This window comes from Macaca nemestrina, chromosome 2 (genome assembly GCF_043159975.1).
Source record: "Macaca nemestrina isolate mMacNem1 chromosome 2, mMacNem.hap1, whole genome shotgun sequence".
Lineage (NCBI taxonomy): Eukaryota > Metazoa > Chordata > Mammalia > Primates > Cercopithecidae > Macaca > Macaca nemestrina.
Window position 1 is genome coordinate 175,613,874 of NC_092126.1, and position 72,089 is coordinate 175,685,962.

The 72,089-nt window shown below is 39.7% G+C and overlaps 1 protein-coding gene and 2 long non-coding RNA genes across 10 annotated transcripts in view; all 3 read left to right on the forward strand.

The window, feature by feature from the left end:
* Positions 1-513, forward strand: part of LOC105477543 (uncharacterized) — a 915-nt gene extending 402 nt beyond the window's left edge. Inside the window, exon 2 of the long non-coding RNA XR_984769.3 lies at positions 336-513. This is a non-coding gene — a long non-coding RNA (uncharacterized lncRNA). The remainder of the gene's footprint in view (positions 1-335) is intronic.
* A 7,441-nt stretch (positions 514-7,954) lies between these two features.
* LOC105477542 (CD47 molecule) lies at positions 7,955-53,279 on the forward strand. 8 transcript variants are annotated; one of them, XR_984766.2, is made up of 12 exons: positions 7,955-8,147; positions 18,910-19,263; positions 29,043-29,132; positions 39,675-39,782; positions 40,964-41,056; positions 42,098-42,190; positions 43,284-43,376; positions 45,167-45,213; positions 48,748-48,779; positions 50,108-50,132; positions 51,053-51,085; positions 53,048-53,279. XR_984766.2 is itself a non-coding variant. In XM_011734089.2 (11 exons), the coding sequence occupies exons 1-11, from the start codon at positions 8,102-8,104 to the stop codon at positions 53,050-53,052; spliced, it is 972 nt and encodes a 323-aa protein (XP_011732391.1). In that variant the 5' UTR covers positions 7,955-8,101; the 3' UTR covers positions 53,053-53,279. The 8 variants fall into 8 exon arrangements, 5 of the variants coding, with proteins under 5 accessions (XP_011732391.1, XP_011732392.1, XP_011732393.1 ...); XR_984767.2 differs by lacking the exon at positions 51,053-51,085; XM_011734089.2 differs by lacking the exon at positions 45,167-45,213.
* An 18,133-nt stretch (positions 53,280-71,412) lies between these two features.
* The window catches only part of LOC105477541 (uncharacterized), a 16,438-nt gene continuing 15,761 nt past the window's right edge, over positions 71,413-72,089 (forward strand). Inside the window, exon 1 of the long non-coding RNA XR_011620376.1 lies at positions 71,413-72,089. This exon is cut by the window's right edge and continues 3,033 nt beyond it. This is a non-coding gene — a long non-coding RNA (uncharacterized lncRNA).

Sequence of the window (72,089 nt, forward strand, 5' to 3'; positions counted from 1 at the left end):
GTGCACCACTACACCCAGCTAATTTTTGTATTTTTAGTAGAGACAGGGCTTCATCATGTTGGCCAGGATGGTCTCAATCTCTTGACCTCATGATCCGCCTGCCTCGGCCTCCCAAAGTGCTGTGATTACAGGTGTGAGCCACAGTGCCCGGCCTTGTGAGTTGAATATTATCCACCCCACCTCCCTCCACAAATTCATGTTCACCCCAAACTTTAGAATGTGATCTTTATTTAGAAATAGGGTCTTTGCAGGTATATTTAGTTAAGGATCTCAAGATGATCCCTAAATCTAATGATGGTCCCTAAATCTAATGATGGATGTCCTTATACGAACAGGAGAGCACACAGAGACAGAGAAGACCCCGCGAAGACAGCAGCAGAGCCTGGAGTGATGCAGCTCAAGTTAAGGAATGCCACAGGCTGCCAGGCTAGGAAGGCAGCAGTCTTCTCAGGAGCCTTTGGAGAGGGCGTGGCCCTCAGAATAGTGAGAGAATAAACTTCTCTTGTTTTAAGCCTTCTGTTTATGGTAATTTGCTATGGTCATCCTAGGAAACTAACATACCGGCCTGAGTGAGCCCCACTGCCATACCCGATTTCAACGGCACAGGGAAGGACAGTCTCACAGTGCTGGACAGTCTCTCTCAGATCCACCCTCTACCTTTCTATACTCTGCTCTGAGCCTGGAAAGTTAAAATTCAAGAACTGCGTAAACAGACTCCCCTTTCCTCTGGCTCCTGGTTAAGATTTGCCAATAGTGGGAGTTCAGAGGGAGTGAGGAGAGTGAAGTCATCTAGTTTGCCACCTACTTCCCTGCCAGGCTGGTTGTAGCGGTGTTCCACTATGGAAGGCCACAGCTCCAGCCAGGCAGCTCCTCCTTCAGTTTCTCCTTTCTCTCGGGGTTCTAGTAACTTGTTTCTTCCCCATGCTCCTCTAGGCGTGGGGTGCAACAGCTGTTGTTAGCCAACGTGCTCTGTCATTCCTGGTTGGTTTCCCATTGCCCCACTCACAGCCTTGTAAACAGTCCTTTTATTAATCTCTTCTCAATAACTTCATTTGAGCATGCCATCTGTTTTCTGCTGAGACCCAGCAGACACACATACCATGCACCCAGGAGGAGCCTTAGAAATCTTTGGTGGACACAGTGACGACCTTGCTACATTGAGAAGCAGCTCTAGTGAAACAATCGTGGGAAATGCAATGAGAGTGGCAGGTCAAACGATGGCTTTGCTTCCACCCCTCCCTCTCTGACAGAGGAAGAAGTGTGAGCTCTGAAGCAAGATTCAAACTCTGGCTTCCCCGTTTATCAGCTGTAATAGGAACCTCTCTGAACCTCAGCTACTATACGTGTATCGTGGGTATAACAATGCTTCCTTTACAAGGCTGTTATGTGGATTATGGGAGAAAAATATGAAAAGAGCCTAGCTATGATAGGCAGAATAATGTCCCCCAAAGATTTCCAAGCCCTAATCTCTGGGAACTTGTGAATACGTTACTTTACATGGCAAGAGAGACAATGTGGATATGATTGAGATTACAGACCTTAAAATAGGAAGATTATCGTGGATTATCAAGGGGGCCCCATCTAATCACTTGAGCACTTAAAAGCAGAAGTGGAAGGCAGAAGAGTTTGTCATAGAGATGCAGCACAAGAAGCAGAGACAGAAGAAATCCAGGGTGAGAAGAATTTAATATGCCATTCCTAGCTCTGGGTGTGCAGAGACTACCTACAATGACTCAAAAGAGGCCTCTAAATACCAAGGGAGATGCCCAGATGGCAACCAGCAAGCAAACAGACCTCAATCCTACAGACAGTGATTTCTGCCCACTACCTGGATTAACCTGGAAATGGACTCTCCCCTAGAGCCTCCGGAAGGGAAAGCGGCTCAGCGAATGCCTTGATGTCAGTCTTGTGAGACTTGAAACAGAGAAACCATCTGAGCCTACTGGACTTCTGACCTACAGAACTGTGAGATAATAAATGGGTGCTGTTTTAAGCCCCTAAATTGGTAGTAATTTGTTATACTAGCAATCGAAAGTAAATCCACTAGCACAGCGCAGTCTTGGTGCATGCTCTATGCCCACTGCACGTATGTTACAGGCTCTCAAAGAGGAGAGGTAGGCAAGATACAAAGGGGTCTTCTCAGGACTCAAAACAGTACGTGCTCTCAAAGAAATAAGCCTGCTGCGATTTTACAATGTAACATAGAAGCTGGCTTTCTCTGGTGCTTTCAAGCTGTCATGAATATGGGTGCCCTACATGAGTGGCCTCCAGCAGCAACCGCAGAGGGAGGAGTAGAGAATGTTGTGCATCTTGTGGCAAAAGCAAATGAATCCTTGTTATTCATTTGACATGCAGAGAAAAACACATACCAGATCACGTTATCATCTCTGTAGCAGGATATCCCTTACCTAAAACCCTCAGTCCTATTATCTCCTACCTTGAGGCAGTTCCTGCTTCTAATATTTGCCCCTAACTGAAACACAGGCTAGCAAGAAAATGATTTCCTGCTGCTGGAGGCTTCCTTCCGTTCTCCTAAGCCAAATCCATCTCTCCAACCCCACAATCCCATACCAATATCTTCCAGCTCCCTAACCATCCAAATCTAACCCTTGACCAGACAGCACAGACCTTCGTTGCTCTGCTGCTTTATTTGATGACTGGGGCTCCTATGCTTTTATAGCTGGGTCAAGTTGAAATAGCATCCTAGGAGACTGGGCTCTGAGCCAGGTATCAGAGACATGGGTCCCTCAGCATTGAATCGCCAAGAAATGTGAAGAAAAAGCAAATTAAGGGCTACCCACTAGGCATAGACATGCGCATCTAGCTTCAATGAAAATTGTTGACACTTTTCCAACTCAAAGTGCTCCTTCAATGCTCCTGAGCAGCAATTGGTGATTCTTTTGATAATATTTTCACTGCCCTTCTTGGAGACCAATCTCACGACATAAGATGATTATTAAAATAAGGGCTAATATTTATTGTGTGCCTACTGTGCCTCGGGCACTGCTCTACATAACTGTAAAGGTGTTAACTCATTAAATTCTCAAGCCATGTTCAAAAGTTAATTTATATTATTTTTATCATCCTTGCTTTACAAATGAGAAAACAAGGGTTCAGAAAGGTTAAATAATGTGTCCAAGGTTAACAGGTAGTAAGTGGCTTGAGCTATAACTCAGACCTAGGTTAAAGTAACTCTGTATACTACACACCACACTGTGAGTTTTCTTGATTGATTCGACACATGTAGGTCTCCAACCAGGCACTATGTTTGACTTTGGAGATTGTGATGGTTAATTTTAGGTATTAACTTGACTGGATTAAGAGATAGGTGTTAAACCATTATTTCTGGGTGTGTCTATGAGGTTATTTCCAGAGGATATTGGCATGTGAGTTAGTGGACTGAGTTGGGGAGATCCTCCTTCCACGTGGGTGGGCACCATCTAATCAGCTGGGGGTGTGGATAGAGTAAAAAGTGGAGGAAAGGCTCTCTTGCTCTTTCTACTGGAGCTGAGACACTCTTCTTATCCTGTCGTTGGCCATCGGAACTCTAGGTTCTCCAACCTTTGAACTCTGAGACTTGCACCAGTGGCCTCCTGGCTTCTTAGGTCTTCAGCCTCAGAATGAGAGGTGCACCAAGGGCTTCCTCTGGTTCTGAGGCCCTCCAGTTTGGACAACCATGCTACTGGCATTCCTGGGTCTCCAGGCTTACAGATGGTCTATCGATGAATGTCTCAGCCTCTTTAATCACATGAGCCAATCCACCTATCTCTCTATCCTATTAGTTCTGTCCCTCTAGAGAACCCTAATACAGACATGCAAATATACTCAGGACAAATTTCATTTTCTCCAAGCTAACGTGATAGAAGAGGAAACTATTACATAGAAACAAATATCTACTGACACATTTTGTTAGTGTATGAACAAAGCATCATGGGAGAGATAACTAGAACTATGAAATGATAGAGAATCATGGCAAAGAAAAAAGTAGGGTTGAGAAAGGCTTCTTTGAGGAAGTGATATTTGATCTTGGCCTTGAAGAATGAGTTGGAATTCTTTGAGTTGAGGAGCAGAGAAGAAAACATGAGGGAGAATTATGAGAAGCAGAGCAAACAGTGTAATTGAAGCACAAAAGCCTGAAAGTTGCATAGTCCAGGCATGGAATAATCCAGTGTTGCTAGTGTTGCCTGGTCATGCAACAGATGTTAGTTTGCATTCCATTGGCCAGAATTATTACCAAGTGAAGAATCTTAATTACAAAAGAAAGCACATATTCAGAGACACTAAGAAGAAAGAGGTAATACTCAGAAACTACAACTAGCTGATGACTGATAAGTCAAAAATAGGAACTTAATGACGCTAAGAACCTCTAATATGTCAGGTCAGCTCCAAGGTTAGTTCAATAGTTTCATTCACATATGTTTACACAACACCCTTTAATGCTGGGTGCTTTGTCAGACACTGATGGAAGATACGGTTCCTGACCCTGAGAGCTTTATTTACTCATTCAGTCATTCATTTCTTCATTCTATTTATTCTTTTAACAACCATTTGTTGAGTACATACTATGTGCCAGGCTACTGAACAGGAAGACAACTATATAAACAGATAATTTCAATAAAAGATGGTAACTGATATGCACCAAAGTGAGACTAAAACACAGAGAAGAGCAGTTAACTTATACTGGCATTATCTTGGACCCTGATTTACTGTGGGATCCTTTGCTGTTATGTTCCCTTATGTTGAAAGATGCATCTGGCCCTACACAAAACACAGAATATGAGTAGGTAGGCACATACAGTTCTAAGCTAACCCCTGGGGGTACCAGGAGACAGCACTGTCTCATGTCGTTGCATGACACACCAGTATGGGGCAAAACATTTGCTGAATGAAAAGTTACAATAAGGATACAATTGTATCTACGTAAACGTTTAAAGATACTATCATATCCATACCTACTATGTGGTAGGATCTTGATGTTGTGTGGGGAGGAAGATAAAAGTAGATGTATCCTTTTTTTTTTTTTTTGAGACGGAGTCTTGCTTTGTCACCCGGGCTAGAGTGCAGTGGCCTGATCTCAGCTCACTGCAAGCTCCGCCTCCCGGGTTTGCGCCATTCTCCTGCCTCAGCCTCCCGAGTAGCTGGGACTACAGGCACCCGCCACCTCGCCCGGCTAGTTTTTTGTATTTTTTTTTTTAGTAGAGACGGGGTTTCACCGTGTTCGCCAGGATGGTCTCGATCTCCTGACGTCGTGATCCGCCCGTCTCGGCCTCCCAAAGTGCTGGGATTACAGGCTTGAGCCACCGCGCCCGGCCTGATGTATCCTTGAGACAGAAATGAGGGAAAGGGAAATTTTTATGCATTGAGAGAGGAAGTTTGTGAATTTTTTCGCTGGCCGTGAAGTCAGGGAGACTTCAGTCCACCCTGAGCTTGTGACCAAGCCTCACTTTCCTTATCTATAAAGATGATGAGAGTGATTTTTATAAGTTTATTTATCTGTAAAGGGGAAACTGCAACAACTTTGATATTACAGGGTCAAAAGAAAAAAGGATGAACATGAGAACAAGGGAGAGAGACGAGAGAGAGCAGTGTCACGTATAACTGTGGGCAAAGCGCTCACCATGCCTTTTTCCCTTTGTTTCCTCATCTCAAAAAGGGATATCATAACATTTATGCTTTCTGAGGTTGTTATGAAGATTAACTTAGGTGATATAGCTAATGTGTACTTCCTGTGTTCAAAACATTCTAATATGTATTATTCCCTCCCTCTCCACCCAAGAAACTCCTTACATACAGATGAGCTCAACATCCAAATTAAAATGCGTCGAAAAGTTAAAAGGGAAACCTTTAAAATGATTAAATACTGAAAAGAGCTTAAGGTTATCTCAGGGAGAGGATAATCAAACCTAGGCAGGCTGCTTTGGACTGTCTCTCCTGAGAGAGGCCTGCTCTTCCCTCACCACCAAAACATACCCCAGCTAGATTCCCAAGAGCAGCAGTGGTCACCCAGGTGGCCTCTCATCCCGTTTTCTGCACAAAAAGACATTAAACATATAGCTCAGTAGCTCCCAGTGTAAAACAGAACATCACCCGATCTCTACCTCTGAAGGTTGGGGACAGTCCTTTCTAGCCACTCTTCAGCTTTAGGGGGGTTGGTTGATATCAGGGACAGCTGACAGCCTTATTTAGCCAACCAGCTGCTCTGTGATACACAATGTCCCTAATGCTCAAAGTCTGGTGGATGATTCTTTTGTATCCACATAAGCAGCAGTTGGAGGAGAATCGATGAGTCCCTTTGGTTGCCTCGGGGTGTCAAGGCTGCCATTCAAATCATTACCACCATAATTATTAACCATTGTTTTAGTGAGATGTCTGCCAGACAATTGTTTTTCTTTATTTTTTAATCATTAAAAAAGCAATCAAATTTCACTAGAGCAAAGCTTGCCTCAAGTTGCATCAACACATTTATTAAACCCCTTCTGTTTGCCGAGCTCAATGGAAAGTCTTGGAGGAGGGAATACTTTAAATGCGCTCGGATTTAAAAGAATTGATAATGCTGTGGGGAAGAGGTTCACACAAAAAAACAATTACAGGAAGAAGCTCGATAGTACACAATACACTGGCACAGAGTGTCATAGACAGTGCCACTTTCATATGCTGGGTTTTATTTCTGTGGCAATGGGGTGCTTGGGAGGAGCCGCACTGTGTAGAGGATTTGGAGAAGTGGGGTATTGTGGTGGGAAATTGCTTTCTTTCCCAGCAGGTAAGAGAAAAACAATCAAGGAGGTGGACAGGATGGGCACCCCATTACAGCAGCCACCAGAGCCTGACTTTTTGATGAGAGTACATCAGTTAGAACAACTGTTAAAAGTATCTTCAAAAGTAAAAATACTGTTAAAAGTATTTTTGCTTCAGGATGAATGATGTGGCCTGTGTGATTCAGCGATAAATTCGGAAGCCTTGTCCCTATTGTGGCTTGCGGCCACATTTCGAACCCATTTTTCAAGCATGTTAAACCCAAGCGCAGCGCAGAGGGCTGCACACGGGGCAGTCACAAGCCAAGCTGAATAACCTTGCTGGTGGGGATGTGTTGGATACGCTGCTAATGCCTGTTTGCGACAATACTCGCTAGTCCCGGTGGTGGCGGTGTTCGCAGGTAACAATGTTTACCACCGTGAATGGAATTTGTTTGATTAACCCTGATCAGAGGATGAAAACACTAAAGAACCAAGTGAGAAAGACGGAAGAGAACCGCATAGGAAACAGCAGAGCGAGTGGACGAGCGGAACGCAGAGCCCGCCAGGAGCGAGTGGAAGCTCCCTGCGGGCAAGGACCGGGCCGCCGCCCTGCCCTGGGCGTGGCGGCCTCGGGCTCAGGGACGCGCTGGAAGCAGCGAGACACCCCCACGCCGAGTGCGCTTCGGGACCAGACGGCCGCGTTCGGTGGAAGTGGGTGCTGGTGAAAGCCTAGAAGGCGTCCGGGTCCACGCGCGCAGCCGGACGTCGGGTCCAGGGAGAGACTAGGGCTGCGGCCGGGCGGGCGGGGCCGGGCCCCTGAAGCGCGAGGGTGGGAGTGAAAGCAAAGAGGGAAAAAGTAGAGAGAGAGGACAGTGGGGCCCAGCGCCGCGCGAAAGGCAGGAACAGACCCGCGGAGAGGGACGGGTGCAAGGAGGTCCACGGCGAGCGTGGGAACACAGGGTTCAGCCTCCTGCGGCGGGAGAGCATGCGGACCCCAAGGGCGGGCGGGTGCGACAGGACGTGACCCGGAAGCGCGGCGCGTGCCACCGCCCTAGAGCAGGCATCTGGTCTTCGTGGAGCGGGCAGGCGGGCCCCGGGTCTGGAGCCTTTGACTGGGGAGGGCGCCGCGTCAACAGCCGCGGTTGCGGGGCGGGGCCGAGTGCGCGTGCGCGGCTCTCGCGGGCGGGGAGCAGGCGGGGGAGCGGGCGGGAAGCGGTGGGAGCGCGCGTGCGCGCGGCCGGGCAGCCTGGGCAGTGGGTCCTGCCTGTGACGGGCGGCGGCGGTCGGTCCTGCCTGTAACGGCGGCGGCGGCTGCTGCTCCAGACACCTGCGGCGGCGGCGGCGGCGACCCCGCGGCGGGCGCAGAGATGTGGCCCCTGGTAGCGGCGCTGTTGCTGGGCTCGGCGTGCTGCGGTGAGTGGCTCCTCGCTCCCAGCCCTGCGGCTGCTGTCGCTTCGCCCCCGCGGGTGTGTGGGCTGCGCCCCAGCCAGCCCGGCGGCGCCCTGAAAAGAGGGTGGCCGGGTCGCAGAACGCTCGGGCCCCGAGCGCCCGAAGTGCAGACGTGGGAGGGCCCCGCGGGGAATCGGGCGCCCCCTTTCTTCCTCCCTTCCTTTCCCTGGTCGTCGTCTTCCCCCTGGGTGAGAGCGGGGCTCATCTCCTCCACCCGGTTCTCCATCTCCAAATGCACACGCAGAGGAAGACTCTAAACCGCGCACCTCGCGCAAAAATTAACTAGAAAGAAAGGGCGCGATCGGAGGCGAGGGGCTGCAGCTGCCAGGGATCCCCTTCTTTCGCACCCCTCTCCCTTCTCAGTGCTTAGACGCATTTGGGGTTGAGGGAGGGAGTGGGAGGGCCCGGGCCTCTTGCGATGGAAGTGCGCATTTTGGCGAAGTCGGTGAGAAGGGGTTTCTGCCGTTTGCCTCCCACATGAACATAGGAGCGAAGAGGACGTAAAGGACACAATTAAGTTTCATTTTCAACTCAGCGTTCAATCAGAAGAATCTTCCGGCCGTGTAATTTTTGCTGTAGTTTTTAATCCTAAAAATAAGCTTGCTGGAAACTCTTTCTTTCTCGTGACCCCCACGCCCCATCAGCCACTTGCATACATTCTAAATTGTACGTTGAAGTTTTTCCCACTTTATTTGGGGGAACCGTTTTAAAAGTAATCTGGATTTCGCCTGAAATAGGAAGACAGTAACCTCCAGTCAAAACATGTGCAACAGAATGGGATTTGGTGTCTTTCGACGCCAAAGAACCTCCCCCCCGCCACCCCCCACCCCGAGCTTTTGGAATCCATTTCGCTTTTGTAAAACGTGTGCTTCGTCTGTAAAAACTGAGCGAGGAATAGAAACATTCGTAGCTCTACAGTGAGTGCCTGTCACACTTCACATCTATAGAGCCTTTTGTGAACTTTTGTAAGATTCAGAATTCAGCTTGAGTACCAGTAACAGCAATTGTTACATTTATCCTAGAATGCTAAATTAATTCAATTTTAAACTGATTATTAGCCTCAGTGTGCCATTCCTAAAGGCTTGTGACTTTAGCTATTTCCAAGATGCCCTTAAGTCTCTGCTGACCACTTGAATCAACATCTCCGTTATCTAAATGGTTGATGTTAGTGTTTCCTGTCATCACGTTTAGTATGCTTGTTGCCTTTACTATCATTATTGCCAAAACTGCTTTCAGAGATGTGTTGTATAATCGCATAATAATTTCAGAACGCTTTCATTTTGATCCAGATATGAAGTGATACAGTATCACTTATTCAAATTGCCTAAATAGTAAAAAGTATAAACCGTATACTATTTTTAAAACAGGTAGGTTAGATTTAAATCAAGTAGATTAGAACTGTTGGAATGGTACTTTGATAGGATTTATGTTAGGCCTTCTTTAGTAATAGTTAATATCATGTAATTAGCATTCGTTTACACACAATTTTAATGTGTTCGAATCCCTAGAGTCATAGAATTCAGAATTTATAGTATTTTATTGTACTTAGTTAATATTAACCTGAAAAAAACCCGCAAAATACAGGCATTATGCAATTGATTTAAGTGTGGACTGTAAAACAGGAAGTGATAGTATTTGTTATAAAATATGTTTTTGTGTTTAATATATAGCTTCGAAAGGGACATGTATGAAGATGTCTCAGCAAACCAAGGGTTTGAGAGACTGACTTTAGAATCTAGAATGAGTAAGAAAGTCATGGATCTGTACTTTCATTTCTATTGAAGTTTGATTTTGTTTTCAGTTTCATTAATTAAGCCCCAGGAATCAGGGACCTTTCCTGGCACCCTCTACAGTGCTAGTGGCCTTTGTGGTGAAAGAAGTTATCTCAGATACTCATTTCATGCAATTACAGGCAAACTGCAAGGCACCTTAATGGTTTGCGAGATGTGGAATGAATTACTATGTTGCGTTCCACTCTGCCCCCACTCATGTCCAATTATACTTTGTTTAAAAGTGCATAGTTTCAGTGGTATTTATTAGCTAGCAAATAAAACCTTAAATAAATAATGATGGTGTTGTGAACTGTCTTTTTAGTGGTTGAATGATTTCTCTTTGTACAAAATGAGTTTTTTTTTTTTGTTTGTTTTAAATCAGGGCACATATGATTAAATAAAATTTTTTTCCATTGTCTAAGTCTAGTAGTAATTCGGCTTGTTTAAATAAAAATGTTTTCTCTTAAAGAATATATTATTTTTAAATACAAGTTGCCATTTTAAGGAAGTAAACGCCTATTTAAAAGTACGTATTTATGGGGCCGCCCCAGCAGTCTAGAGGCAGTGTTTTTTAAAGCATTACACTAAATGCCTACCATTAGGACACTTGCTCATGCTGTCATCTGTGTTTTGGCAGATGTTTTATCTTTGCCACTGAGTTGTTCATGGAGATTTGAAAGGCCAGGTTCTAAAGATGAGAGATAGATGACTTTCCCCCAAATTGTTGCATATTCTAAATCCAAAATAATCACGCATGTTAGCAAAACTAGATTTACATTTCATAATACGAAGTCAGCTATAACTAGTATATAGGCATTGTTTTTAATATAGTAATGTTCTTTTTGTGACATAATTTTCAATCACTTTCCCTGTCTTTTAGGTTTCTGCCTACCTTTTTATACAAGATAAACATTTCTATTTTCATATCTTATATCTCAGTCTGATTTTAATAATATTGTCTTGGGTTATCATGAAGTTACTTTCACTTTGTATACTGGTGTAGATAATTCTTCTGTGATAAAAAGAGCAACAATAATAGTGTAGGATCAGTTTTGTTAAACTCATTGTAGTACTGAAGTAGAAAATACAGAGCACCCAGGAAATTTGATTCTGATATATCTAGACTAAGACAATAGAATCTGGGGTTTTCCTCTTCATGATTATACAGTGTTGAAACAGAAATCAAGCTATACCCACCTCTGAATATTTCATTCCAAATCCATGGAGCAGTTGCATAAGAGTCAGAATCTGGTCAGTCTTATGGTTTGAGATTCAGATTAGGAGAATTAATGTGCATATTTGAATATATATCACACCTGTAGGTTAAAAGGTAAAGCAAGGGGTTTGGTTTGGCAAGTTCAAGGTCTGTCAAAACCACTTTTTCCATTTCAAGCAAGTATGGGCCTATGCTATGCACCAAGCAGTTTGCAAAGCCCTGTTTGGCATATAGACAAATTTCAGACAGTATGTCTCTTAATGACTTAAGATGTAGTATATAGACCATAGGGATATCTGTTTTTATCCCCTGATGGTACTTAGGTGCTTGATAAGGCCATAATTCTGGATGTTATTGACTTTAAACTGCCCTGCCCCTTGTAATTCTAAGTTGGCCTCTTCTATTCTTATAAGGCCACCTTTTTTTTTTTTTTTTTTTTCTTGAGACAGAGTCTCGCTCTGTCGCCCAGGCTGGAGTGCAGTGGCTCAATCTTGGCTCACTGCAAGCTCCGCCTCCCGGGTTCACACCATTCTCTTGACTCAGCCTCCCCCAAGTAGCTGGGACTACAGGCGCCCGCCACCATGCCCGGCTAATTTTTTGTATTTTTAGTAGAGACGGGGTTTTGCCGTGGTATCGATCTCCTGACCTCGTGATCCTCCCGCCTGGGCCTCCCAAAGTGCTGGGATTACAGGCGTGAGCCACCGCACCCAGCCAAGGCTACTTTTAAATTCGTTAGGGGGATTGCTTTGGGTCAGAACTAAGTACAACTTGTGGACACTCCACTCTACCCCCAGACCTTTATTTTAGCATTCATTGAGGAGAGATCTGCCTTCATCCTTTCTGTACATAACCCAGTTTAGTTAGAGACTCCAGTTATTCAAGCCAGACGCTAGTTCTAAGGGCAAAAGTAGGTAGAATTCCTTTCTGGCATGTATCTTTACTGGTGATCTTTGCTTCTTTACCTTAGAGGCTGCTGAGACTTCTTACCCTATTCCTGAACATCCATTCCCAGCAGATAATTAACTTCCTACTCTACCGCAAAAAATAGTGGTGTGTGGTTTGGACTCCCTCAGCTTCCCTCCCACCATTACTAAACTGATCTATAACGTCTTAGATAACCTTCATCTCATTCTCTTCCCTCATCCAGCTTCAGAAGAAAACCTACTCACCTTTCCAAGGAAAGGACAACCTGTCTACCATCTTTTCACTTATACCATCTTGGAGACCTGCTCAGTCAGCTTAATTCTTCAGTCTTGCATCTTAGATCCATCCCTCTCCATTGACTCCTTCCCCTTAGCTTGCACACGTGATCAAATTTACCCCATATTTAAAAATAAAACAAAAAACCTCAAGAACCAAAATGTCCTTGCCCTTGTCCCTGCTTCCACATTGTCAGTTGTTGCCTTCTCTACTTTCTTACACTGCCAAATTTATTGTAAAAGAATCACTGCCACTTAATATATTTTAAGTGCTTGATAAAGCCATCTTCTTTCTCTTTCATTTCTCAAACATAGTGTACATCAGATCTCAGTAGTCCGTTAACAGATGGAAAGATATTCCCCACAAATATTTAAGCCTCTTTTCTCTATAATTAACCTACCATTCAACTAGCTATGCATACCATTTTGGTTAACAATTTCAATTTTCCCCTCTTTATCTCACCTGCTTTCCACAACTAACTTCTGTTGATTACTGTAAGTTTTAGGTCTTCTCTCCAGTTGTTCTTTACCTGGACTATTGCAATAGTCTCTTAATGGATCTCCCTTTCTCTTTTCCCTTGCTGCCCTCAGTCCTTCCTTTACACTGCTGTCAATGTTATTTTTTTTTTTTAATGAAATTAAATCTGAGTGGTTTACGATTGTTTATGTTATCAAGTCTAAACTCAGCATGACATTCAAGGAAGCCCTTTAGAATTTTTCTTAATCATCTTTTCCAACCTCATTTCCTAGAGCTCACCTAAATAATTCTCTGCTTTCAGTTCTTCACTTTCTGGCTGTACACGTTACTCTGTCTAGAAAGCCCCTTCTTTCCCATAACATTGTTATTCATCCTTTAAGACCCAGTTTAAACATCACCCTCTAGGAAGATCATTCACCCTCTAGGAAGACACATTCTTGTGATTTTTAAGGAACTTTTCTATCCAACCATACAAGTGACTTGAGATTTTCCATGAAAATATGCAGCTTCATGATTTCATAATCAAGTCTATACAAGTGAGAAGCAGTGGCAGGTTCTCTTGAAATATGGAAGAAAAGTGTATCTTCTCCCACATGATTTTTAGATTTTTCTTCTATGGAATTTGTACTTTAAACTGTTTACATTCACAAGGAATGTACTGAATCCTACTTTCTGGACCCTGTGTTAGATTCTTGGGATACCAAATGAAGACAATGTCTTACTTTCTGAGCCTGGAGAGATCAGTTAAGTAAAATAGTAATTATACAGTAGTAGGTACAGTGACAACATTTGAACACAAGGCAGTGGGAGCAATAAGGAGGGGAAGAATACATTTGAGTAATGGTAGGGAAGGGAAACAAGACTGAACAACTCAACTGCGCCTTTGTAAGAAGAGCAAAAGTTAGCAACTGTAGCTGCCATTTATTGAATACTTGCTGTATATGTGAAAGGTGGTACAAGAACATGTTCATTATCTTATTAAATCTTAACAATATCTCTATGAGGTATATACCACCAGTATTCACATTTTATAGATGAGGAAACCGAGAGGCAGAGGTAAGTAACTTACCCAAGGTTATGCAGCTAAGAAGTGCATGAGCTGAGCCTTAAACCAGGGTCTGACCCCTAAATGTGTGCTCTTAACTATTATACACCCTATGTACTCAGTGGGGTAATAGTGTATAATAGTTAAGAGGCTATTTAGGTTTGAGGAACAGTATGTGCTAAGGCATGGGGGTGAGAGTGCATTTGCATAGTCATGGAATTGCAGTAAGGTCATTATGATTGGAGCTTAGTGTGGAAATGAGGGAGTACAGGAGGTGGGGCTGGAAAGGATCTTGAAGGACCTCGTTTGTATTCCATGCTAATGTACTTAGAATTTAGCCTGAAAAGGGTTGAGGGTGTTGTTAAAGTATCTTAGGCAAAGGAGTGCACATTTGCATTTAGAACAGTTATTTTGGGAACTGTAGAAAATACGTCAGGGCCAGGATGGAGAAACCTTGAGGATGGAGGCAGGGAGCTGGTTAGGAGGGTATGGCAGTAGTTCGAGGGAGAGGATAAGTGTCTAATTCATTCATTCAACAGACATTGGATTTAGGAATTATTAATTAGGTTGAACCTACTAAGAATTCTCCATGGCTAAGGAGAGGGAGGAATCTAACGTGATTCTTAGGTCCAGGTCTGGTTCACTGGTAGATGATAGAAAATGCTTTAGCAAAGTGATTTAGGCTGAGGGGGTACATAAGTTTTTGGACATACTGACTTTGACGTAACTGTATTATATCCAAGTGGAAGTGCGCAGCAGGCAGTTGGCTGTCCAACATCTGCAGTTTAGAAGAAAGGCAGTGCATGATTAAGTTTTTTATTTAAAAGTTTGCAGGTGAAGAAAACCATGGGAGTCAGGGAAAATACTGGGGGGCAGAGGGTGCTGAATCGGAAGCCCTTAGGGACACTAACATTTAGTGTGAGTCAAGGAATAGATTTCAACAAAGAAAGCAAACTAGCATGGGATGGACCAAGCAGGAGGAAATTCATAATCAGGAGATACCATGGAGGCCAAGAGAGAAGAGCAAGAAAGAAACCACCCACTGGCTCAAGAACTGTGGAAAAGACAAGACAGAAAGTGAACCATGCATATTTGATTTTTCACAAGGGATTGATGGTGACTTTGGCAAGAGCTGTAGTAGTAAAGAAATAGGGGTGAATGGGTGGAGGCCGGTAACAGATTTAAGGATTGAATTGGAAGTGAGGAAATGCTTTAGATTGTTAATTTGGGATGCTAGGGAAGAGAGAGACAAGTATGAGGGATTTTTTTTTTTTAAGTTGGCGAATATTCAAGCAATTTTTAAAGACACACACAAAACACCTTGTAAATGGAATGGGGGATGTGGGAGGCTGATAATCAACTAAGGGAAGTCCTTGAGGAGACTGATGCAGAAATGGAAACTAGCTCTCAGGTGATGGGATTCATTTCTGAAAAGGAAGCAAAAAAAACAAAACAAAAACAAAAAACAGTGTGGATAGTTGGGGTTGCAGGTAAGTTTATAGGGAAGGAGTATTGGAAGCTTCAGGATTCTCCTCTGAAGGATTCAGTTTGTATTAAGAAATAGGGAGACAGGACTGTTGGAGAGTGTGGGATAAAAGGCAAAAGGGAGTAATTTAAGAGTTGTTAAAAAGAAGAGAACATTTACATGAAACATGTAAAAGGATAAAGATTGAAGGCCTGGAGGAGCAGGGACTATGACATTCTTCTGTTTTTGCCTAGTAGCAACACAAATTTTCTTAGAAATCTGTAAGACCGATTACTCTTCTGCCCATCCATAAGGACGTTATCCATACAGAGAAGATAACACTTGTAACCTTGTATTACATAAAGTACTTATCATCGCCCATATGAGAATTGTAAGCTCGTAAAAGATAATAACTGTATTTTTTCATTGCTGTATCCCCACATCCTGTCACAATATTTCATCACAGGTAATTCTCGACAAATGTTGATTGCATTTTTAAAATTTCTAACCTGAACTTGTGTGCTGTGACCACCATGGATTGAGTCTTCTCTGCCACTAAAAAGCTGTTTTCTAGACTGTGATCTGAGATGGTTTGGGCTGATAGTCTATATTCACCAGTACTTGTACAGTTCCAGTGAAGGTTTCAAGTCTAATACTTTTGGCATTTGATATAAAATTATTTTCCCATTTTATTTGCTAATTTATCTATAACTCTGGCATTACTCTTGGTTACATTTGTCTACTTCTATCTGATTTAGACTGCTATAAGCATTATTTTGTTTATTCAGAGTTTTCTTATTCATGTTAATTATCTGTGTTTCTTTATTTGCTCTCTACATTTTAAATAGTTTCTTCACTTTGCTGTTTTATGAGAAGGCAGTAGGCAAAAGGAAGAAACCCCAAATCAGACAGTTTTACTGCTTAATAGTTTTTTAATACATCTTAGTATAGAGATTGAAGTTGTAGTTAACAGCTAGAGTGATATTTTTGGCCTGCCCTTATTTATTAATTACTAGTGCAAAGGTTATTCAAATTATGGTTTATCCAGGTCAATTTTACTGTTATTTTTACTAGCAGCATTTATTCTACTTAAATTGCTTCAGCTATAAAATGTTTTTATTATAACATAATGCAGTGCAATTATTGCTTTCTGTATTCCTTTGAAAATTCATTCTCTAAACATTTATGAAATTGTGGATTGTTCACCAACTACTTCTTACTTACTTAATTAAAGCCTTTGCAAAAAGTTTCATAGGATGACTGAGTTCATTTGTACCTCTTTTTTTTTTTTAAGAATAATCTCTAAAAAGTCAAACCATGATTCATGCAAATATAAAATGAAAATATGTCAAAGATTTTATTTTACTCATTAATTAACAAGCAAACCAGCAAGAAGGCAAAACCCTTTTAAAAGAAAATTGGAAAAACAGACACTTTTATAGGTAATCAAGAATGCCTAAGTGAATTTGCTAATAAATTCCAAATTGGTCAATATCCTCAGGGCAGTAAAATGTAATCTTTTGGAGTCCTCTCTTCCACCAGGTGGAAATCAATTGCAGAACACGATTTATTTTTATCTCTAGGGACACCAATCCATTTGAATTACCTTCAGTTTTCTACAACTTATGAAACTGTAAAACAGCCCAGTCAAAGTCAGTGAAAGACGCAGGCTTCTATAGAGTCAGGTAATTCCACAGGGTCTGTTAGACATTGCCTAGCACTTCGCTGAAAGAATACCCAGTAATCTTTGTATCCCTTTCAAAATCTTGACCATATTTTCTGATACTTGCCTTCCTTTGTAATTTGAACATCTTCACCCCCTTTTTCTTCTCTTGCATACTACGTTCTCTCTCCCTCAGTGTTTCTCTCTCAGGGGAAAGAATTCACAATTCCAAAGTTTTAAAGAATGCAACAGAAGTCCAGGTTTTGCCTTGGGCTTCCTCATACTTGGGCAGCTAGAAATGTAGAAAACTGGGAAGAGGTGAGCTGTGGATGCCCACAATGTAGGTTCAGACTGCAGTTTCCCAGAAATATAACCATTTGGACTAGTCAAAGAAGGTCCATATCATTACATTAAAATGCCAGATTATCTAGTTTTTATAGTATCGCCCTACGTTTTTACAGCATAGTATTGTTTAGAGAGTACTTGCTGCTGTATTTTCCATGTTAATGCTCAACACAGTTCTGTGAAGTAGCCCAGTGTTTGTTTTTGATCCTCCTATTTAAGAGATCCGCCTATTTTAGAGAGTAAATCAAGGCATAGAAAAGTGAGTTGCTTAAGGCAGCATATTAAAAAGAGGTAGAAATAGAATTTTTACTCAGGTGTTTTGAACATTATCCAGTACATATTCCACTATGCATCCTTGCATTCAATTCATGGGGTATTTATTGAATAAACATTGTGTTCTTACAATAGAAACATTCTATGCCTCTGATTTTTATTCCAGTTTATGTAGAAGGAAATCCTAATTGTGAACTATTAACAAAGTTGATGTTTTACTTATATTTGTTAGTAATTTGTGTTTTGTTTTTGTTTATATTTTGAGGGGAAGGCCAAGTAGCTACTTAGATAAAAGAATTGCTGAGTGGCTGAAGAATATGGAAGATAACTATAATTCCTACACATTCTTGTACGTTTTAGTTGAACAATGAGTGATTACATTTATTTACCCAGTCCCTCTTCTATAAGGCAACAACTGGTAGTTTATCCTATTGAGAAGTGTTGAAAGGATGCTTGTTAGCAGTAACTGCTCTTGGTTTCAGCTTGTATCTTACTTAGCTTTTTCACTGTTTTGTGGTTTCTTGGAGGAAGAATACCTGTAATACACATTTGGAGATTGTTGTTCTGTAGTGTCAATGAAATGTAGGGGTGGAAAAATGTCATTCAAGACTCCCATACAAAATGTCTATTGCTGCCTATATTTTGCAATGGGAAAGTAGCCACAGATATTGGGTTTTTTTCCTCATTAGTATTTTAGGATTTTCCATCCTAGTGGAAAGATATGATTTGATTCATCCTATTTACTTTGTATATTAAAGTACAGTAGAACCTGCCACTTTTTTTGGAAATGCAGCATAAGGGTAAAGATAAATTTCATATCAGTTCAGCAAGTTCTGTTTAGCAGTGTATTGAAGTTGAAACTGAATAAAATATTTGGTTTGATTTTCTGTTCAAAATTTTACCTTGATAAGTACAATGTTTTTCTACATATATCACTAGGCAGTAATGATTACTTCAAAGCTTTGCAAGCCAGATACTACACCTGCATGTTCTAACATAGTTGCTGAATTTATTCCCAAGATGCATGTAATGTATACTTTATATTATTGAGAATGAATAAAGAAAAGTCATAATGATGCCTTCCAGCTGTGCAAGTTAATATTAAAATATAATTTGTTTCCGTGTTTCACCTAATAGGTCTTCTTCATTGCTATACTGTTTACTTAAGTGAACAATGGAAATGTTGCTGTTTATCCTAAGGATTTGTAACTTAAGATCTTACAGTACAGACTTCTATAACTAATGAAATATTTTTCTTTTTCCTTTCCAGGATCAGCTCAGCTACTATTTAATAAAACAAAATCTGTAGAATTCACGTTCTGTAATGACACTGTCGTCATTCCATGCTTTGTTACTAATATGGAGGCACAAAACACTACCGAAGTATATGTAAAGTGGAAATTTAAAGGAAGAGATATTTACACGTTTGATGGAGCTCTAAACAAGTCCACTGCCCCCGCTAACTTTAGTAGTGCAAAAATTGAAGTCTCACAATTACTAAAAGGAGATGCCTCTTTGAAGATGGATAAGAGTGATGCTGTCTCACACACAGGAAACTACACTTGTGAAGTAACAGAATTAACCAGAGAAGGTGAAACGATCATTGAGCTAAAATATCGTGTTGGTAAGACTTCTATGAAAGCTCTTTTTTTTTGTCCTGGTACAACCTGATCCTCTTTCGAGAGGAGGCCAAATGGGGATAGGTACTCCTTTGAATCAAAAAGCAGGCTATTAATAATAAATGTTGATGTAATGTTTAGCAGGTTTAAGGTTGTGATTTCTATCCTATTTGTTAGTCTACTCTTCACAGTAAAACACATTTACTATTTAATTTGTATTACTTGTTAATTTGTATGTTGTGTGGTTCTCAAACTTTTGGTCTAAGGACCATTCTATTTGGGTGATTGGTCCTGGGGTAATGTACTCTTCATTTCTGTTTGCTGCCATCCAAATACTTTCTTTCCTGTGACTAATTTTAAAGTCTCTTTCCAATTATTCAGGCTTCTGGTATTTTTTTTTTTAACCTTACACTTTGACCAAGGGTTGGCAAGTCCCAGCCATGCTTCCTCTGGAGATAGTAGAGGAGAATCAGGAGATTAAATCACATTATCATGGATGATTTCTTCAGATTTTCTGTGCTTAGCCTTACTTTGGTCTTCTTTTTCTCGGCCAAAATATGAGAGAGCTAGGGATTCAAATTAATTTATTCAAATTCAGACTTGATTATAGCACCATGATTCTGCCCTTTTTGTCACAAACTTGGGTTGGTGAGGTGTAGAAGGTAGTAAAATTAGCTGAATAGTCTCCCCTCTTTGCTCTTTCCTGCTGTGCTAGCTGGGTTCTTCAGCCCCATATGAGTCTGTTCTTTCTGTTTTGAAATCTCTATTTAAAATTACCTGTCATACAAATGGGATCTAATTAAACTAAAGAGCTTCTGCACAGCAAAAGAAACTACCATCAGAGTGAACAGGCAACCTACAGAATGGGAGAAAATTTTTGCAATCTACTCATCTGACAAAGGGCTAATATCCAGAACCTACAAAGAACTCAAACAAATTTACAAGAAAAAAACAAACAACCCCATCAAAAAGTGGGCAAAGAATATGAACAGACATTTCTCAAAAGAAGACATTCATACAGCCAACAGACACATGAAAAAATACTCATCATCACTGGCCATCAGAGAAATGCAAATCAAAACCACAATGAGATACCATCTCACACCAGTTAGAATGGCAATCATTGAAAAGTCAGGAAACAACAGGTGCTGGAGAGGATGTGGAGAAATAGGAACACTTTTACACTGTTGGTGGGATTGTAAACTAGTTCAACCATTATGGAAAACAGTATGGCGATTCCGCAAGGATCTAGAACTAGAAGTACCATATGACGCAGCCATCCCATTTCTGGGTATATATCCAAAGCATTATAAATCATGCTGCTATAAAGACACATGCACACGTATGTTTATTGCGGCACTATTCACAATAGCAAAGACTTGGAATCAACCCAAATGTCCATCAGTGACAGACTGGATTAAGAAAATGTGGCACATATACACCATGGAATACTATGCAGCCATAAAAAAGGATGAGTTTGTGTCCTTTGTAGGGACATGGATGCAGCTGGAAACCATCATTCTCAGCAAAGTATTGCAAGAACAGAAAACCAAACACCGCATGTTCTCACTCATAGGTGGGAACTGAACAATGAGATCACTTGGACTCGGGAAGGGGAACATCACACACCGGGGCCTATCATGGGGGGGCGGGAGGGATTGCATTGGGAGTTATACCTGATGTAAATGACAAGTTGATGGGTGCTGACGAGTTGATGAGTGCAGCACACCAACGTGGCACAAGTATACATATGTAACAAACCTGCATGTTATGCACATGTACCCTAGAACTTAAAGTATAATAATAATAATTTAAAAATTAAAAAAAAATCTCAAAAAACTAAAATTACCTGTCATATTACCCATCATGGGTTAACCACATTCTGTGAACCTTAACTCTGGATAGCTTCAGTTCTGTTCAGTTGGATCAACTATTTGCCTAGCTTTTGTAAAATAATCTGCTACCAGATTAGGAATGGGGTGTTTGGTTTGATGAAATGTTTGGACATTACTTAGGATTGAGAATCAGGAGGTCTGAGTTACAGCCCCTGTTCAGCAACTTACTATTCACCTGTGTGATCTTGAGAAGGTACTTAACCGAGTCCAAGTGACCTCATGTCCAAGAGATTACAATAGATACTTGCTTTTATGTATTCTATAGTCTAATGAGCATCAAATGAGATCCCGTGTAAACATGTTTTTTTGTAAACCAAAGTGTGTTGTAAACATTAGTTGTTTTCCTGGGATGTTTATTTTGTGAAGGAAGGTATCAAGTTGTTGAAGTTAGCCTGGAGCATTGTGAGAGGGATTTGTGTGCAGTGAGGAATGGGCAGGGAATGGCTCCGAGTAGGCAAGGAGAATTTGAAAGGTCTTTCTGCTAAGAACTCTCTCTTACATTGTAGCTTTTACTATTGATATTTATTTGGGCAAAGGAGCTTTTTTTGTTGTTGTTAAGTATACCTTTCAGGAAGGGTGTAATCAGTCAGTCATATGCACTGCAGCTAACTGGAGTTAGATCATCTGAGAGGTATACTGGAAAACTCAAGATGCGAGATTCAAAAGGCCAGAAGGTGAAATGAAGATGGAAGAGAAAGGAGTGCCAGGATCTGAGAAGAAAGCAGTTTATTATTTTGCATGTGATTGAAAGATTGTTTTATCTTCCTTTGTTTTCAAAATATCCTATAAAAATAAGAACTAGACTTATTTTGGGGGCCATTAAAAGGAGAAAGTGTTGTTTTATTATAGAGAATGTAGAAAATTCTACCAGAGGTTTGAGACATTTGGCTTTGCATCCATTTTAATTTTTTGAAATAATTATTGATTTACAGGATGATTCAAAGATAGGTTCCATGTGCCCTTCACCTGGTCCCCCCAGTGGTTTCCTCGTAGGTGACAATAACACAATATGAAAATCAGGAAATTCACAATGGTGCAGTGTGTGAATGGTTCTCTCTCGTTTTATCATGTGTATATTTGCATAACTACCTACACAATCAGGACATAGACCTATCCATCATCACAAACATCTCCCTCATGCTTATTCTTGCTAGTCATACCACCACCTCCCACTGTCCCTAACCTGGCAAGCACCAATTTGCCCTCCATATCTATGATTTTGTCATTTCAGCAATACTATATAAATGGAATGATACAGGATGTGACGTTTTGAGGGCTTTTTCACTCAGCACAATGCCCTTGAGATCTATTCAAGTGATTGCATCTATCAATAGTTTTTTTTTTTCCTTTCTTTTTTTTGCTGAGTAGTAGTCCCTAGTATGAATATATTGCAGTTTTTTAATCATTTACCTACAGTAGGACGTTTTGGTTGTTTCCAAGTTTGGGTTGTTACAAATGAAACTGCTGTGCACAATTGTGTACAGTTTCTTGTGTAGACACAGTTTTCATTTCTCTGGGATAAATGCTCAGAAGTATGGTTACTGGGCTGTATGGTAAGTATGCTTAGTTTTTAAAGAAACTGCCAGACTTTTCCAGAGTGGCTATTTCATTTTACATTTCCATCAACATTGTAAGAGTGATCTAGTTTCTCCACATCCTCAGCAGTATCTGGTACCACTATGATGTAACCATTTTTAACTGAAAAAAAAAAAGCAAGCAAGCAAACAAACAAAAAACAGTTAAAAACTTATCTGCACAAAAAGGTTAAATGGGGCAGGACTCTTACTATGGAGAATAAGTTTTTTCTAGTAAGAATACTTACCTGTTATGGACTTTGAGGATTTAGGCATTAGAAACCATTTTTACTATGTTGTGATTTTTGCAAATACAGGCATAAATGAGAAACAGAATTTGCTCAATAGAGAAGTGAATTATACTTAATAGAACGCAGATAATAGTGACCATTCTTTGTGCCTTTTTTTATTTTTTAGAGGACTAGGACTGAATACATGGAAACACTGTAAGATATAGTTTTATATACCTCTGTGCCTATGTATAGTGTAGTCCATTGGAAGGAGCACTGGACTTGAATTTACAAAGCTGTTTTCTAGACTTCACTGTTTTCTAGACTTTACTGTTTAATAGCTTTAAAAAAAGTTAGATAAGAAACTCAACCTATCTGGCCCTCAAATTTTTCTTAGTACAATAAAGATGCCATCACCATCATGGAAATGTTTGAGATATAAATAATATCTCTCTTACTTAACAAAATTTTACTAAGTGCCTACCATGTGTCAGGTACCATGCTAGGCATCACAGATTCCGTGATGAAGAAGACATCATTGCTGATTTCAAGGAAGTAGTTGCAGTACAAATATGTAAAGTGACCTAACATTTATTTGCACATGTGCCACATACTTTATGTAAGTCGTGTCCTGTTATCCTCTCAAGAACTCTAGGAGATAGATGGAGGTCTTACCATTTAACAAACAGGGAAGCAAAAGAGATTCAAGGTTGTTCAAGGTCAGAGTAATAGCCAGGAATTACACCTAGATCTCTTTGGCATCAAAACCCAGTATTTTTACCACCATAGTATGTGGTTCATGTGACAACAGCTTGTAAATAACTAAATACTAAATGCAAGTAATAGTAACCATAAAATTTGTCGTTAATATTTCTATTCTATTAGCAATACCAAAACTTGAAAACGTAAAATTTATTTTTCTCTAAGCTATTAGAGTTTTGTTTAGAAAGGTCAGTTCAAGTTCCACAGAGTTGCCAGTTCCATTATTATCAACAGGACATACGGTCTGTTCATGATGAAGACATGAAGGCATTGCAAGATCTTTGTGTTAATTTTCTAGTGCTGCATAACAACTACAAATACAGCAGCTTGAAACAATACTCATTTTTTAGTTCACAGTTTTGTAAGTGGCAAGCCTGGTCATGGCGTGACTGGGTTCTCTGATCAAGGTCTTAAAAGACTAAAATCAAGGTGTTGCCCAGGGCATACTTTCATTTGGAGTTTGGGGTCTTGTTCTAGGCTCACATAATTATGGCAGAATTTAATTCCTTGTGATTGTAAGACTGAGGTCCCTGTTTCTTTGCTAAATATCTGCCAGGGAATTCTAGCAGCTCCTAGAGATTGCCCTCATTGCTTGCCCCCTGGCCCCTTGCATATTTAAAGCCAGCAAAGGAGAATCTTCCTCTTGTTGAATCCCTCTCACATACTGAGTTTATTTTGCCAGGAAGAACCCAGACCCTTTTAAGAGACCACTCGATTAGGTCAGCTCGCTCTCCCTCAAAAATAATCTCTCTTTCTTAAAGTCAGCTGATTCAGGATCTTAATTACGTCAGCAGACTCCCTTTTGCGAGGTGGTATAAGCACGGAAATGAAATCCAATACATCCACAGTCTCAGTCTCCCACACACAAGGGGAGGGAAGTATAAAAGATGCATGGCTAGGGCAGTGGTTTTGGGACCACCTTAGAATTCTGGGTTTGATTAAATAAATAATGGGACTGTAGCCTAGCAAGTCAACACATCAAAAAAAGCCATCACAATCCTGAAACATCAAGTAAAAATTTGGTTTGCATTTTAGTATTGTAAATGTTACTGTGGGGTGTGTGTGTAACCTGGTGTTCCCTGTGTTTGTGGAGGTTTGAAGGAGACACTTTGTTGATAGAAATGGTGTCTTCACTTTTTTAGGTTGTCTCATTTTTGTACAGTGGTAAGACAAATGAGGTCCTGGGTTTCTGGGTTTTAATAACACTTAAGCTTGGAAGTAAAAATTAGACACTCATTCGTAGACTACACCCTTGTAATATCACTTCTTTGCCTTTCTACTAGCGAGAAGTTCATTTTTGTGAAAGCCATTCTGCCTGTCCAGGAATTGGTGGAGAATGATAGACACAGTTGTCAGCCATAGCTTGGGTAGAATAAGGATGTGAATGTTCTTGGCTTACCTTTATTAATCTTGTGATGGAAAAATATCTGACATTGTTCTTAGTCCATTTTAAGCTTAATTTATGTTCTTAGTGGCATAGAAATTCAGAGCTGAAAGAAGTATCATGTCTCACTCTCCCCTTGAGGAACAAGAGTTAACGTCATCTGACAATACTACCATAACAAATCAATAGATTAACAGGCATGCAAGTGTCTTTATATAAAATGTTGGTTTTTTTCTCCCAGCATCTCAGTTGGTTCTTAAATATCTAATTCAGTGATCCTCAAACTTTTCCCACTGTAACAAATTAGAGGAGGAACATGTTCATCAGTGACTGTAGCTCAAATCCAGCAGAAATGTGCAACAGTGATTTCAAACAGAGAATTATGGATGCCCTTCTCCATAGATTGCCCTCCCCATCCCCCACACACACCAGGGAACAATTTAAAATCCTGGCACAATAGTGAGAAGGGAGAGTGACAAACTGATAAGTTCCAGTTAAGAATCACTTAGGGTGGGTGTGGCAGCCCATGCCTGTAATCCCAGCACTTTGGAAGGCTGAGGCAGGTGGATCACCTTCGGTCAGGAGTTTGAGACCAGCCTGGCCAACATGACAAAACCCTGTCTCTACCAAAATTACAAAAATTAGCTGGGCATGGTGGCGCCTGCCTATAATCCCAGCTACTTGGGAGACTGAAACAGGAGAATTGCTTGAACCCGCTAGGTGGAGGTTGAGTGAGCTGAGACCGCACCACTGCACTCCAGCCTGGGCAACAGAGCGAGACTCCATCTCAAAAGAAAAAAAAAAGAATCATTTAGACAGTATTTTTTGTTCTATAATCTTCCTCTCTGTCGTTGAAATGTCTCATATTTCTTGTTTTCACGTAGAATCTGGGAGTCATTCAGTAGTCATCTAGTCTATATCATCATCTAATTTACGAATTATTTCTATCACATCCCAAGTAGCTGGCGATTCAGATTTTTTACCAAAAACTTGACGTGATGAGACATTGTTACTTCCCAGAGGATCTTGGTCTGTTTTCAGGCAGTTTCAGTTCTTCCTTAAGTCAAGCTAAAACTTGCTGCTATTCTCACTCACTGGGAGGGCTGTAGTATTTCTCTCAAATGTATTCCTGTCTGTGATGAAAATCTCTGTTCTTTTAGCCATTGCTCATGGTTTCAGGATCCCCATTCTAGTCATCTTCCTTTGGAGCAATTCCCTGTTATATCTTCAAATGTGATGAGTAAAACTGAGTTCAGGACTGCATTTGTTGGTCACACTCTTCTCCCTTCCAAATTACTGCTGCTGTAACTTTCTGACAGGTCCTGCTTCCCTGTAATCCATTCTCCATGTGGCTGCCAAAGAAGATTTGAAATAAGTCAGGTTATTTTTCTTCCCTGTTTAAAGCCTTCCAGCCACTTGTCATTGCTCTTAGAATAAAATCCAAACTCTCCCAACAAGCTGTTAAGACTCTACATGGTCTTGCCCCAGCAAACTCTTCCCATCTGATTTCATCACTGAATTCCAGCCACAGTGGCCATCCTTTGGTTTCTCAAACTTGCTGTTACTTTGGCATCTCTTCCTCTCTGTCTTCACAATGTAGGCTCCTTTCCATCCTAGGCTTAGTTTTGTTCCTCTCCCTAGAGGCCTTTCCTTACTGCCTCAGCTTCTCCCACTCTGTACACTCAGGGTCCCCTGCATTGTTCACTGCTGGCCTTCAAGAGCATAGAGGAGTTCCTCTCCATGGTGGACTTTCAATAAGTGTTCGTGGAATAAGTGAAAAATGAGTGGTCACTTCAGGGTTGAAGGCACCTCTTACTTTTATTAATATATTCAAATTAATATTAGTATATTAATAGTCTATTAATATATTCTAAATTTTTTGTGTGTATAGGGGCAGAGACCAATGAAAGAACATTTCATTGTCAGCTCATCTTGAATATGAGATCAGATATTGGCCAGCAGGATTTGCTGTTTAAAACTAGAGTGAGATGTGGGAGAAATCAAGGAGTCAGGTATAACTCCAAGGTTTTCAGCCTCAAGCAACTGGAGAGATGGGGTCACCACGACTGAAATGAGGAAAATGAGAGGGGGAGTTTGTGGAGGATGGGCTGAGGGCAATACCAGGATTCAGTGTGGAACTTGACCAGTTAAGATAACTGAAGAGCCTGAATTCACTGTTCCTCAGTTTCTATGACTATAAGGAGGGGTTAATAATTTCTCACATGATAATTGTGAAGACTTGAGTTTAGGTACACAATTAAAAACAAAAGCACAGAGGAAGTAAGGAAAAGTACATCGATTAAGCATGGCTATTAGATCATACAGCTTTACCAAATCCATTGGGGATTAGGTACAAAAATCCAAGCATGATCTCCAAAATTTTTTCCTGGTAGGGATTTAGGCTATACTGAAGTGACTTTTCTTTGGTATAAGAAGATACTCAGTTATACAATTGGAAATTAAGGTATTGATTCAGAGTATCCAAAAACATCTCTCGGTAGAGATCTACAACCAAAGAAGCATAAAAAAAAAAGGTCTTCCATTCACTCATGAAACTGTCTTATGACTATTGTAACCTTCAACAGCAAACATATTGAGTCTCTACTACGAATAGAACAAAATGCTGGATTCTGAAAAGCTAGTATCTGTAAAGCAGAGTTTATAATGTTGTTGTATTCTGGGGATTGATATAAGCATTTTACCAGGATTTATTATAGCATTATAAGCTTAACACAAGAAACATGTGGCTATCATTATGGAGTAAAAGGTTGGAAAATTCCTCACCTGTTGACCTGAGGGGTAGTGCATGGTTGAATTCGAAAGAAATGTTGATTTCAGAGGAATGCCAGTGCTTGCTTAAGGCAGTATCAGAAGTACTCTTCCAACCGCACGGCCCCTTGTACAGGCAAACTCCGGAATACTTTCAGTCCATTTACTTGGCTTTATTGTTAGAGCAGAAATTTCATGGCTAAAATTATGGTCTTAGGGGTTTATAAGAGGCAATTAAACTTAATTTTTAAAAGTTCTCACAAATCTTATTTGAAGTCTTAATATCTTAATTTCCTTTATATAGGATATGTGGATATATTTTTATGATAAAAGTAACATGTGACCCACTTAATAACAGCTTCGTTAATACCCTAAAGCCACTCATGTTACTTTACATATAAACAGTCCTTCTGAAGCCTAATTGTGCATGGATAATTGCAGAGTGAGTTTGAGAAAAGACCGACCGGGCACATCGCTCTCCATCTTAGCCACAGTGAGAAGCGAGTACCTAGTGGTGCGTCTTCCTCGCTTAGGTTCCCTGAGTCTGTCTTTACAGGAATGCTTCATTGTTACTTGAAGGTGCATTCTTGGGACTTCACATACACAGCTACTCAGCACATGAACACATACTAATTTTAGTTAACTGAGTACTGGTGAGTGCTAAGCTTTGTTTTAAGCCCTTTGCATGTACTTTATTGACTTTGTTAGTAGTTACAACAGTCCTTCAAGATACATGTACTGTGCTATACTGGTGTAACAGTTGAGGACACCAAAGAACAAAGAGGTGTCAAGTGGTGGTCACGGTTCCACAGACTGTTAAGTTAGAGTTGGGTTCAAACCCTGGCAGTGTGGCCACAGAGCCTTGTTCTCAGCCACTGCACTGCACTACCTCCTTCCGTGAAACATAGGAAAAATGTAAGAAACGCTTAAGTAAGTGTAGTATTTTTTCATAAATAAAATTTACGTAAGTACCTTGTATATGTGATTTGTTTTACGTATATGTGTGTATACATAAAATATATGTGTGTATATAAATAAATATATGTAAAAATAAGGCCACAGTTTTAATTTTTTTCCATCTCCATAATAAAGCATGTATTATAGACCATTAGCAGGATTTAAAGTGTTACAGTAAATATTAATTGTGACTTTTGTTTTCTTTTTCCCCAGTTTCGTGGTTTTCTCCAAATGAAAATATTCTCATTGTTATTTTCCCAATTTTTGCTATACTCCTGTTTTGGGGACAGTTTGGTATTAAAAGTAAGTATTATTTCTACTTTTCATTTATGCTTCAGTGATGATATAGTTATTTCTAGGAGACATTATCAGTGAAATATTTAAAGTTGTACTAGGAAAAGTGCTATTATGATAAATATGAGTATGTAATTTGAATACTGCTAGTCTCCTTGAAGTATATGTTGTCACCCACGTTTTGCTGTAGTTCACTTTTAATTCCTAAGAAGGTGGTTTTCATTTGGTGTTTTTTTTTTTTTAATCTCTTAAGAGTGGATAGTGGGAATATTAGTAACAACACCTGAAACCCATGTCACATTTTAATAGTCACAGAACATCTACACACACACACTATGTTATTTGGTAAACAGGTGGTGACAGCCTGCATTAGTTTTGAGATAGGATGTTATACTTTGGAGCATTTAGATTCCCCTCTTTTTATTTTCCCAGTTTGAATTTCTCTGTGTACATGTGTTCACCCTTGGAAAAGTCCCATGGAACCATGTTTTGTCCTCCTTTCTGTGCAGTTCTGCAGCCTCTAAAGAAGCAGCTACCAGAGAGTTATGTTCTCTGATCTTGCTTTCCTATAATAGTAACATAACCAGACTTCCTAGGGCAGATCTTGATGCTGTACTAGATTTAGCTTCAACAATATAGAATTGTCATTACTAGGCAGATAGGTAATATGTATTATGGTTAATGTTTAATCAACCATATTTTCATATTTTGGTAAAGAAAATTTACAAAATTAATGAAGTTCAGAGGTGACAGTCTAAACTTTTAAGCTTTTTAAATACAAGATTTATTCCTTCTTTCCTTGTAGCATCCTGAAGACCAGTAAACATTTATATAGGCAAGGAATAAATACTGCTTCTTTAATTTATTCTGCAACCTTTAAACATACAAAAGCTAGCAAAATATTGCAGTGGATTGCCCAGTTGTATATTTTATGAATTTTACTTTTACTCAGCAGTTTAAGCTGTGTATATCTATGGTGATATATAAACATGGAAGGGAGATGACTGATTGATTATATGTTTTAAGCACTTTTCTCAAAGTATGGCATTCTGGAAATGCTCAGTGATTTCAGAAATGTTCTCAACTTTTGTCTGAAAGGGAAAAAGGGGGAGAAAGGAGTGGCAGTGGCAACTGTCAAGACATTTAATAACTTTTACTTTCAAGATAGTGTCTAGACTTCTTTTTGAAATTTCCCTAGAATTTCTTAGTTTTTTGTATCAAGAAAAGGACTGGCATAGCATTAAGACCTATTCTGACATCAGTGATATTAGGGAAAGCTTTTAACCATATTGGTAGAGCCAGGCTTTTTAAGCGCTAAATCATATGATGTGGGCAGGGAACAGCGTTTTTTAAAGATCATGAAATTATTTCACATAGTGTGATTTTTTGAGTTTGGCTTGATGGATGTTTGCTGATCCAGATGTTATCATTGGTGACATTATTTTTAGTGAAATATCAGGAGTGAGTTTGTGCACTGTTGGCTGTATTTTTACAAAATGAGCTTTACAATATTTTTTCTGACTTAAAAAAAAATACATGTCACTTTAGAACACCTCATACAAAGTAGGAAGTTATTGAAAAAAAAAAAAAAACTCATCTGTAGTCCCCAAACCTAGAAATAAACTATTGGTATATTCTAGTGAATTTCCTATTTCCCTTTCTGTCTTTTTCTATTCATTTTTGTTATGTTTTTTTTAAAAAGGTAACCATAAATGGACTCATACAGCTTATACGCTTGTACATTCTGATTTTCCCCCGTGTCTTCAGAAATCTTGTTATAGCTGCCTGTGTTCTACTTTCGTGAATGCACTATAATTTACTTAACTCTCATCTTGATGGATTTTAAGGATGTTTCCAATTTTTTTGATACTATGAAAATAACTCTGCTAAAGATATGAAGCCTGGAAATGGCAGAGATATTTTAAGACTCTAGATACATACTGCCAAAATGTTTTCCAGAAACGTTTGTATCAACTACTATTGCAGATGAGAATACCTGTCTTTCACCTCAGTTATAATTCTGATATTATAACTCTAAAATCTCTGCTAATTCGATGGGTGAAAAAGCATCTTATTTTAATTGGAATTTTTGTGTTAGTAAGGTGGAATGTTCTTTTTTTATATTTTTTATACTGGTCATATTTTAAGGAACGTGCTTATAAACCTACAGAAGTATTTTGGTGGGAATTTTTTGTTTTGGCTCATCTTGAAACAGGTAGATGTGTGTGTATGTGCATGGAAGAGGTATGTCTATGCACGATTCACCCAGCCTGTGCTCAAGTTTAAAGGTGTTGATGATGATAGTAGCTAGCCATTTGTGGAGCTCTTGCTCTGCATGACAGGCTCTGTGCAAAGTACTCTGTATCTGAAATGACATTTATTTCTCCCAGGAACTCTATGGGCGTAGGCACTGTTGTTATTCCCATTTTGTAGATAAGAAACAGGCACAGATAGATGAGGCAATTTGCCCGCAATCCCCCAGCCGTTTCCTGGTAGTACTAGGATTTGAACTAGTACTGTGTACCTCTGCACTGTACTGCTGCCTCCCCGTTTTGCATTTATTTTGAGGATTTTCTTTCCATGAAGGGTGAACCTGTACCTAAGCACATAATAGTGAGTAGTTAAAACTTATTAGGAGAGCAGAATGTTGACCTAATTTGTTTACTTACTCGCAAATACCTAGTGATGGGATGCCTGCTGATTGCTGGGCACTGAGCTAGCTACATGCCTGAAATGTGGGTATGACGTGCATATTGCCCTGGCTTTGTAGCACCCACATTTAAGTCATTGCAGCCAGGGAGGCATGTATGTATGTGCATCCTGTGCTTTGTCACATCTTTGAGATAGTCATGGATCCAAATCTGACTTTTCTGTTAGTGCCTCCTGTTGATGGCCTGAGCATTCCACCAAATAGAAACAGAAAGCACCTCTATTTTCCACCTGCTTCGATGTATGTTTTTTAGAATCCAGTATGGTAAAGCCCCTAAAGCATTCATAATAACTCAGACCCATGACTTTTATTTTATAGATTTCTAGTTCTCTTTCACTTTTCCTGATTACCATTTGTGGTCTGTACTTGGCTACAGGGGATTTCTCTCAGTGGTTTTTCCAGCCCTGCATGTGAGACTTTGTGATCCAAGACAAAACCTGGACCTTTACCAGGCTAAACTTTCAGTAAAGAGAGCAGGTTATGCCCTCATTTGCTCACTGCGGAGAAAGAGTTTCTTTATACCAGAGCTGTATCTTGAATGGTATCTCAGGATGCCATTGGTCCTCCTGAGGAAGAAGCCCGAGAAGACTCTTAAACTCCCAGAGCCCAACCAGGACTTGGTGAGCCCTGGACCATGTGTCAAAGATAAAGGCCTCTCAGAGGGAAATGTTCCTGAATACCTTCATCTTTAGCTTAGCTTTAACTGAGGAACTTTTAAGCAGAATCTCTATGCTTAGCAAACGACTCTGAGATTGCTAGAATCAGACACCAAGCCTTAACTGATAGTGTTGCATTTAACACGCTTTGTTTGTGTTCTGAAAACTACACCAACTCAGTTTGCCACTCTACTGACAATTAAGTTCCTGGCTGATTTTCAGGATTCTTCTTTCTCACTCTTTGATATCATTTTAAGTTCTGTCCACCTACAGCTCCAGTTCCTGCAGGATTAAGGTCCAGCTGTATGTAAAGAACTGGCTAACATTTTGAAATTCTTTGAGATAGGTCTGTCTGTTCTTTCTTTGCCTTTATAACTGTGTCTTATACAGGCAATACTTGCTTCAAGACCATAAACATGACCGTGTAAGCTGAAATTCTGCAAAACAATCTTCACGATGAATGGGAAAAACTATTATTGTATTGTTCCATGACCTTAAAAATTTTTTTTGTTAAAACCTTAAAAACTCTGTTATTATCAATAACAATGACATTGAGAAATGAAAAATAGTAAAGCTAGTATTTAGTATGTGGTAAATTAAACCATTAGAAACATTGAGAATGAAAGTGTGTTATCAAGAGTAGTTTGAACAACACTTGTGTGTTCTTCTTGTATAACTTTGGATACAGAGCAAGCGTCTTCTCTGTGGCTTGGTGAATTGTCATACCCCTTTCTAAGTTTGGATCAGTTTCTACCGTTTTATCCTTTGCACTCTCAATGTCATGAAAGAATTCCTTTAATGTTTTTGAATGTTTAAAGTTTATTTTATTGCCAGTCACTTCCTTTGGGACAGCTTTATTCTTTTTGTTACATCCTCCTCACTTTCCTCATTTATATCAGTAAGTCCACCTTCGCTGAGTTCTTCTGGCTTCGTCTCTAGAGTTTCTTGCATTGCAGTAATGTCAACATTCCCACAGTCAGCTATTTCTTCTCTTATTCTGTTTATGGTCTATTCAAATTTCACTCCCAGCATTTGTCAGTTTTTATTTCTTTACTCTTTCATGTTTCTTGCCTAGTTTCCTCTTTTGATTTCTCCATTATAAAATGTCACATGGGTTTATAAAATGCCACTGGGAAACAAGGAGGTAACAAAACTCCATACTTTGCTGTCTGTGCATGACCTAAATGTCAGATGTACAGTGACTAGTCACCAACAGTCTTCAAAAGAAGTGACATGATTGACCACTGATCATGATGGGGCATCTGCTGTTTACATAGTTATTTTTGAACTGAAGAAATAGCAGTGAAGTTGTACTTCATGCAGTTACTCAGTTAATATATTGTGGTAATTGAAATTTGGACTATTTGTGAGGAATTTATTTGATTAAACCATGGTAACTGGAATTCCTATCAGCATAGTGCAAAGTGAGGACTGCTGTAATTGATTCCAAATTTAAAATTGTGTATTCTAGGCATCTTTAATTTTTTTTCAACTTTCCCCTCCCTACTCAAAATTATTCCACAGAGATTTTGGTTATGGCTCAGATGTCTTTGAGTAGATGTTCCTGTAGAAATCATTGTTAGAAAATTCAAGGAAAAAAGTTCTCATTATACTACCTTGAGATCCTATTAAGTCCTTGAGTTTTGACTTGAGGACAGCTTAATAATGAAAGTAATTCGGCCATGAAAGCATATTTAAAATAAGTAATGGAACAGGAAATCTCTTCATAGATTAGAAAATACTCTGAAAAAGTGAAGACATATCCTAACTTGGACTAGGAAATTTCCATCCAAGAAAGTAAAATATACAATAAATATTATCACAAAGAATCATTCTGTGACCTGGTTGATGGCCCCTGATAATAAGACTTTGTTATTATGTTTACTGTGAATTCTTTTTATTTTATTTTTTTGAGATAGAGTCTCTCTCTGTCGCCCAGGCTGGAGTGCAGTGGCGTGGTCTTGGCACACTGCAACCTCCGCCTCCTGGGTTCAAGCATTTCTTCTGTCTTAGCCTCCCAAGTAGCTACAGGCTACTGGTGTGCACCACTATGCCTGGCTAATTTTTGTATTTTTAGTAGAGACTGGGTTTCACCATATTGACCAGGCTGGTCTTGAACTCCCGACCTCGTGATCCGTCTGCCTTGGCCTCCCAAAGTGTTGGGATTACAGTCGTGAGCCACGTGCCTGGCCCCTTACTGTGAATTCTATTCAATAATCTTGAACTCCCAGTGCTTTCCCTTGGTCCTGTCCATATAATGAGCACGTCCTGTTATTAATGTGATTATGTGCTGATTTTATTGTAGGAGGAATTGAACAAATCTATAGCTCAGCATTTTACTCTTTTGTAGAAATCCCTTGACCTTTTCCAAATCCGGACATCACAACTTTCTCCATACACTCTAAAATTGTGAAATCCACAAGGCAGGGAAAGTTGATAATAAAAAAAAGGAAGTTTGGTCTGTTGGACATCCTCTTCTTTCATCTTTTATGTTCAAAGTACTTGATGCACAAAGCCTGGGCTCTTTTATCTCTATCCTATAGACTGATGTCTAGTCAGTATTCATTGTGACAAAATTGTTTCATCAGAGCAAGTTGGATAGTGTATGGAGTTTATTATAAAATTATTTAACTTGCCTTCTGTCAAGTAACCAGTTTATAATTGGTATTAATGTTCTTTTTTTTTTCCAGTACCAGTTTCAGAAGCTTTCATTTGTGTGTGCTTGTGTGTGTTAAATAGGTGTATTAGATATTTGAAAAATAGTAATTTAAATTTAAATAATTTAAAAAATGAAATAGTAATTTTATGTGTAAAGGTGTCAGATGCGCTTTATTCTGCACTGAAAATAATATTCATTTACAGCTCAACAGATACGAAAAAGATTCTAAAATTACTTTCCTAGAGTTATCAGAAAACAGCACTATAATAATGAAATCAAACCCATCTTTCTTTATGATTTATTCTTAGTCTGATACGCATCAGCCTGGTAAGCCTTCCTGTCTCTCTCCTTACTTACCAATCACTCCAAATGTCATGTCTTTGGGCAGGCATTAAATTCTTGGGTTTTGGGTTTCCTTGGATGGACTGCAGTCTGTGTGAGCCTATATGGGTGTGTCAGCTCCAGTCTTTGGGGTGTCATGGAAACTTAACATGATAGACTTGATTTTATCCCCAAGTTGACTTGGTAATTTCATTAGATTTCATCAGTCACAACCTGCATTTTATCTTATATGTGCTGTCTATCAGTCACAAAATCAGAACACCTTCTTGTCCATCCATAACATTAGCTGTTTTCTCAGGCGGCTAGAGGGACATGTCATTGCTTCATCTGCATGAATTCGAAAGATTAAATGCATAAAGGAATTTTCTTAGACTAGAGTAGGCCTTCACCATCTGTTTAACTGGGAAAGAAGTTTTGGGAGTAACATACTCATCACTCACCCTCTCCTGCCCTCAAACACACACACTCACCCATTAGAATGTAAGGGCCTTGAAGCAGGCCTTGTGTTTGCTTTTTATGTTCACCGTCAGCATTTAGAATAGTGATTGTCATACAGATTGATAGTGCTCAATCAATTATTGTCAAATTAAGTAATCTTCTACTTGTTCCTTGATGTAGACTAGCAGAAGGGGCTGGTACATTGTAGGTACACAGTAAATATTTGTAGAACAAATGAATGAACCAACCCAACAGATTTCTGAGAAGTAGCCTGCTTTTGGTTACTGATTATTTTATAGAACATATAAAAGAAAATTTTAGAATACGTAATTTGTTCACAAAAATGTTATATTGCCTCCCCTGATACTTGGTTTTCCTGTGTCAGGCTAAGCACTAAGGTTATAAATTTTTTGTTAAGCGTGTAACTACTATTATTTCTCATGTACTTTATTTTGTGTATTGATTTCAGTAGTTGTAGCTGAGGGGAATCCTTAAGAGCACACAGATTTTAAAAATTACATAGATTGCCTTGCCAAGCAGTCTGAAAATCATACTAGGAAATTTGATAAGAGCCTGCTGTTAAGAACACATTAAGTTATTTTTGTCTTAATACTAAGTGGAGAATTACTTCAATTTATTTTTTTGTTGCATTTAATGTTTTGATACATACAGTAAATAAGGATAAATCCACTTATTGAAGGATAAGAAAAGATCAGTAAGATCCTTGAGGTTATTGGGTTCTATGGTATCTATTGTATCAAATTCCTTGCCCTTTCGCTACACTGAGAAATTTGACGACTGGGCTAGCAACAAGATACCTACCCCACATTTGCCATGGTACCTGCTGAAATGTGGCTATGCTAACAAAGAAAATGAGCCAAAAGAAACTCTTTCTGAAGATTCACTGAAGAAAACCTGGAGATACTCTTTCATTGCCTGTGGTTATTAGGTAGACCCCACAGAGAGCAGTGGAGTGTCCGTCCTGGGACCAGAGTGTTTTGGATTTCAGATTTTTTCACACTTGGGATCCTCAACGTGTGTATTTGTTGGAAATGGCCGCTTAATTTAAGGAAAAGGTTAAGGTGGCCTGGAAAACAAGTGGTAGTTGAACTAATCAACAGGAACCAAAGCTACTTCCAATATATAGTGTACTTATATTCAAAGGGAGACAGACCATTTTAGGATAGAACCCTGTCTATGGTAGTATTTTGTGGTGTTTTATTTTTGTTGCTATTGTTCACACTGTTTTCTCCTATAACAGCTCTTCTAAGCCTGAAGAGGATAAATTTTTTTTTTTTTTTTTTTTTTTTTGAGACGGAGTCTCGCTCTGTCGCCGGGGCTGGAGCGCAGTGGCCGGATCTCAGCTCACTGCAAGCTCCGCCTCCCGGGTTTACGCCATTCTCCTGCCTCAGCCTCCTGTGTAGCTGGGACTACAGGCGCCCGCCACCTCGCCCGGCTAGTTTTTTGTATTTTTTTAGTAGAGACGGGGTTTCACCGTGTTCGCCAGGATGGTCTCGATCTCCTGACCTCGTGATCCGCCCGTCTCGGCCTCCCAAAGTGCTGGGATTACAGGCTTGAGCCACCGCGCCCGGCCTCGAGGATAAATTTTATATGAGATTCAAACTCTTATTTTTATTAAGAAGGATGTAAGTTACTGGGAGCGGTGACTCATGCCTGTAATCCCAGCACTTTGGGAGGCTGAGGCGGGCGGATCATGAGGTCAGGAGCTGGAGATCAGCCTGGCCAACATGGTGAAACCCCGTCTCTGCTAAAAAAAAAAAAAAAAAAAAATTCAAAAATTAGCCGGGCGTGGTGACACGTGCCTGTAGTCCTAGCTACTCGGGAGGCAGAGGCAGGAGAGTCACTTGAACCTGGGAGGCAGAGGTTGCAGTGAGCCGAGATTGTGCCACTGCATTCCAGCCTCAGTAACAGAGCAAGAGACTCTGTCTCAAAAAAAAAAAAAAAAAAAAAAAGAAAATAGAAGAAGAACGTAAGTCAACCTTTTTCTATGAAATTATACTGTACTCTAAGGCAAATTCTTGTTGCTTGATCTTAGTAGCTCTTTTATGCATTGACTTAAACCTGGAAGAGTTTCTTATGAATGTTTGATTGATCGTGAGGTGCGTTTGAAACAGCTTCTATTTTATAACCCTTTGCAGAACCTTCAAGCTCTATTTAGATCACAATATATATGGGATTAAAATGGAAAATGTGACATATATCTAGAGAAAGTTCCTTTTTCTGTGTGTGTGCCTTTTGTGACTTACACACTCAGTTTCATTCTAGCCAGCATTTTAGCCTAGAAAATAGGGAAGCTGTAAAAACTCTGTGCCTTATAAGGAGGCAAGGCTATGACTATTAGGCACATAAATCCCAGGGCTGGGCGGAAGTAACGAATCAAATAAAAACTTGGGGAACTTGCTATTGGATGTTTTCTGATTAATATGGATTCTCTTCTCTTATTAATGTGGATTTCAGTTACTCTGAGTATCCACATTAATAAATTGGTTATTTATTGCTTATTTATTGCTTAGGACTTATCTCCCTGTAAAGAGACTAAAATTGAGGTTATAAAGTATAGGTAGATAGAAATTCCAAAAATATTTAGGTACCTGTCATATACCTTAAACATAGATTTTTATCATGATCATTTAGGGGCTTATTTATTGCTTTTACTTTATTTAATGTTTGTCACTGCAGAAGAAAAAAAACCTAAATGCTAAATATAACATTTAAAATATTTTTCCCTTCATGACAGTCACCCATTGATTACTGGCATGGAGAATATCTCTATGTGGATAACACACAGAAGCATTTCAGTCACACACTGTTTCTTTCTGCTACTCAGTTTGCTTTTAGGTTACCTTAAACGACTTCCTTAGTGAAAAAATCAACTTCAGTGTTAACCAAAATTTAAAAGATTCATATATAGTAAAAGAACTAATATTTGCAGATTGATCTATGCCATTTGTCTTTCAGAGGAGGTACGAGATACATGACAGTAGAGCTAGCAGCAGAAACAATAACATGTATGATGATTCCTGTTGAGTCTTTGCAGTTTGTTTTTATTAAAATATTTCAGTTGAACAATTTAAGCTTTTTTTCTTCATCAGGATTTCACAAGGGTGTTATTTGCCCAGTTTTATTCTGTCATTTTTTTCAAAACAAAATAACCAGATTTCCAGATGGTTTACTAATTTTATATAAGGTGGAACAAAATTCTCTTTTTCTCAATATTGTTAATTAACCTGTTGTTTCCCATTAGTATTATCTACCTCAGTGCTGTGTTTTCAGTCTGGAGTGGTTTTGCTCGTCAGGGGACATTGACAATGTCTGAAAACAGTTTGATTGACATAACTGGCATCTAGTTACTAGCATCTAGTATGTACAGGCCAAGGATGCTCCTAAACATTCTGTATTATGCAGAGCAGTGTCCCCCCTCCCCCAGAAAACTTATCTAGCTCAAGATATTAGTAATACATCAACCGAGAAAGACTGATGTATAGAACCTCATTTGTTAGTGTAGGAAAATAAAGTGTCACCTATAAATTCACCATCCATATTTATATGCCGTGACAGTATCCATTTGCTTGTGAAAGAGATGTGAGGTGACTTGATGATATGAAGGAGTTGTTCCTCAGAAGTTATTACGTTATAGTACTTTTGTCACTTTGTCTCTGTATAAGTTATTAAAATGGCTTCACTTGTGATTGAGTTCATGTAATTCTTTGTTTTTCTTTTTTAAGCACTTAAATATAGATCCGGTGGTATGGATGAGAAAACGATTGCTTTACTTGTTGCTGGACTGATGATCACTGTCATTGTCATTGTTGGAGCCATTCTTTTCGTCCCAGGTAAGATGTGCAGTTCCTAGGCAGGAACACAGGCGGTAGATGAGTGCATGCCAAGGTGAGGAGGGCTGCATTAGTTTCCTAGGGCTGTTGGAACAAATGACTGCAAACTGGGTGGCTTAAACAATAGCAATTCCCTCTCCACGCTGGAGGCCATAAGTCTGAAATCAGGATGTCATCAGGGCCATACTCCCTCTCAAGGCTCTAGGGAAGAATCCATTTTTTGCCTCTTCTAGCTTCTGGAATTTGCTAAAGAATGACGGTGTTTATCATTCCTTAGTTGTGACAGCATAACTCCACCCTCTGCCTCTCTGGTCACATTGCCTTCTCCTTCCTCTATGTCTTTGCCTGTGTGTTTTTGTTAAATCTCCCTCAGCCTCTCTCTTACGAGCACATTTGTCATTGGAATTAGAGCCCACTCATATAATCCAGGGTAAGCTCCTCCTTCCAGATCCTTAACTTCATCATATCTTTTGCCATATAATGCAGTATTCACTCTTTTGCTTTATTAGGTAATATTCACAGGTTTTGGGGATTAGGAGGTAGAAATAACTTTAGGGCCATCATTCAACTCACTACAGAGGCAAACTCCATTGGCCAAGACATGAAAGTGGAATGAAGGTAGAAATTGGCAGTTGCATTTGGAGAATGGGAATGTGAGTGGGAAATGAGGATATGTAGCACAAGAAAAGCAAAGGAAAGCTGGGACTCAACCTGATAACTATAGCACACCATCGTTTCTGGAGAAGAATGCAGTACAGATGTAATGCTTAGGAACATGGGCTTGGCAGCTCTGTTGGTATCTGAAGTTAGTGAAGACAACGGGAGGAAGGAGGTGGATTCAGAAGACAACTTGAAAGAACAGTTGAGTTGACTTTGGGACATACTGAACACAGCAAATGAAGGGATCGGTGAATGATGAATACCAGTTTCTCATCTGGAATTCTGTAAGCTAGTTAAGAAGGAGGCAGAGCCAATTCATGGTTTCAGCATGTTGAAACTTCAATGTTGAGATTTAGATGTTTTAAGTTTGGTCTTAATGAAAAAATAGTCACTAATTTTGTATGAGGTTTTCAGGGAAATGTATATTTTTTAAATTTTCACAGTTGTTAAGCGTAGAATTTAGATTAGTACATTTAAAAAGTATGCAGGAAAATATTTTAAATGTTTTTATTTATTGACAGGTGAATATTCATTAAAGAATGCTACTGGCCTTGGTTTAATTGTGACTTCTACAGGGATATTAATATTACTTCACTACTATGTGTTTAGTACAGGTGAGTATTTGTTGTTACAGTATGATTTTGCCTACCTTTTTCATTTACAAAACAGTAGTTTTGGTGAAAATACTCATAGTTTTTTTACAACTCAGTAAGAGTTGGTTTATTAAAAGATTTTTCATGCTATTCTTAGTGACATTTTCCCATTCATATTAACTTTAAGTTTATTCTAGGTTAGCTATTTTGTAAAAAGTGATTTTCGTATGTATTTGATGCCAATCAGCATAATTTTAAATTATGCCATATCATTTCTTAATGATTATTTTCATATTCTAATTTCAGTTTTTTGAAGTTATAAGTGGATGCTAAACAGTCTTTCTCTTCTTTTGCTAAGCTTCTGCTTCTGTATTAAGAAGACTGGTTCTATGAAATGGAATTATGAATCACAAATAGTAGAAACATACTTGTTTTAATTATTAGCAAACCTTAATACTGTAGTTTTAAAAGATGGTATGGATATCCAAACTATAATCAGTATCATTTACACTGCATTTTGAAAGTAGATCACTACCATATTTAGTTATTACGATTAAAGAGTCACATTTAACACTTGGTCTTAGAGCCTATCTCTGGCTTGTTGTACATTGGAAAGGTATTAGTTTGTTATAAAATGACAGATCTAGAGATAGAGAGCATGATGTTTACAGTCACGGATTTGCATAATGGTTCTCTCAGCAAGAGCAATTCTGTGTGCATGTGGAGAAGCCATTCATAATAGCCGTTCATATTGTAAAATGCACGAGTGTGGTAAAAGCAGCATTGTTCTAAGATTTAGGGTAAAAACTTCCAGTCCAGCTTAGCTGACTGTGAAAATTAAAGGCTGCTGAATGTGTGAATTTGGAGCTGACTACTTGTGTGGAATGGTTAGATCACTGAGCTAACATCTACCATCAGACAATGAACTCTTTGGTCCTAAGACCAAAGACAATGAACAGTCTTTGGTCTTAGGAGATCCCTGATTATACCAAATGCAAGTGGAGGTGATTGCTTTTTAAATACTCTTGACACGCTTCTGTTACATCCTTTTCCTTCCTCCAGCGATTGGATTAACCTCCTTCGTCATTGCCATATTGGTTATTCAGGTGATAGCCTATATCCTCGCTGTGGTTGGACTGAGTCTCTGTATTGCGGGTAAGAGTCATCTTTCTGTAGACCTAATTTGGGTTACTCTTGGACAGAGCTCTTCTTCCTTTTTCTTCTTTTTCTTTCTCTCGTTTTAAAAATATGTAGACTTGATTTTTTTTTTATTGCAGTTTTTGGTTCATGGCAAAATTGAGTGGAAAGTACATTCAAATACATATTTTTGTGTGGACATAAGTTTTCAGTTCTGTTTGAGCAAATACCAAGGAGTGCAATTACTGAACTGTATGTTAAGAGTATGTTGTAATAAACTGCCAAAGTCTCTGTATCAAAATGGCTGTACCATTTTGTATTATCACCACCAATAAATAAGAGTTTTTGTTTATTCATATACTTGACAGCATTTAGCATTCTGAGCTTTTCTTTTTAAACTTCCAATTTACCCCAGTGGTAATAGTGCTTTCCTCCTTGCTACAAAGATATTAGCTGTATATATGACTTGGTGGCTGATTGTTCTAGCACCCAAACTGATATGCCTGTATTTATTTATTTATTTATTTTTTTTTTTTTTTTTTTGAGACGGAGTCTCGCTATGTTGCCCAGGGTGGAGTGCAGTGGCCAGATCTCAGCTCACTGCAAGCTCCGCCTCCCGGGTTTTTACGCCATTCTCCTGCCTCAGCCTCCCGAGTAGCCGGGACTACAGGCGCCCACCACCTCGCCCGGCTAGTTTTTTGTATTTTTTAGTAGAGACGGGGTTTCACCATGTTAGCCAGGATGGTCTCGAACTCCTGACCTCGTGATCCGCCCGTCTCGGCCTCCCAAAGTGCTAGGATTACAGGCTTGAGCCACCGCGCCCGGCCTTTTATGGAAGAACTTTTAAAATAACTGGGCTCAAATTGGTTGGAGCCTTAGACTTGAAACACTGGTTCCCATTTCTTGATATGATAAGGTATGTGTTATGCAAAGGAGGGCTTTGTTCTTATAATAATTTTGAGTCATTTTACTGGTTAACTTAATAAACATATATGGATACTTTTTGTTTTTTGATCATTAGAATAACTCTTAAAACTTGGGATCATTACTGTTTTTTAGTAAGTTGTTTCATATGCTTTTCTAATACAGAATTGTATTTTTTTTTTTACAGCGTGTATACCAATGCATGGCCCTCTTCTGATTTCAGGTTTGAGTATCTTAGCTCTAGCACAATTACTTGGACTAGTTTATATGAAATTTGTGGGTAAGTCAATCTTATTTTCATTAACCTATGCCAGTAATTTCAGATATAACACTTAGAAAATGCTTTTTAGTTTGTTCTTCCAGTTTAAGACCAAAAATCAGAAAATACAATTGGAATGATTTGAGGGTAATTAAAGAGGGTGGAAGACATATAGGATTAATGAAAAGTTTGGTTTTCAAACTAGTTTAAAGAAAATGGCTTTACCTATTAGAATGTGTATCTTTTTATACTAAGTAAAAGGGGAGCGATCTTTGAGGATCCATGTTAAGTAATAGAATAGGAGTTGTAATTGTTGCAGTGTTTCTGTGTAGAGCTCTCCTGCAGAGACCTGTTTGTTTATCACTTGCTCTTTTTCTTGCAGACATAGACACCCCTAGACAGGAATGAAGATTCACAATCTATCCGTTTTGTTCATTTAAAGAACAGTGACCTCTAATGCATGACTTTAAAACAGTTCTAGTTAAAACCAAATTATGAAAACATTGAGTTTCAAAATGTAGACTTACTCCTTTTAAAATCAATTATTAATAAGTATGGAATTTACTTCATTGTTTCTAACTTTTATATTTAATCTGCCAATTTTCAAGTAGTGTTTCTGCATAAATTCTTATTTTTATTGAGATATGTGCACACAGAGAGATATTTTTAATTGTGCCTGAAACTAATGTCATCTTACCTAAGCTCAAGATGTTCCCGATAATGTCATTTATATTAGTTTCCCTTTTTAAAAAAATTATATTTTTTATGAAATAAAACATACTCTTAATAATCCAAAGTTATAAATTAATGGAGTAAAAAAATAGTGTTTCTGCTTTGTTGTAGGTAAACTTTGCTGTGTGTGTTTCTAAAAACTAATACAAAACTTGAATTGTTACAGTCAAATAATTTCCCATATGACTCACATAATAGTTTCGAAAAAATTTTACCTTTATTTCTGAACTTTTGGTTCTTGGTAATTGAATTCAATTCTGTCATATATTCTGTGTCTTTCTTTAATTAATAATTATTAGATAATTAAAATACTTAACCAAAATCTACCTATCTTTAGCATATGAGTTCATAAGTCTTAGTTGTTGCTCAATGAAATTTTCTAATTTTATACCACATAATGCCATAAAATACAATGCAGACATCTAAAGCAGAATGGAATCCATGTGGTAGCTACAGTGAACATCTTGAATGTTGGTGCATATTCTATTTTTGCTACATCTTCCAATCACCATGTGTCTGGTTCTGGAAGATGACACTCCTGGTTTTGTTGCTCCCCACGAATGCCTGAGAATAGTGTGTGATTTGCAGTATCCATACAACTCTGGTGAATTAGTATTAGATACCTTTGGCTGATGGGCAGCATGCTCTTATTTTTTCCTCACTATCTGGGTTGTCCTCCCTTTTACTCCCATGCCACCCCATACCTTCCATATCTAGCATAGAATGATCTTCAGTACAGTTGCTAGCAGGTCTGGTGACAATGCCTCAAGTGGAACTAAGCATTGTCTATCTGCCACCTCCTTAACCTCACTCTCCTGCCTTCTCCATCACTTACATTCCTCCAAGCCTGTGAAACCACTCTACTGTACCTGTCACTGTTCTGACATTAAAATTAAAATGACTGAAATCCTGACAAGTACCCCAAATTATTTTTTCTTTGTCATAGGTTAGCATATAAGTATACTATATGCTAAAATTTATGCTATATGTTTAAAATTTAGTGCAATTTTATTGATAGTGTCCTAATTTTATTGATAGTATCCTAAGTTAACTTTTTAAATCAACTTGTCTGATGCCAGAGTTCAGAGGGACACCTACGGTCAGTTGAAAGGCAAGAAGAGACAAGGTACAGGAAAGTTGCTCTTTAGATAATGTGGTAGACTAGGAGGAACATTAATATGGTTTGCTTATATAATCTGACTGTGTAAATCTGAATCTATGTTACATTAAGGTTGCAAATTTGAGCGTTTGTATTAGGAAGTTAAAATTTTAAGTGTCTCCAAAACAATTTTTACTCATTGCATATGTTCTATTTTAGAAAACTCTAATGATTGTGCTTTGATTTAAATGCAATAAAATCCTCAGATAGTTAAAAATCCAAGCTTTCTCTTCAAGAAGAAGTTAATGTCACTATAAGATTTTTAACTTTTATAATTTTTATTATTTCCAACTTTAAATTTGTAGCCTTAATTGTTATTTTAAAGAGTAGGCCTTTCACTTTCTACAACTTTCTGTGAAAGTGACTTTCACTTTCTATTTTTTAATTTTTTAAACTGTTGTATTTTTTTTTCTTTTATTGGAAGCATTTTAATTTTATAAGATGAGACAAAGGACTGGGCACAATAACTTAATGTGAAAGCATAGAAAAGATTACAAGCAACTAACCAAACTCACTAAAGTTGGGCTTGTTGTTTGTAGAGAACGTTTATATGATTATAAGGGTCAATACTTTCTCATTTTTAAAGCTATTACCAGTTAGTTCACTATAAGGGCATATAGTGTTTTGATACAAATCAATCTAGTAGCAGTAAGAACCATATTTACCACAACATCCCAGATATTTTAGAATGATGCAGATGCAGAATGTATATGTAGAATTTATATGTATGTATAGGTATAAATTCAGATATTTTCTTGTTCAATTTGAGAGGTAAATTTGGTATCAGTAGAAAAAATGTTTTTGAAAAATTTAAACCCTGGAAATATATTTATGGCATGGAGTCAGATGTTTCAGGGAGAGAAGAACAAATCAAAAAGCTCTGCAAGTAAGCTCGTATGGAATACTTAAGGCTTGTGGTTAAAAAAAATATATGTATATGGCTGTCAATGTCTTAGGCTTATGATAGCAGCAGCTTAATCATAATAATTCTTTTGTCACATGGGTTATATCCATATTGGAGAGAATTAACTCAGGTGAAATTAACTTCTACACTATTTGGTTTTATAATATTTAGAGGGATCACAACTGACTGATGTCCCTTTGAAGTACCGTTCTTCATAAATCTCTTTTTTCAGAATGGGACAGCCAAATGTGACATCCCTTGGATGTGAGATTTAGAACTAGAAACTATTCTTTACACATTATTAGGGAAGAAAATGAGTTACTTGGCAGTTAGCAATATTCTATTTTGTTTTGTTTTGTTTTGTTTTTAGAGACAGGGTCTCATTATGTTGACCAGGCTGGCCTTAAGCTCCTGGGCTCAATCTATGCTCCCACCTCAGCCTCCCCAAGTAGCTGGGACTACAGGCATGTGCCACCACACCTGGCAATGTTTATTCTGATAAATAAATTTATGAGCTCAAAAATGTAACTCTAAAACCGTATCTCTGACCTTATATATTATCATCAGAAATTTAGGTAGCTGTTTAGTTCTCTTTTTCTTTGTAGAACGTAGATATGAGGCATGGTTTCATTGAAGTTCAGTTGTATATACATGTAGCTATCTTGATGTTGCCAAATAAAGCTCTATATTTCTGCTTGGTTTATTGGGGAAGCTGCTAAATGTAGTGCATCCCAACCCATTTTACCCCGTTCTACTTTAAAAAGAGGTTGGCTTCTTGTTTGGATGCAAGGACCAGATCACTCCCCCAGGTTCCTCCACAGTAAGGGAGGTCTATTTAAAGCCACCCATGGCACTAACAGAGACTGGACTCCTATGAGTTCAGATACATAACTGGGCCTCACGGGTGGGACAGTATGTAGTCTAGGAATTGGAAGGATCCATTCCATCTCAAAGAGCTGAAGCATCGTGTTGCCCTCTCAGCCGCGAGAGTAAGGTGATGCTCCTGTCGGTTATAGTTCCTGAGTTCCTCTGTCTTTGATTCTTTGCCTGTTAGCCAGCTAGCTCACCCTCTCCTTTATGCCCCCGTTTTTTATCCTGTTCATGCCTTCTCACAGACAGCTTTTCTTACCTACAGCTTTGAGCTCGTCCTTGCCTCCTTTCTGTTTCTTTTTCACTTTCCCTTCCCATCACCAACTTTCTGGTCTTTTTTCTGTTTCTCCTTAGAGTCCAGTGGTGGGGAGAAACTTGTCAGTCCAGTCCTTTGCCATTTTTCCTGTTGGAGAAAGACTCGTCAGCTTTTGGCTGGCTCACAGATTGGCTTTCCTTGGGTCAGGACCTGCCCTTTTCCCTGCCAGCTTCAGAAGCTTAACAGAGTGCAAGTGTGCAGTGGTGGTAAATAAATAGTAAGGAACACAGAGCAGTCCTAGAGGTGTGCCTCGATCTGCTGATGAGAAAATCCAATGCTGTCATCCAGCCCAGGTCTCAGTGGAATGGACCTCTCTGTTCAGTAGGATCCCCCTCCTGCTGCGTGGTTCATGGCATGTTTCTGTTTGATGCTTTTCCATCTGTAGGATTCTAATTCTGTATTTATTTGGTTTTTTGGGTTCTTTTATTTTTTGAGACAGAGTCTCGCTCTGTCACCCAGGCTGGAGTGCAGTGGCGTGACCCCAACTCTCTGCAGCCTCTGCCTGCCAGGCCGAGGGAGATCCTCCCACCTCAGCCTCCCACGCAGCTGGGGCTATAGGCATGCACCACCATGCCAGCTAATTTTTGTATTTTTGGTAGAGACAGGGTTTCATCGTGTTGCCCAGGCTGGTCTTGAACACCTGAGCTCAAGCAATCTATTTGCCTTGGCCTCCCAAAGTGCTGGGATTACAGGTGTCAGCCACCATGGCCGGCCTTCTCATTTGTTTTTTTATAAGGAAGCTATCTCTTCTTCCCTACCCAACTAAGGGTATTCTTTTCCCTTTCGTCACTTTGCTCATGTCCTATATTCCTTCAACTTCATTAATGAATCCATTTAGAAGCAGTGAAGAAGGCGAGTCAGAAAGCTAAAAAGAAAATACCTACAGGAATACTCAGAGCGATCTGAGTATTTTCTTTAGTTTGTTAGCTCTTTGGAGCTTTGAAACTGGAAAGACCCAGGGAGTGGTGTGAAGAAAGAGACTGAGCAGTAAGAAACAGGAACAGTGAGCTAAGGGAGATGGAGTAGTGGGGACAAATTCTGGCACATTCTGTCCACACTCTGGGTAGACAGAGGAGGGAGGATGGAGCACCCACAGTGGGGGTATGTTGGTGACAGCGTTTTCCCACCAACCAGTGTAACAAGTGGCTGATTTGGGGGAAAGATGAGCTTAACAAATGAGAGAATGTGTTTATTATTTGACGTAGGTGGGTTATTTGCTTCATTTTTCAAATCAGTATATATAATCAAGAATATTCAGCATGTTTGAATAGACAGAGCTGGAACTCTTTCATTAACATCTCTGGCACCTTTAGTTTTAGCCCTGAACATTTTATCTTAAAATTAAACATTACCAAATGCCTTAGTTTATTTCATTTATTAAATTTATATTCTTATTTGTTATTTATATCAGCTTCCAATCAGAAGACTATACAACCTCCTAGGGTAAGTTAAAGTTTATTAAATGAATTGTGAATGATCATTTGAGGGATTAGACTGAGGAAATTGGTAATTGATATATTTTGCTATCTGTTTAGTGTCACATCAAATTAAGAGAAGTTTGAAGTCATTGCATGACCTTTGCATGAATGGGCCCAGTTCTATTTTAAAACCTGTGTTTGGTCATTTTAGTATCAATGGGATGGAATACATGGTTTCTTAAGATTGTACTGACTTCTCACACCCAGAACTGCAAAGTAGGAATAATGGCTATATTATCTCTGCAATCAGAAGGAAGCTGATTCCAATATATCGCCTCACCTCTTGGATTCATTGGATATGCATACACAGAATGACAATTTCAGGCTTAAAAATGAGGAGAAATTCATACTAAATTGACATCATTAAAAATGATAATTATAAAAACAAATGTAAATATTGCTGAAAACATCTATTCGGAGTTCTGATTCGATCCCCTCCCGTACAAATTTTTTACACATTTTTTCCCTTAAAACTGTGCTTAAGGTTTCATTGTACCTTAGATACCTTATTAAGCCATCTGAGAAAATTCCAAGAAAGGAGTAATTTTAGGAGGGCATAAATGAAGAGAAAAGCATGTTTATAAACATAGACTTATCACGGTGACAGGCCCAACGGCTATTTTGTGGAGATAAGCTCTGGAAAGGATTATATTGTACTTAGCTTCCTTTTACGGAGTGATGATAGATTTATCTGGAATGCCAAAGAGAGTCTTCTGTCTGTGGCCGGAGGTAGAGGTCACATATGCTTCTAAGTCTGACAAGCCTCAGTGTGCTTAAAGGGCAGGTGGGGCGGGTATGTGTGTCGACCACAGGAGTATATTCTAGAAAGATTGGTGCCATAGCTACGTTGGTCACAAGAGGCCAGCAACTTAACCGGACCTGTAAATCCTAACACGTTTTCTTTCCTGGTTACTGAGCGCAATTTGCGATACTTAAAGATGATTCTGTTTTGCTTCCACCTCTTCACTGTATTATTTATTCTGTTGTTGCTATTTATGCTTGCACTTTAATATTTTTAGAAGTTAGAATTTCTTGAGCTGAGAGTGGTGAAGTGGGAAATTCTGTTGAGAAAAATAATATTAAGAGAACAATGCAATTATTACTAAACTATTAACCAGACTTGGCAAGCTTTGCTTTAACATTTATAGCCTTATTTCATGTTTTTTTTTTTTTTTTTTGGACTGTAGGATTTACTGCTTACTACATAGTTTAAATATTAGCATATATAAGTTTTACTATAAAAGGACATGACAAATTATATTTTTATGTAAATATATTTTAAATATTTTTCAGAAAGCTGTAGAGGAACCCCTTAATGGTATGTGGTTATTTCACTCTTAATCCCTTACCAGATCATAATTTGAACTGGCCCGCAAAACTGTAGAATGCCCCGTCTATGCCTTAGGAAGAATATAGAGTTTTTTTCCTCTTTTCCTCTTGCCTTGGCATCTCTACTCTTGATTATTCATCAAGAATTATTGGCTGGGCACTGTGGCTCACACCTGTAATCCCAGCACCTTGGGAGGCCGAGGCAAGCAGATCATGAGGTCAAGAGATTGAGACCATCCTGGCCAACATGTTGAAACCCTGTCTCTACTGAAAATACAAAAATTAGCTGGGCGTGGTGGTGCGTGCCTGTATTCCCAGCTACTCGGGAGGCCGAGGCAGGAGAATTGCTTGAACCCAGAATGTGGAGGTTGCAGTGAGTCGAGATCGTGCCACTGCACTCCAGCCTGGCGACAGAGCAAGACTCCATCTCAAAAAAAAAAAAAGAATTATGAATATTTTATAATATTCTCACCTGTGGGAAAAATGCACATTCTGTGTCTAAGTAGTTGCTTACCTTAGCCAAGTGCTATATGGGCAAGGAGATCGTTGCCTTTTGGTACTGGCTCAGATGAAGTGTGACACCCCCTAGTAGAGAAGGATCCCAATTACTTCCAATTTCTGATTTACACGTTTTAGAAAGATACACGCTGTTGCCACAGAGTGAGACCAAAACATCTCATTTCCTTTCTTTGTAAACCTAGATCTGATTTCCCAGCTAAGTCTGTTTCCTTTGTGAATGCTGTGGGTATGATCCACAAAAAGGCTACATAATAAAATGATAGCTTTACAATTAATTTGGCTGTAGAGTTGTAGACTAGTTAGCATATCATGGCATATTTGTTGATTTAGAAATGATTTCCAATTGTGGAACCTTACTAACTGCCTGCTTGGCTTGTTACTAATCCCTAGCATTCAAAGAATCAAAAGGAATGATGAATGATGGTAAGTATAAACTGCACTTAATAATTATAGATCAGTTAAAACACGGACATTGAAAAACAAAAAAGCTTCTTGAAAATGTGGCTCTTTTTTAGTAAAAGGGACACTGTCAGATAATAAAGGTTCACATTTCTTGATGTATGTAACTTAAATCTACTTCGCTAAAAATTGCAAAACTACTACTATAAAAGCTGTAGGGTGTCACGAATCAGACTCCAGTCATATGGCTCTCAGCAAAGAGAAATTACCACTTTTTGTAAAACGTTTTTCAGATTCAGTGTCTGGTGACTGTAAACTGCCTTTTATAAGGCACATAAATAATCTGCCACAGATCTTTATCATTTTGACAAAGTTTCTTTTTTGCTTGTGTTGGTGATTTTGTTGCTTTTAACCCATGGGGACTTAACATCTCTGCTTTTCCAATCAGGAGCTTGGTTCTAACCTTTTGGGAGATGATTAAAGAGCGAGAGAGAGAGAAAGAGAGATGTTTTGTCCTGAGCTTTTGCTGCTGATGCTGCTGCTTTTTTTTTTTTTTTTTAAGGACTCTGGGCTAATAACTTCTAATCTTTATAGAATATTTCAAAGATATATATTTGTTCTTAAAGATACATAGGTTTGAGATATTGAGTGCTACAAGCGTTCATTTTGGTTTTACCTTAACATATTATGATTCCTCAGTTTTGTTGGCATTTAGTATCAAAAACATCTTCTTACCTTTGATATTTATAATCACTCCTCGGTCATGTAAATAGTTTGCTTTATATTTTACTGTTTTAAAGTCTGTGATGTTACCTGCCCACTTCTGTAGCAAAGTGCAGCATTTAACTCAGGAAGCTATATTCCCCCAAGTACCATTAATATTTGCATAAGATTAAAAACACTTCATGCATTGGTGAACAAAGTTTAAAACCATGTATATTCAAAATGGAATCACAGAATGATCCTACTTTTGTACGTTTGTGTCACAGCCTTTAAAAGCATGTTTTGTTATGTAAGCCATTACCCTCCTAAAAAAGACTTCAAGGAATAAATTCACAGGAATAAACTAAAAGATATTAAAAAAACAAAAAACAACTGGTACCAGGAATTGTGGCATGGTTTGTTCCAGTAACTGTGGCGTGGCATGGTTTGTTCCAGTAACTGTGGCATGGTTTGTTAATGTTTACAGTCTGATGTCCTTTTTTTTTTTTTTTTTTTTTTCTATGTCCTTTCCTTTTCCTTGGTGGTGTCATTGTTCTGTAGTTGTATGAAGAAACTAAACTTTTCTCCATTTTCAGGAAAGCAATCTAAGAATCTTGAGTGCCTCTTCCTTTGTTAATTTCTCTTAAGATGTGACTTTTTTAAACTACTGCATCAGGAAATATTGTAAATCAGTTTTGCCTTGAATATTTGTGATGAAATCTACGATGATCTTCAAGATTCCCTTAATTTTGCTAATATTCACCTGATCAGCATTTGTTTTTAAAATGTCTGTCTGGCGGGTGCTTCCCACTGACAGCTGCTCAGTGCTCACAGTGTGTCTGCCTTGTCAATGAATGAGGTTCAAGGTGCTTCCCAGGGATCAGAGTCAGTACCGTTTTTCTCTTTCATCTACAGCTGATCAGATGTTTATTTTACTTACATTAACTGAATGGTGGAGATCCAAAGTGAATATTATAGAATATTATTCTAGGATCAATGTCTTTTGCTTTGAAAAATCAACATCTCTTGGCTTTTCCTCAGCCAACCGAGCAAACAGAGATAATCAGACTGTGTTGACTTTTCACTTTGATTTGGCATTGGCCTTTTTCTTACTGAAATTAAAAAGGCTAATGATCCGCCTGGTTTCTGTCTCTGACCTTTGCAGATGTATTTTCTTAATTTTTAGATACTATATATCTGAAACTATTTTTTAATGCATCAACTTTTTAATGGCTAGAAAATAGACACGAATAGTGATTATATGTTCATTTTTCAATTTTCCAGAATAACTGAAGTGAAGTGATGGACTCCGATTTGGAGAGTAGTAAGACGTGAAAGGAATACACTTGTGTTTAAGCACCATGGCCTTGATGATTCACTGTTGGGGAGAAGAAACAAGAAAAGTAACTGGTTGTCACCTATGAGACCCTTACGTGATTGTTAGTTAAGTTTTTATTCAAAGCAGCTGTAATTTAGTTAATAAAATAATTATGATCTTTGTTGTTTGCCCAATTGAGATCCAGTTTTTTGTTGTTATTTTTCATCAATTAGGGGCAAAAGTAAAATGGACAATTTCCAAGAATGATGCCTTTCAGATCCTAGGGCCTCTGGTCTCTAGGTAACCAGTTTAAATTGGTTCAGGGTGATAACTACTTAGCACTGCCCTGGTGATTACCCAGAGATAGCTATGAAAACCAGTGGCTTCCATCAAACCTTTGCCAACTCAGGTTCACAGCAGCTTTGGGCAGTTATGGCAGTATGGCACTAGCCGAGATGTGTCCGCCACTTCTGGGTCAAGGGAATAATAAATTAAGTACAGGCAGGAATTTGGTTGGGAGCATCTTGTATGCCATCTCTATATGATGTGATATTGATGGAGATAGTGGTCCTCATTCTTGGGGGTTGCCATTCCCACATTTCCCCTTCAACAAACAGTGTAACAGGTCCTTCCCAGATTTAGGGTACTTTTATTGATGGATATGTTTTCCTTTTATTCACATAACCCCTTGAAACTCTGTCTTGTCCTCCTGTTACCTGCTTCTGCTGTACAAGATGTAGCACCTTTTCTCCTCTTTGAACATGGTCTAGTGACACGGTAGCACCAGTTGCAGGAAGGAGCCAGACGTGTTCTCAGAGCACTTCGTTCACACTTTTCAGCAAAAATAGCTATGGTTGTAACATATGTATTCCCTTCCTCTGATTTGAAGGCAAAAATCTACAGTGTTTCTTCACTTCTTTTCTGATCTGGGGCATGAAAAAGCAAGATTGAAATTTGAACTATGAGTCTCCTGCATGGCAACAAAATGTGTGTCACCATCAGGCCAATGGGCCAGCCCTTGAATGGGGGTTTATTACTGTTGTATCTATGTTGCATGATAAACATTCATCACCTTCCTCCTGTAGTCCTGCCTCGTACTCCCCTTCCCCTATGATTGAAAAGTAAACAAAACCCACATTTCCTATCCTGGTTAGAAGAAAATTAACGTTCTGACAGTTGTGATCGCCTGGAGTACTTTTAGACTTTTAGCACTCGTTTTTTTACCTGTTTGTGGGTGTGTGTTTGTATGTGCATATGTATGAGAAGGGCACATGCATCTTCTGTATGGACAAAGGTGGGGTACCTACAGGAGAGCAAAGGTTAATTTTGTGCTTTTAGTAAAAACATTTAAATACAAAGTTCTTTATTGGGTGGAATTATATTTGATGCAAATATTTGATCACTTAAAACTTTTAAAACTTCTAGGTAATTCGCCACGCTTTTTGACTGCTCACCAATACCCTGTAAAAATACGTAATTCTTCCTGTTTGTGTAATGAGATATTCATATTTGTAGTTGCATTAATAATAGTTATTTCTTAGTCCATCAGATGTTCCCGTGTGCCTCTTTTATGCCAAATTAATGGTCATATTTCATGTTGGGACCAAGTAGTTTGCCGATGGCAAACCTAAATTTATGACCTGCTGAAGCCTCTCGGAAAACTGAACATACTAGCAAGACAGCGCTTCTTGAAAAAAAGAAATGTATACACAAATATATACGTATATCTATATATACGTATATCTATACACACATGTATATTATTCCCTGATTGTGTAACTGTCCAAAATAATAACATATATAGAGGGAGCTGTATTCCTTTATACAAATCCGATGGCTCCTGCAGCACTTTTTCCTTCTGAAAATATTTACACTTTGCTAACATAGTTTGTTACTTTAAAAATCAGTTTTGATGAAACGAGGGAAAAGCAGATGGACTTGAAAAACATCCAAACTCCTATTAGGAAACGTATGAAAATCTTTATAGTAAAATCTTTTATAAACTAAAGTTGTACCTTTTATTATGTAGTAAACTCTCATTTATTTGGGGTTCACTCTTGGATCTCATCCATCCATTGTGTTCTCTTTAATGCTGCCTGCCTTTTGAGGCATTCACTGCCCTAGACAATGCCATCAGAGGTAGTGGGGGAAATGCCAGATGAAACCAACTCTTGCTCTAACTAGTTGTCAGCTTCTCTGGATAAGGGACCACAGCAGCAGGAGTCCTCCTGCTTGGGCATCATTGGGCCAGTTCCTTCTCTTTAAATCAGATTTGTAATGGCTCCCAAATTCCATCGCATTACATTTAAATTGCAGACAATGTTTTGCACATTATGTATCTGTTTTGTCCCATAATATGCTTTTTACTCCCTGATCCCAGTTTCTGCTGTCGACTCTTCCATTCAGTTTTATTTATTGTCTGTTCTCACAGTGACACCATTTGTCTTTTTCTGCAACAACCTTTCCAGCTGCTTTTGCCAAATTCTATTTGTCTTCTCCTTCAAAACATTCTTCTCCAGCCTTGCAGCCCCTTCCCCCAGCTCTCCTTTGCAGTCTCTCTCCATCTGTGTAGCTGCTCTTTTATCTCTTAACTTACCATTCCTACAGTACTTTATGCATCTTTGCTTAGTTCTATTAGTTTTTTGGTCTTGCTCCTCTCCCTTGATTTTAAAATTCCTTCTATAGCTAGAGCTTTTCTTTCTTCCATTCTCTCTTCCTGCAGTGTTTTGCATACATCAGAAGCTAGGTACATAAGTTAAATGATTGAGAGTTGGCTGTATTTAGATTTATCACTTTTTAATAGGATGAGCTTGAGAGTTTTCTTGTCTTTTTTTTTTTTTTTTTTTTTTTTTTTTGACGAATTTCACATGCTCTAAAAACCTTCAGAGGTGATTATTTTTCTCCTGGAAACTCCAGGTCCATTCTGTTTAAATCCCTAAGAATGTCAGAATTAAAATAACGGTCTTTCCCATAATTGGAAATATTTCTTTTTTCCGGATGCTGTAGTCAATTTAGTAAGTGACCACCAAATTGTTATTTGCACTAACAAAGCTCAAAACACGATAAGTTTACTCCTCCATCTCAATAATAAAAATTAAGCTGTAATCAACCTTCTAGGTTTCTCTTGTCTTAAAATGGTATTCAAAAAGGGGGATCTGTGGTGTGTGTGTGGAAACACATACTCCTTAATTTACCTGTTGTTGGAAGCTGGAGAAATGATTGTCGGGCAACCGTTTATCTTTTATTGTATTTTATTTGGTTGAGGGATTTTTTTATAAACAGTTTTACTTGTGTCATATTTTAAAATTACTAACTGCCATCACCTGCTGGGGGTCCTTTGTTAAGTCATTTTCAGTGACTAATAGGGATAATCCAGGTAACTTTGAAGAGATGAGCAGTGAGTGACCAGGAAGTTTTTCTGCCTTTAACTTTGACAGTTCTTAATTATGATCATCGAAAACCAGCTTTCTCATAAATTTCTCTTTTTGAAAAAAAGAAAGCATTTGTACTAAGCTCCTCTGTAAGACAACATCTTAAATCTTAAAAGTGTTGTTACCATGGCTGGTGAGAGAAGAAAACATTTTGTTTTTATTAAATGGAGCATTATTTACAAAAAGCCATTGTTGACAATTAGATCCCACATCGTATAAATATCTATTAACCATTCTAAATAAAGAGAACTCCAGTGTTGCTATGTGCAAGATCCTCTCTAGAGAGCTTTTTTGCATAGCAATTAAAGGTGTGCTATTTGTCAGTAGCCATTTTTTTGCAGTGATTTGAAGACCAAAGTTGTTTAACAGCTGTGTTACCGTTAAAGGTTTTTTTTTTTTATATGTATTAAATCAATTTATCACTGTTTGAAGCTTTGAATATCTGCAATCTTTGCCAAGGTACTTTTTTATTTAAAAAAAACATAACTTTGTAAATATTACCCTGTAATATTATATATACTTAATAAAACATTTTAAGCTATTTTGTTGGGCTATTTCTATTGCTGCTACAGCAGACCACAAGCACATTTCTGAAAATTTTAATTTATTAATGTATTTTTAAGTTGCTTATATTCTAGGTAACAATGTAAAGAATGATTTAAAATATTAATTATGGATTTTTTGAGTATAATATCCAATAAGCTTTTAATTAGAGCAGAGTTTTAATTAAAAGTTTTAAACCAGTCCAATGTGTTTCATAATTATTTTTTAATTTTCTCCATGGCGCAGTGAAAACATCACATGAGAAAGCAGGAGACCTGGGTGCTAGTCCTGGCTACACTACCGGCTAGCAGAGGACCTGGGAAAGCTACTTCCCTGGATCTCAGTGTCTGTCTCTACCTGTAGAATGAGATAAGTCTCTTCAAGACTGAAATGTATGGTTCTCCATTTTAATTATCAGTTAGGACTGTTTTGATTACAAGTGAAAGAAAACTTAAATCTAAGAAAAATGGGATCTGCTGGCTAACGTAACCTGAAAATTCAGACATGCAACTGGATCCTGGGCCTCTGAAAAGTGTGATAAGGACACGATGTCTTGCCAGCTCTCAGCTTTACTGTCCTTCATGTGGCTTTACTCTCCCAGGTTTCCTGTGATGGCAAATGGCCAGCGGCAGTCCCAAACCCATTTTCTCCCAGGTTCAGGGAGAGTAGAGGGGTGAAAAAGAGCACATGTCTCTCTCTCTTAATAGTCCTGTCCACCCTGGGTTGCACCTCACCTCAGTGCTCTGACTGAGTCATGTGCCATGCCTCCTTCAGTCACTGAGGCCAAGCGTCTCTGGTGCTCTGATCGGGCCTGGCTGACTCCTGAGTCTAGACTGGAGTGGAGGTTCTGGCCTCCATTGGAGCACATGTACCTGGCTGGAGGTGCCAGGCGGAGGGAAGTTCACCTGAAGCAAACTCGGGGGGTCTTTCCAGATGATGAGATTTGATTTGAGGCATAGTATTCCTAGTCAACGCTTCATTCCTTCAGGTCTGTACTCTATGATTCTGCATTATATGTGTGATTGTAGACCATTTGAACAGAAAGTAATATTTGCAGCAAAATACCGTCTCATTCCTTACCTCATAGGCAATTTAAATTTTATGCACTTATGAGAACTTTTCACTCTCAGCAGGGGTAACTAATGGAGTTCAGAAAGCATTTAATGGCCTGCCTCCTGCACGGAAAGCTGCTCTGTGCAGCACACAACTGTACTCAACTTGATTGAACTCCCACGGAGGGGTAGGCTTCCAAACGCAACTGAATTTCATTTTGGTGCAGCACCTGTCCACCTCAAGGCCTTAGCTTTGATAGCTTTAGAAAATAATGGCTACGGTAACACTATGCAGGTAAGACATGATTTTACCGGTGGCTCAGAGATTTAAGCACAATTGGCAGTGTTTGGTGTTAGAAGTAATCTTTATTTTTTGTAAGCTTCACACTAAGTACCCATTCACCAAATCAGAGGGAAATGAAGTATTTACTCCTAAGTTAGGGATAATTGGCCTGGTTATTTTATGTATCTATGACTACATAGAACAGTGGGGCTAATGATTGGAACTCTATGTACTTAGCAAGTATTTAATCACTTGAATAGCAGGCAGCAACTTTTCAGCTCTGATGATAGCCAGTTGTGAAAGACTAGGCATATTTTCCAAATCTGGATGATGAGAAATGCTTGGTAAGAAGTCCAGTTTGGAGAGAAGTGATTTGTAAATCTAAAGACGGCAGTCTTATGTCAGTTTTGAAGCCAGACTGCAAGACTGCTACCATTCCTCACTTAATGGACAGGCTTTCTGGAAGCCTCTACTGAAAATAATCTTATCTGATCGTAGGCCTCCCCTAATAAACAGCAAAACTATAATGTTGCTTCCTACTTTTCTCTGGGTTGCCTAAGAAATTCTTCAAGATTAACAGCCTGTAAGTGGTTTGACTTTCTAAACAAATGGATTATTTAAAAAATTTAAACGTATTGTTTATAACACAAGCCGGACACTGCCTCACTGCCTCACCCAGCACTTAGAGAGGCTGAGGCAGGTGGATTGCTTGAGGCCAGGAATTTGAGACCAGCCTGGGCAACATGGCAAAATCCTGTCTCTACAAAAAATACAAAAGATAGCTGGGGGTGCTGGTGGGCACCTGTAGTCTCAGTTACTTGAGAGGCTGAGGTGGAAGGATCACTTGAGCCCTGGATAGAGGCTGCAGGAAGCCATGATCACACCACTGCACTCCAGCCTGGGAGACAGAGCGAGACCCTGTCTCAAAGAATAATAATAATAATTAAAATAACACAGCATGGAATATGTCTTTTGTGGAGCTCTCTAATTTTTACTCATTTTTATTAAAAGTACTGTTTGTGAAGGGTGTTGTGGTTAAGCTGCACTGTGGGCAGAGTGAACCCCTGTGTCTCTACCAATCATCATATATGTCACAGATTCTGTGAGGAAATATGTCTCTGGCATGCTAACTGGGAACAACTAGACCCTTTGCTCTCCCTACCATTGCAGCCTCCTCCCCCAGCAGTTGCAGGACTAGCGGCCCCACCATATGGGATGAGAGCCCTGTGTCGGCTGCCTTCAGCCCCTGCCTCCCAGGCAGCTCATTCTAGGAATGCTCCGTATACTCTGCAGAGTTTTCATCCACAGCTCAACCTAATGTTTTTGGAATGTGATGTTTATAAGTGTCACTTGGGCAAGTTGTATATATTTGGTAACCCGAATAAACCTTTATTGCAATACTATCAAGTATTCACTTCTCACAATTGAATTGGTTAGGTACATATCTTAGATTTTTAAATTTGATTATCATGAATTCAGTAGAGCCCACATCTCTTCCTGTCTTTAGCTATATGCCTAGCTATCAGTGGCAGTGGGAATTGTCTGCTAACAACTATTACTACAGGGAACAGAAAAGATTACCATGGATCCTGTGTGAGAATATGTTTGAAAGCATCCACAAAAATCAGTTTTTCTCATTTCTGCTCAAGGAAAGTGGTCAGAAAATTACAGAACCTTTCTGCTTTAAGCTGATGATGATAGAAGATGGGGCATTTATTAATTGCCTAAAAGAATGATCCTTGAAGTTATATCGAAATTTTTTTTTTTAGTTTTTTTCAAAAACACTCTAGTAAAATTAATTTTTTTTTTTTTTTTTTTTTGAGACAAAGTCTCACTCTTGTCCCCCAGGCTGGAGTGCAATGGCAGGATCTCAGCTCACTGCAACCTCTGCCTCCCAGGTTCAAGAGATTCTCCTGCCTCAGCCTCCCGAGTAGGTGGGATCACAGGTGCCCGCCACCACCCCCGGTTAATTTTTGCGTTTTTAGTAGAGACACGGTTTCACCATGTTGGCCAGGCTGGTCTCGAACTCCTGACCTCAGGTGATCCCCCTGCCTGGGCCTTCCAAAGCGCTGGGATTACAGGCGTAAGTCACCGCACCCAGCCGAGTAAAATTAAATATTCTTGTATTATTTTTATGTCTCTGGAAAGGTATTAAATTCGTTTTCCCGGAAAAAGCTTCGCTGAAGGGCTTGGCTGGACTAGTTTCCCATAGCTCATCCTTGGGCCTTCTGGGCAGAATCGCTTCTCTTTATTGTGTGGATAGATCAGACTCAGTACAGAGACCAACAGGCTTTCCGCCTTCTCCTCAGAAGCCACTGGGATTCTCCAGAGTAGTCATAAGGTGACAGGCCCCAGAACAGATGTTTCGTGTGTGCCAGAGCCTCCAGGGAGGCCACTCCGTTGCTGTAACAGTGCTAATGAGGCCAGGTTGCCAGTGGGTCCTCACCTGACCCAGTTACTTATTTATATGACTCCATCTTACTCTTCAAGGCTTGAAAGTGCCCTCTTTGGGCCAGGTGTCTTCACAGGGAGAAAAGCGGCGTTCCACGGTCACAGCCAGGTGAGTGCACTCGGCCGTCGGTATGGGCGTCCAAGGAGCGCAGGGCCATGGAGGGTAAAACGCTGTCTGCAAAACCTCGCCTCTAACTGCCTTGCTCAAAGCAACCCGCCGCAGAGGTCGAGAGTGTCATTTACTCATAGAAAGAACAGTTCTTTCTCCCCCACCCCTGAGAAGCAAAGCCACCATAATGATTTTCACTATCTAAGGAAATTTTTTTTTTTTCTTTTTTCCCAAGACGGAGTCTCGCTTTGTCACCCAGGCTGGAGTGCAGTGGCCGGATCTCTGCTCACTGCAAGCTCCGCCTCCCGGGTTCCCGCCATTCTCCTGCCTCAGCCTCCCGAGTAGCTGGGACCAGGCGGTCCGCCACCTCGCCTGGCTAATTATTTGTGTTTTTAATAGAGACAGTTTCGCCGTGTTAGCCAGGATGGTCTCGATCTCCTGACCTCGTGATCTACCCAGCTCAGCCTCCCAAAGTGCTGGGATTACGGGCGTGAGCCACCGCGCCCGGCGGAAAAAATTTTTTTAATCAAAAACGAAACGAAATTCCTGATTCAACACATTCCAAGGGCTGTCCAAATCAGCCTGGCAGTGACACCAGCACTGGTGGAAACCACATTTTATGAGTCTGGCTTTACTCGTCCTCCTGGGCATTTTTTATTCTTCAAACTGGAGATAAAAATAAGGGTTGGTCTCTCAAGGTTAGGAGGAGGAGAGCAGCATATGTTCTTCAAAAGACTCAATAAGATAATAGATTTTTTTAAAAGCTGTTGCTAGTGTAACTTACTTATAGTTTCAAAGGGCTTTTTAAAAATGAAATCTTTGCAAGCAATAGTAAAGAAATCCAGAACCCCCTGAGGAGATGGTTAGAGTCCTGTCAGGGATTTAAATCTAATTATTAGCCTGAAAGTAAAAAGGAGAAAGAACTGGCCAAGTGTCAGCCGGAAAACAATAATCGCCATGGTGGTGTTCAGCAGCCCAGTTATTAGTGCCTTCGAGGATAGTTCAGCACATTTATTCTTGCCCTTGAGAGACAGCCACAGAAGCGTCGATGTTTTCTGATAATTGCTTCTTTTTCCACGGAGTAGAAGTGCTTCCTGTGCTCCCAGGTTTCATCTCTTCTGAGCACCTGATGAAAGACATTGGCTGTTGGTGCAGGCGCTTAGAAGAGAGGCAGTGTGCACAGAGCTGAGTGCCCCAGCCTGCACTTCCCCACCTGTGTGACCTGGTGCACATAACCTGACTTCTCTGTGCCTCAATGTCTTCATTTGTAAAATGGAGATTAAATGTGAAGATTAAATTAGAGAAAGCATGTCAGGTGGGTAGCATGGTGCCTGGCTCAATGTAAGCTCTCAATACATGTAAGCTGTTTGTCTTTGTCCTCTTATTATACTTTAGCCAAGGTGAAAAAGCTTACCATGACACAGTCTAACAATGAACATAACATATGCTGGAATATGTACTTTCCTATGCTAGATTATTGCCAAAGAAGCAAATAGGACACAAAATGACTGAGAATATAAAATAATATAACAAGTGCAGCTAAGTTGCAGACATGTTCACTCCAAGCACAATATTCACGTTAGGCCACCCTCTGGTTCCCTTAGTGAAAGCAGAGGACAGAAAGTGACACTTGGCATTGGGTAATCCTATTTGCCCTTTCCTGGAATGCAAAGAAGGTGGAAGGAAAGGCGCCCGCTCCTGTAGCACACGAAGAGGCTTTCGGACCCGGCGCCTCCTGCCAACTCATTCGTTTATTTATTCATGTCAGTGACAGATTCTCAAGACCTCTGAAAATATGTTAAGAGCAGGCTCTCCAATCACACCAGAAAGAATATGATTAGGAACTTAGAGCTGTCTTCAGGCTAATAACCAGCAGAAACTAAATCCAAGTATTTGGGAGTGAAGATGGATGTTGAAAATATTGAGGCCTAGTAAATATTATTTAGCAAATGGAAGTATTTCAGTTGGGGGTTTTGATAAGGCTTAGGTTTATACTGTAATCAGCCTGCTCTCTTCTCTAAAATGATTAGAGTCCTTGTTCCATCAGTCCTCCTGAGTGGCTGTGGAACGCAGAAGAGGCAATTGGTGACATGCTGTGATTTGGAAGTGGCTTCTATTTACCTCTTCTCCACCTACTCATATGGCCACGGATGGTGCCCAGTTCAAGCAGGAATAAAACACCATGCAGGGCTAACTGGCCTAAGTCCTTCGAGTGGAGCACAGAAACTTGCTTTAAGAAAGCCTGATTAAAGGCTCCGAGTCCATTTGAAGGCATGGTTTTCTATTAAGCCTTTAATGCTACAGAAGTATATATTTTCCATATAGAGGGAACTAAACTGTCCTAATATGAAGGCATTTTAGCTCCTGACTCCCAACTTGGCCAGAGATGTGTGGTGAATCAATATGTCACATTCCATTAAAAGATGCTTCCCTGTTTGTGTTTGTTTGGTGTTTAGAAATGCAATAACTATACTAGAGTTCTTTGTTAGGCTGTCGTCTGCTTCTCAGGGAACAGAAAGTGATGCAAAGAGCCAATCTCAACACCGTAATTATATCAGAAAGCGTATGCTTGTGTCCTTCATTAGGAACATTGCCATTCTATGCTACCAAATGAAGAGGATCTTATTGACACCTCCCTCTTGCTTCTGCCTCCGAACCAATCCCTGCTTCCTTCCACCCAAAAATAAAAGGACACTCAGTTATGGCATTATCAATGAATTTTTAGTGGGTAGGATGTTCTGAGCAGTGAAAACTATAAATAAATTGGTTCTACACTGGAATTAGCTGTGGAACCGGAAAGATAAACACAGGACAACTAATTGCAGCCGCACGATGAACAAGAATGTTGTTCTAAGGAGAGGAAAAAGTCAACAGCATTAATGAAAATTAAGCAGTATCTCAGTGGTACTAGTAAATAAATATATGTCTATGTTTAATTAAAAGCAAGACCCAATTATGTCTCACTTCTTACCGAGCTACTTAAATCGAGACAGTCTAATGTCAAATGAGAAAAATCAACTCAGGACACTGTCGTCTGCATTTAATCAAGACTTCGTGTCTCACACAAGCTTTTAAGATGGGTAGCGGTAGGAGTGTAAGCAGGAGTCTCATGCAAACTTCCCATTGCCCTGCAGTGGACAGGCCTGTAGATCTCCAGTTGGAGTATAGAAATCTTCTAGAAGAATGTGACTGTAAAGCCACTTCTATAACTTACTCTGTGATTCTGATGAAAAGATACCATGTTGGGCTAATATAAGCAAAGCTTGTATCTAGAGCTATAGCTAAAAGTATCAGTGTGGTGTTATTTTTTTCTGGCAATAAAAGCAGTACATAAATGCTCAGCAAAACGTTGACTTAGGATTTTGCTTCTTTTCAACTAAATTTTAGTACACAGTAAATGTCAGATGTGCAGAAGTCAGATTAGGGGGCAGGGGTTGTTTCTACCTGCTTTGTCTAAATACCTTACCACAGTCAATTTCCTTAGTTGTTTTGTGTCTACCCCCATTAACTAAAAACCCAAGGTAAGATAATCTTGCTTGCTGAGTTTAATGACCATTCTCTCCTAGGTGAAGGGGATGGGGTAAGAGGCAGAAACCCCTCTCTCCAGAGAAATCTGAAGAGACAGTGTGCTTTGATGACCCCGGGGGTGCAGGAAGGAGCTGGGGCCCAAGCAGACAATGACTATGCCTGGCCCTGGAGTTGCATACTTGGCCGTTACTCTATCATTTCTTGTCTCACTTCCTCTCACTTGTCAGGAATATTGCCAGGATTGGTGAAAGAGACAAGTGAGATACCACGTCAAATAAAGCCAAATCCTTGAAAGAAAGATGTGATGGTCCACAAATCACGGTCATTTCTTATTTCACTAGTAATGATGCAGATGTCTTTCTTTTCTTTATCTCACAAGGTTTTTTTGCGTGTTTTTTTTTTTAATCTTTCATGAAAGGCTCATCATTTATTGACTCTCTTACCCTGGAAATAACATTATCAGAAGCTATTTGTTGAGCATTTATTCTGTGCTGGGCACTATGCAAGGCCTAAGAAGACAGTCAGGATCAGACACTGTCCCTCCAAGATGGGAGATATAAATTTAGTACATTTTTTACTTTCTCTGAACTTTGATCCCCTCATTTATTACATAGGACATTTTTTAAAATAGTGATACATACATTCTGGATTTTTTTTTTTTTTTTTTTCCTGAAACAGGGTACTGCTCTGTCACCAAGGCTGGAGTGTAATAGCATGATCATGACTCACTGCAGCCTTGATCTCCTGGGCTCAAGCAATCCTCCTGCCTCAGCCTCCCAAGTAGCTGGGACTACAGGCATGCACCAGTATACTGGCTAATTTTTTAAAAAACATTTTGTAGAGACATAGAGACTGGGTCTTACTATGTAGCCCATGCTGGCCTCAAACTCCTGGGCTCTAGCAATCCTCCTGCCTTGGCCTCCCAAACAGCTGGCATTACAGGTGTGAGCCACCATGCCTGGCCCTGGAAATATTTTGAAGACTACATAAAATAATGTATATAAAAGAGCCTAGTGGAATATAACTAGGAGCTCAACAAATGTTAAACTTTTTTTCCCCCAGTCATAAGCAGGAAAAGAAAAATATTAAATCCATACATTTCCCCATTTTTTAAGAGTTTTTTTTTTTTAAGGGTGGTGTTGGGAGAAACCTGAAACTTTTGATTAAAAAAAATAGCTACTTAGGATTAAATAGCAAATTGTATGTCAGAAATCACAGGACAAACAATTCTTTAAGCCAAGCTTTTTCTGTCAGGATACCTGCCAGAGGGGAGCAGACCCTTTGCTGGCAGTGAGAAAGGTGCTCGTTTGAATCAAGCAACAGGCCAATGAAAATTGGTGGAGAGCCATGGAAATGCCACTGCCAGGTCTGTCCCTCATGACCTGATAGGCACTTTGGACATGGGCGACTCCAGACCCTGGTGACAAAATAAGCAACAGACCCTTTTCCGGGTGGATCTCAGGTGAATTCTGCTCACAGCCAGAGGAAAACGAGTGTTTCCAATTCTTCCTCTCCCTTCCTCAACTTTTCCTTTGGCCTTACCTAGGTCCCCAGGCTTAGTAGTGAAGTCCCATCATTCAGTCAGTTCAAATCCCAACTAAACTCCAGAGATGGCTGGGAGGGGCTGAGTGTGCTTTGTAGAGGCAGAGGCCAAAAAGCACAGTGGATGAAGCATTGGGTGGTGGGGCGGGAAACACGGGATCTCACCCCTTAGCTGTTGCTGATGAACTGGGGACCCAGATAAGATGCTGTGGCTTCCTGCATCTCAGCTTGTTTGTCTGTAAAATGAAGGACTTGGCCCAGATGCCTCAATGGCTTGCCCAGCGCTACTTGCCTATCATCTCTCCCGGGAAGCTGATCAGGTTTCCCGGATTGCCTTTCTTCTCTAATCTCCACCCAGGCAAAGGCCAGAAAGTGACCTTCAGAAGAAGCCAACACCCCAGCTCCTGCCTCAGAGTGATATGAAAACCCCAGGAAGGAAATTATTATGCTGAGAAAAGGAGATCACACCTCTGTCCAGCCTGCACCAGCCCCTTGGCATGCCCTGAAGACACGAGGCCTAAATCAAGGTCAAAGACACGGCCCTCTTGGTTGTGAAGATTCCAAAGGCTCCCAGTTGCATGAGGAGGTTACCCAGAATGTCAGATTCAGAGCGATTCAGCAAGAACCCTTCAAAATTCAGTGTGCTGTGTGGAAGGTAAGAGGCTGACAGGCCACCGGCAGGTGGGTTTTATTTGGTGTGCACAAAGTTTTAAAAAAATACATGTGCACCGTTAAAAGGGAAAAAGAAGAAAAAGAAAAACAGCAAAAGCAGGAGACTCTACATTTTAAAAAATCTGAATTTCCAGTTTCTGTTAATAAAGAAGTAGAGGATCTGGCTACACTGGACCCACATTACTCCCCTCCCCTAACGGTGAGCTAGAGTTGCACAGCTTCGGTCCTCTTTGGGTAGAGTGCATATGCTTCCCAATTCTCCAGGGCTCCTTCCACAGTTGCTACTTGAGCCTATATTTTAGTGTTTTGCTAGTAGTGGAGAAATATTTATCTGTGCTCATGGGTCTACAAAATGTGAGAAAACAAAACATATACCCAGAGGACTGTGTGTTTTACCAGCAAGTGCAGAAAGTGCCTTTGTGGAAGCAAGGAATAGTGCTAATATTTACCATGCAAACCCCTGGCATGCACCACTCACTCTCATTACCTGCCTGGCTCTTAAGCGTATTTTATTTTGTAGCCTCTGCCTGGAAGACTTAGAGGATGGAAATCTGTAGATAGTCTGCAACTATTAATCCACCCATTTCCTGTTACATAGGTCATGGCAGAATTACCGTGGCACCTACTTTGGCAAAAGTTCTGCTGTCTTTAGCCCTTACATGCTTAATCACCTGCAGTAAACTTAAAGACTCTTATCCATCAGTCTTCAAAGGGGTAGGAATTTGAGAGACTAACCTTTAGCTCTTTTGCTTGGAATGCTAATAAACATGAATTTCTATGATGGTCTTCTCCATCTTTCATATACATGAGGGAATTCAGGCTCAGACAGATAAGTGTCTTGCCCAAAGGGTGGAAGTGGAGTATTAGCTGGTCTAGAAAGAAGGTTGGGAAGGACACATTTCCTTGCTTCTTCACCTGGGGAAAGCAAGGTGCCCTTCCCCACACCCTCTTCTGCCCCCAGCATGCATACAATATGCACACACACTGGCTCACTGGTTACAGGCTGGCTAGCTTCTCCCAGCCTCTCTCCAGGGGGTCACCCTCATCTAGCAGATGTGGGCAGGAAGAGAAATCCACTGGTGCTTGCTGCCAGAGGAGATGGCCACTGCCAATTGAGGCTGATCATGAAGAGTGGGTTCCTGGAGTCCTCAGCAGAGCATTGGCTATTCATGGACAAGGACAGGTGAGAAGCCCTCCCCATTTTCTGCCTCTGGCCCTGTAGTGCTGCCTAGTTCCCTTCAGGGAGGGGATGGGGAAGGAGTTAAATACTCATCCCAGCTCAGAAGTGGAACTGAGACTGCTCTGTCAGGGCACTAATATCATGGTGCATAGAGAGCATATAAACATCCTAGAGGCCAGGCATGGTGGCTCACACCTGTAATCCCAGCACTTTGGGAGGCAGAGGTAGGAAGATCACCTAAGGTCGGGAGTTCAAGACCAGCCTGGCCAACCTGGAGAAACCCCATCTCCACCAAAAATACAAAAATTAGCAGGGCAAGGTAGTGCACGTCTATAATCCCAGCTACTTGGGAGGCTGAGGCAGGAGGATTGCTTGAACTTGGGAGGCGGAGGTTGCAGTGAGCCAGGATCGCACCACTGCACTCCAGCCTGGGAGACAAAGCAAGATTCCATCTAAAAAAAAAAAAAAAAAAAAAAAAAAAACCTGGAAAAAGAACAAATGCACAGCATTGGCACCGGTGGTGTGAAAGCACAGCCCAGGATGCCTTTTCAGTCACAGTCACTCACTAAAGCTACTTGATGAGCACCTAGCATGGGCTAGGTACCTAGATCAACACACAGTTACACCAACATCCCTGGCTAAGGTCACATGATCCACAGAGATGCTTGTTTGCTGAGCATGAGTCAGACCTGGAGAAAGTCCTGAGAAAGTCCCACGGCTTCTGTGTCTGAAGTTCCAAGCCAGGATGGAAGCAGCCAGTTCACCTGCTATAGACTAAATGTTTATGTCTTCCTCCCCTCAGTTCATATGTAGAAACCCTAATCCTCATGGTACTTGGAGGTAGGGGCTTTGGGAGTCACCGGGTTAGATTAAGTGATGAGGGTGAGGGTGGGGCCCTCATGACGGGATGAATGCCCTCATTAAAGAAATGGAAAAACATGAGACCTCTCTCTCCACCATGTGAGGATACAGCAAGAAGACAGCCCTCACTAGACACAGGATCTGCCAGCACTTTCAGCTTGGGCTTGCCAGCCTCCACAGCTGTAAGAAATAAATGTGGTTTAAGCCACTCAGTCGATAGTATTTCGATATAGCAGCTTGAGCTGAGATATCACCTGTATCGATTCTTTGGCAATGAATTCAGCAAATGGTTGCTTTGTAGAACGATCAGTTAACTGCAGGGACCAGTCATCAGACGGAACTAAAAAGTCACATGCTCAGGGAGCCTCACCCTGGTTCCGGGAAAATGTTAAGAAGAATAACAACTTAAGCTTCTACACGTCCTAACACTGCACCAAATGCTTTAGGTATGGTGTTACTCATTTAAATCCCAGAACACGCAACAGCAGGTTTCATCAGATATATTTTATCCAGGGGGAATAGAAGGTTCAGAAAATTAAAAGGATATCCAAGGTCACCAGGTTGGCAACCAATACACGCAGGTTTCAACCCAGTTCCTCTGACTCAAAGCCCTGGCCCTGTTCTCCACAGCTGTGCCAAGGAAGACTGTGCTGAAGGTACCATTTGGTCTCAGACTCTTGAATTTTCCTTGACTCCTGGGAAACAGTTTAAAACAGCTGCAAACATGGTTTCCACAACTGCATTCTTGAAGCACATACCCAGAGTTACTTCTTGTAACAGCATTTTCTTCCAGATGACTGAGATGCATCTGCTGGTGATAAGTTCAGATTAACCTATTTCAACTTGATAGCTAGATTCTGACACATTGGAAAAAAAAAAAAAGAAGAAGAAGAAAGAAAAAACTATAGGATCAAAACCCCAGTTACACTGAACACAATATTTTCCCTTAGGATACACTCGGATTTTATAACTAGATATTTACTATAGATCCAAAAGAAAGTGAGAATCACCATTCTTCCTTGATCTCAAGATACATAGTTTGGATAGTCTGGAACTAGGATGTGCCTTAAAATCAATGTTTAATTTGAACATGGTGGTCTTTTTTTCCCCTCTCCCACTCCAAGTGAGCATTGACCTTCGGGAGACTTCAAAAGCTGCAATTAATATAATTGTGTGTCTTAAAATAAATGGCATTTTATTTTATTTTATAGAGACAGGGTCTCGCCCTGTCACCCAGGGAGGAGTGCAGTGGCATCTTCTTAGCTCACTGCAGACTCGAACTCCTGGGACTAGGTTATCTTCCCACCTCAGCCTCCTGAGTAGCTGGGTCTATAGGCACATGATGCCATACCTGGCTAATTTTTTTATTTTTACTTTTTGTAGAGATGGTGTCTCACTGTGTTGCCCAGGTTGGTCTCCAAGTGCTGACCTCTAGTGATGGTCCCACTGCAGCCTCCCAAAGAGCTGGGATTACAGGCATGTGCTACCTTGCCCAGACAAGTGGCATCTTACAAAGAGGAAATAAGAAGTAATGATAAACAGTCTGGCCAGAATGCTAATTTGTTTATATGTCTCCAATCCGTAGTGTGCAACATGATTTCAATATATGTTTGTTGAAATGACAAATACATCTGTAAAATAGACACTGAATTTTTTTTATTAGGGAAATCTTCAAACATATACCAAAGTGTGGAGTGTATTACAATGAACTCCCTTCACTCAGCTTCAGTATTTTCAACTTACGTCCTATCTTATTTCCTCTGCCCCTACCCACTCCCTCTCTGCCCCAGATAATTTTGAAGGAAATCCCAGATGTTAGAGAGCATTTCATCAGTAAACATTTCAGTGTGGATCTGTAAAAGACAAAGAGTGGCCTTTTTAAAAGCAACTATGACAGCATCATGACAGCTCCCTAAGAATCATCACAGCTCCCTAAAAACCAATATTAATAATGCTGTAATATTGTCAGATATTCATTTAGTATTTACATTTTCCTAATTATCCTATAGATAGCCTCTTTCTACCTTGCTGTCTTTTCTTTACTGACAGTTTATTTGCCTCAGTATCCCTGAGGCATGAAAGCTCCATCCTCTTTTTCCCTGTTTGCTGTGTTGTTAATGTTGTTAAAGGAACTAAATCTTGTCTGGTAGTCTCCCACATGTTGGCTTTGGTTAATGGCATTCCCATAATAACATTGTTTAGGACGTTTCCTTTTCTCCTGTGTTTCCTGGGCATTGGTACTTAGAGCAGGAGGTTGTGCAGACTTAGTTTGCATTTTTTGGTACTGTAATCAGGAGGTGCATGATGTCTGGTTGTCTCTCTCTTTGGATGTTATCAGCTATTGAGGATGATTGCTTAGGTTATAACAAGCACCTTTGATGTGACTGCCCCATACTAAAGCTACCAAAAAAATATACATTAAAAATAATGAATCTGAGATGTTGGGTATGTTACCTGTTCACTTTTAGGTCATTACGATTACAAGGGAGAGCAATTCCCTTGGGTTGGCCCAAACGACTGTAGGCGCTAGTATAGTGTGTTCTGCAGTGATGTGAGGGTGGTGTGCCCAGGCAACCTTACCTTAACAAAAACAGCATTATACACACTTTTGTTTCAGTTAACCAAAAAAAAAAAAAAAAAAAAAAAAAAAAAAAAAAAAAAAAAAAAAAAGAGGGGGACTGCAGGAATCTCTATAACAAAAGCATTGTTTATAGTTTCAAGTATATAGCTAGAACACTGGAATTGTAAACGTAAAAATGTGGAGTGTGATTCCATCTAGCTCTTGCTCAGGAATGATGTCTGAGGCCATCACAATACTTCTTAGACATTTCCATTACTTTTAGCACAACAAAGAGGCTGTGGCACTTATGCAACAGGCCTTTCTCTCTGCCCACACACTCTACTTCTGTGTGGGTCATAAGAGGGTCTACACATGTCTCCTAGTTAATCAATCATGTTATGTCCCATTTAGCATATGGAAACTCATGCTGTGTATACAGATAGGAAAGAAAGGAAAGAGATATCTCACAGGCAATCACGGAAGAACGATGTGTATAAGGAGACCTCCTGGGGACCTCAACTCGTCAGAGGCAATGGTAGGGAGCTGAGTAGCCACTGTGAGTATGCTTCCATATGTCCCTTTCTTTTTTTGGCTCTAGCCATCTCTTTTCTCAGTACAGACTAGCTTCATCACATTCTGCATCTCTCTGTAAGTGATTCAGGCATTAGAATGGCTCAAAACATACAGCGCAAGCCTTCAAATGTTTTTCCTTTTATTTTTAGTTGACATATAATAATTGCACATATTATGGGATACAGAGCACTATTTGAATACATGTATATAATGTGTAATAACC

Excerpts from the sequence above, each read along its gene's own strand:
- LOC105477542 (XM_011734089.2), top strand. The coding sequence starts at position 8,102 with ATGTGGCCCCTGGTAGCGGCGCTGTTGCTGGGCTCGGCGTGCTGCG. Across the intron at positions 39,783-40,963 it reads AGCCATTCTTTTCGTCCCAG|GTGAATATTCATTAAAGAAT; the intron begins GTAAGATGTGCA and ends ATTTATTGACAG. Across the intron at positions 48,780-50,107 it reads AGACTATACAACCTCCTAGG|AAAGCTGTAGAGGAACCCCT; the intron begins GTAAGTTAAAGT and ends AATATTTTTCAG.